We start from the raw sequence: 72,089 nt of genomic DNA, 5'->3' as shown, positions 1-72,089 counted from the left end.
GGGGTACAGTGTAGATGCCATTTATTTTCAGAATAGATTTACTCTGTACTCTTAAGTGTTCAATCCATCTGCCATAATGAGATGTCACAACAACAGAAACCAATAAAACAGAGAACTATAATGTGCAGGAAACAAACACAATAACTGCCAGCAATCTTCCTTAATCTGATGCAAATAAAACAAAGTTTCTTCAGTGAGTTCTTTCTGTGTACAGCTGAAGATTGTGTACCTGAGCGCAAATAGCATTTAATATCATTGTGATGTAAAATAATAATTTTAAAAAATCCACCGCTATTATGTAAAAATATGTTACAACCGCAAAGGTGGGCAAATGAAATTTGGTTCTGAATCGCATTTTGCCATGCAATGTAAATAGGTGTAGTGTTGCAATGGTTAGTGAGAATCTGTGTGCCCTTAGAGAAAACTTACTAATATATAAAAATACGTTTGTGATGAAACCAAACTTATACCAACAAATTACAACTGGATACAGGGCTTTTAAAATAAATATACAGTGTTTACTTGGTGGTTTTGGTGGTGTACTTTTACTCTTGCTGTGGCCAGGTCTAAATAATTACAATCAAAGTATTTTTTTTGTAACCCCATCATGCTGAATTCAATAAAACACTGTTTACAATGGGGCTCCTGAGTGGCGCATCCGGTAAAGGTGCTCCACGTGGAGTGCAGGATGCGCTCTATAGCTGGGACGTCGCCAGTTCGAGTCCAGACTATTCCACAGCCGACCGTGGACAGGAGCTCCCAGGGGCGGCACACAATTGGCCGAGCGTCGCCCGGGGGTGGGGGAGAGTTTAGGTCGACCACGGTGTCCTCGGCTCACCACGCACCAGCGACCCCTGTAGTCTGGCCGAGCGTCTGTCCGAGAGCTGTGTTGTCCTCCAACGCTGTAGCTCTTGGGTGGCTGCATGGTGAGTCCATAGTGTGAAAAAAAGCGGTCGACTGACGGCACACACTTCGGAGGACAGCGTGTTTTCGTCTTCACCCTCCCGAGTCAGTGCAGGGGTGGTAGCGGTGAGCTGAGCTTAAAAAAATAATTGGTCATTCCAAATTGGGAGAAAAATAATAAAAATAATACATACTGTTTACATACAATATATATATACATATACAAATTACAGTTTCTCATCTTTGAAAATTCTATAATTAAAAGCATTTATTTTCATTTTTTTGGTGTGATTTCTTCATATTTACAATTTGATAGTTCTAGGGTTAACTATCCCTTTTAAACAGATGTCCTTATCCAGTGCACAAGCTGTTGGTAGATTAAGATTAGAATGTGTATTGCTTTAATCCTTCTGATGGTTTGATTTTCTGTATGCATGCTCAGGCTGCTAAAGTTTGAAATGTGACTGGATTAACGCAGAGGCATGTTTATTCAGTCAGTTTGTTTTCATTATAATGAGCGATGCCCTGGCAAAAGTAGACAGTAGTTTTTTTATGTTCATTATGTGCATTACTTTTTCGATACTTTTCCGAATAGAATTACACACAATATAAACCTTTAAAAGATGTCTAAATGGCAGTGTTCTTGAAAATCACATGTATTTGATGGTGTTTTAAGGCAAAATGAAAAAAAAGAAACAAGCCTTTTGAGCCCTGAGTTAAACTTTGAGGAAGGTTGATTCTTCCTCAGTTGAACACTAAACTGATACAGGATGGATAACCCTTTTACCTGTAAACAAAACAGCCAATATAACCAAGCACTATAACTGACTCCTTACAAATGATAAACTATTAGGTGTGGTTCGGGTAGCTGAAACTAGACTCCCCTCTATCCTGTCATCTCCTTTCATCAATCAAATTTACTCTATTTAAACCATTAGTCACCCCTATGTAGTTGTCTTGTGTTTTTTCGTTCTAGTGTAAACCTAAGCAGATTGCAAGACTCACATCTGATTACGCTCATTCAGCAAAAGATCATTTAATATGGAGTGCTCACAGCACCTCTCTGGATTCAGAGGATTTTCAGGATTTCTTGTCCATAGCAGAGCATTCTCCTGCAGCTTCAGACCAGGATCTGATCAACCCACGATTCTTCTCTCCGTCCGGCGTCTCCGTAAGATCTGAACAGGTGCATCCTGACCAGGATACTTTATCTCTACCTGCTGGCCAAGGAGCTAATCTCCGTCGATCCAAGTGACTATGAGCGCAGGATGCATCTGCTGAACGACTGTACTAGAAGGACTGGACGCTCAACATGAAGACCCTTCTCAAAAATGGCAGCATGATCCCAGCAGGGAGTAATCGAGAATTACTTTTTCTTCTTTACTGTTATTCCATCTCGGCGGAACCAGTTTTTCCAACCAAGAAAGCTCCCCAACCGCACTTGGCTATTCAGCGGCCCCAACCAGACAGCAGGTAGTCCGCACCAGAGTCAGCAAGACATCCCCACAGCCAGCACATCAAACCAGCTGGCAGCCGCTCCAGCCAGCGAAATTCAGCAATAGCACTCCCTGATATTTCACAAAATAAAAGCATTTATGCAGCCATTCGCCGACACACTATCTTCAGTCAGTACCAAACTGAGCAATTTGGATAAACAGGTGTCTAATATCAAGCAAGAGAAGAAAAGTTCAGCTCTTTCAGTATTCTCCTCCATTCCTGCAGTAAACACATCAGCGGCAGCTACAGTCACTTCCGGTTCTGCTCTAACCTCGGTCCCTACAGTAGAGCCTCCGGTTTACAACCTCGCTACTGCAACAGCATATGGTTCCACCTCCATAACCACAGCCAGCCGTCACTCAATATCGCCACAAATTCAGCGCAACATAATAGAAGGTAAGGACATCAATCTAGTTTCATTATTGATGGTGACATCAGAGTTCTTGGATCATAGAGTGGGGGATTGTGGAGATCTCTCTGTAACACTGAAATCCAGAGACCCCAGATTACTCAAAAATAACTTTGGGGGAATTCGTCCTTGCCTTCGCCATATTCAGAGATGTGCTATGTTCAGTATACCCAAACCGCAGAGCTGAACTAGACTCCTGCGAATTTTACATTGTGGAGCTGTCTGTCAGATATGTGTTTTTTGACTATCGCAAAGCATTTTCAGCAAAAGCAGCCGCTATATTGGCAACAGATAACCACATCATTGACTGGGCACAACCAGATTCAGATTTTCGGCGGTCTCAGAGCTAATGCGTGTCTGCGGTTCCACTGGTCATTCAACATCTCTGCCTGATAGCAGCCATAACATCAACCTCCTCCAGACCTCACTATTCAAACAGAATCTCCAACCCCAACTCCATATATCCCCCCCCCCCCCCCCCTCCCGAGCAATCCACAAGGCAAGACAAATATGGGTGCAGAATCAAATTTGCAGGAGGAAGACAAATCTGCAATAATTTCAATACCGGTTTGTGTTCAAACAGGCAACGCAATTACAATCACATGTGCAGTACTTGCAGGGATGCTCACTCTAAAGCAATCAGCCCAGTAGCTCCCAAGTAACTTTCTTCAATGCTCACAGTCTCCCCTCCCACATTTCGGTACTATCACAAAAACTTCTGAATCATCCAGACAAGATTTTCACCATTTACTTAATCGACGGACTGGAAAACAGTTTTTCAACCGGACTCCAATTCAAATTCCTTCTTCCTCCGTTCAAAGCAAAAACCTCCATTCTGATCAAGAACCAGAGTCAGTTTAATCTCTCATTGAAAAATAAATCAAAAAAGGATTTATAATCAGCCCATTTTCAGCTCCCCCATTTCCAATCTATAGGATTAATCCTATTGGCATTGCCACTCTGAAAATGTCAGGAAAAAAGCACCGCGGGGGGTCAAGCACCAACAGCATCAACTCACTCATTCCTCACAATCAATTTTCTCTTCATTATATTACCATCTCAGACGCAATTCATGCAATTAAATTAGCAGGCTGCGGTTCTTGGTTAGCAAAAGCAGATATACCAGACGCATTTAAAGTAATGCCAATCCATCCTTCTCTTCGCCACCTGTTTGGGATATGTTATTTTGCTACTCAGTTAACTTTCCGAAGACATTCGATACTCTCTCAGAAGCGTTATGCTGGATAGTTTTCAATGCATACCATGTTCCATTTCTGCTCCACATACTTGATGATTTTCTATTGATCTCTCGTCCCTCAGATCCGCCAGCAGAAGCGATCACTAATATTAAGAGTTTATTTTCAGGAGTTGGCGTCCCGCTTTCAGAAGAAAAAACTATCGTCCCCCTTCATTCTCTGGAATTTCTAGGAATCATACGGGACACAGAAAAGTTCAAAGCCAGCCTCCCCCTGTCTAAACTCAATCACATTCGTTTTCTTATCCAGAACTTTCAGATCAGTAAAACGATCAGGAAAAGTGCACTGCTCTCTTTCCTGGGTCATTTCAGCTTTGCAATTCGCATTATCCCCCAGGGGCAGACGTTTATATCTTGATTACTTGCTCTTGCATCGACAGCAAAAAATTTGGACTCAGTCCGGGAAGAGCGCAGAATTCAGATCATGCAGTCGTACTGTACTAACATTCGATGCCGCCAGCGTATTTACCAGAAACAGACAGTTTGGTGCTTTTACTGATTTTTACCCCCTGACATTCTGGACCATCAGAAGAGAGATTTTTGCTCTTTTGATGGATTCAACTAAACATATCTGCATACCAAACAGTATAGCTTAAAATGTCTGTTTCGCTTCAACCGATTGTACAAGATTCAATGCAAGTCCACAGTAAGAAGACGAAATTTAGCAAATCAAAGTACGCACAGTGCGCAACGTGCATACGGCTGTGGGCGCCAATGGCAAGGGTTAATATTAATTTTGATTCCCAAACATCTACTATGGTTGCAGACTTGCAGTCTGTTTCTGACTGCTTTGGATTCTCATAATGTATGCTCTCTCCTACACATGTTCCTGGGCATACTTTAGATCAGGGGTTTGTTACAACTATGCCCAAAATGACTTAATTAGACCAACAATTGGTAATAATTGGTCCAATTAAATAATTTAGGCACAGTTGGAACAAAAGCCAGGGGGGACACCGGCCCTGCAGGACCAGGATTCCCTACCCCTGCTTTAAATCTTCTTATATATCTCACAGTGTAGAACTTTCAAACTTTGTTAAAAAGGATTTCACTATTTCTGATCAATTTGTTATTACTGTGACTGTTAATGTGCCTACTCCACCCCCAAATCAAATGTTACAGCAAATAACATACCACCTAAAGGTCTTTTAAATCCCTCTGCTTTTATTAATAGGCTGTATAGCACAGTTTTCCATATTGGCAATGTGTGTTAGTCATACTGGTGTTATATTATTGAGATAATATAGCAAGCAAATAGGTTTTGTTATACACAATTATTATTATTATTATTATTATTATTATTATTATTATTATTATTATTATTATTATTTATTGTACTCAATAAAAGAGCTCCATTGTGAAGATGCTATTTGCAGTCTCCTCCTTCACTCAGAAGCTTCTACGGTACAATATTATACTGAGGTTATGAGGATAATCTTTGCTATGATAATCTATGCTGCGCTGTTAAGATTGCAGGTATCAATATAAACACAAGGTGATTTTAACAAGATTCTAAATACTTACTGCTTCTAATGTACTATGTCTAGTTTTTAAATTAATTTCAAAATTGTGTTTTATTACTGTTCAACATCAAAAACTAAAATCCTCCTAGAATATTAGGCATATTATGTAGAAAAATATCTAAGCAATCAATGAAAACAAATATTTAAATAATGGCTTTTGTATATAAACCTGCAAAATAGATCCCATTAAAAATGCTGTACAGAAAAGTTAGATTTAAAAATAATGAATTAATTAGCCAGAAAAGCTCTTCAAGATGGTTGTTGCTTTTTCTTGCAATTTTTTTGTCTTAAGGCCCCTACACACCAGCCGCGATGCGACAACTGAAAACATGTAGCAATGTGACAAAATGACTAGAACCTATACTTTTGATAAGTAACTTTCACACCATAGGTGATGCGGGGGTGGCAGCAGGGCAACGCGAAATAAATAGGATTGAACCCTATTTTTTGCAAATTCTTTGTGCAACTAGGGAATTGACCAGGGACTGACCAATCAGAGAACAGCTCTAATGCACCCTGTCCACCAGGGTGAAGCAATATCCAAAAAGGCAGAGGAAAAAATAATACTTGCCATGGAAAAATACCCACAGCTATATGACAAACATTATTGCAATTATAAAAATCAGGCATGAGAGTGGGCAACTATCAAAAAAGTGGAAAACTGAGAGTGTGCTATTCCTTCCTTTCACATTAGATTTTTTGTGTGTTTTTTTAAGTTTAAACCGTGCCTTCTGAACCACTTCTGAGTGGTTAATATAAGAGATGGAGCACAATTGCAAAAATAAGTTAAATATCTACTGTAACTGTTTATTATACAAAAACTTACCTAACAGTTTATTTTGCATTTCTGTACTTCCATAAACGTATTAGTTGTTTCCTGCATAAGCAACTGTTGACTATCCTAAGGTGTCTCAATTAATTGCACAACTTCACAGAAGTGTCTGGGTTAATCAGTTTAACTATAAACATATTTACACAGGACAATGTTTTTTTTGGTTACTTGGGGTGAATGGTTTTTACTTTGGCTGCTGTCCCTTCTTCAGCAGCTGACTCTGATGGGCTTTAAGGCTCTCTTGGCTGCTTTGTAAAACAGCTCCTTTGCTTTTCATTGGGAAAACTGGCTGTCACAAGGATTGCGGGTGGTGTCTTAATTTGACCTGATGCTGAAGCTGTACTTGGATTGATCTTGATGTGCTCTTGTTCCAGCTTCAAGGATTGGTAAGCTGTTCTCATGTTCTCACAGAGTGTTGGTTTAACAGGATCATGTAGGGGATCAGCCTTCCGGAATATCTGGACAGCTGCTTTCTCTGCACGAAAGGATTTTTGACATTAGGCGGTCCCTATAGAATTAAAATAGTGATCATCTATAGATTGTTTTCCTCGACTACCATACTTAACTCTGTCTCACGAAGAAGGCAGTATGCCACCGTGCAGCTTCCGAATATGCTTCCCAACAAAAAAACATCTATTTATGTGTCTAGCCACTTCCAGTTCCACCGGTTCTTAATCTCTTGATATCTTAGTCGCGCTCTACAAACAGCCTCGGCATTGTCAAATCATGAAATAGCGGGAGCAAAGAGGAAGCATACACAAGCTAAATAATTTTTCAGCAGCCAATCAACCATCGCGTAACAAATGGGTACATGTGACAGAGATCGAATGAGTCTTAGTGTTAGATCTCCCTCTCGACCTGTGAGAGCACGGTGTACGAGGAACAGAGTACCCTTAATGAAATGGCACGACAATTTATTCCGTAGGGTAGATGGAAGTCGGTCAGTTCGGAAGGGGGCGGAGCTATGGCACCCGAGCTCAGTGACCCAGACGGTAAGCGGGGTGGCATCCGAGGACTGGAGGAGCGGATGCGCTCGTTAACCTCGGGGTCATGGGCGAGGGTATAAATAGGGGGCATGGCTTGAGTGATCTGTTCCTTTGCATATGGTTGAATTATATAACCAAGAAGGAGCCCGTATTTGTGAAATCGACCGTGAGTGTTTCGTGTCTGTGTCTTAACACTGTGTGTCTTGTGTGATGTTTTCTCACTAAAGATTACTGAGCACGATCCGGAGCTGCAGCCGCAGGCCAGCGAAAAACCCGGACTTCACCACTCACCTTTTCACTACGGGAGCTGTCTTTTGTTTGCACCTTTTAGCACTTGAATCACGCACTGTCTTTGTGTTTGTGTTTAGTGTGGGTGTCTGAACGGGACTTTGGGTTTACGGGTCAAACCCGTAGGATTACAAATAGAAGTGATACACGCCGCTGTATCACTTCCAGCACTATTATTATTTACAGGTTTTGCCTTGAGGCTCTGGACATTTATTAATTTAAATAAACACCCTTGCACCTGTACCAACGTTTGTCTGTGTGATTATTCTGCACTGCACTCACCTGCACGTCATTACCACTTTGCCACAGTACACCATACGCGTGTAAGTGGCAAAAAAATAACAAAAACAAAAATTTCTGGATTATTAAAAAAAAAAAAAAAAAAAAAACAATTCTAGAAAAATGACCTAGACGTCACAAAAATCTGAAATCCCTAGACTGTCAGAAAAAGTGAAAATCTGCTGAAACGCTGAGATTTCTCATGTATGGGTCAGAGAAGACACTCATAATTTCCACAATAGCAATTTTATTAGGTTTGTAGATCTGGCAGTTTTCAAATCTCTCGCATCACGTCTGTGTCACTTCAGGTGTGAATGGTCATGTCGCTGTGAAAGTATCTTGTCGCCCGATAAGAAATCGCAGTGGCCTTTAGTTACATTTTTGTAAAGTTGGCTATGTGAGGGTCTCTAGTGTTTGCAAATGGTAATTGCAATCATGTATCTTAAAAATATACAGTAATTAACAATTCAAATAGAACCGCCACCCACCACCCTACCAACATCTACCAAATAAAAATACAAAATGTCTTCACAATTAACTCCTCCTGTGAATCCTTAGCCAGTCACTGTTGGATCAGTGGTTTTGGTTCTTGGTGAATGGTACTGTGAGAGGCAAAAACAGGCTATTGTGACCTACTTGTGATTCATGGATTTACTTCAAATGCAATAAAAAACAAGTTTGTACCTAACTGTTTAACCCCTCATCAGTGTCAAACATGGAGCTCACAAGGAAGGCAGAATGGGAAGCAAATGCACCCCACACACGTAAACGTGCTTTACTTATAAATGAAAGAAAAACAAATCAACACAAAACAGTTTTTTAAAATACTTTTTGAACTTCTGGAATTAATTTTAAAACGAATGATTTTTTAAATAACATTTTGTTAATAAACACTTTCAATTCTGCATATTTTGAAGTGCCACTCGCTCACCATTATAAACAAACAAAAAAATAGAAAAATGTATATTTTTACGGCACACGGTAACTGAGCAAATAAATAAATAACTAGACAATGAACTTGCCAACAACTAATAATTGTCAGTAATGCATGCCTCATTATGATGAGGCATTACCCAGGCTCAGTATAAAACACGTACACTTTTCAATAAAAAACAGTTAACATTTTGTCAGTGGTGCACATTTACTCAGAATTGCAGCTGAGGCATGAGATGCCCCTAGCGCTGTGCTCCAGGCAGGCAAACCTTTGCAACACGGTGCACCTGCTCCTCGACTTTTGATCCCTGTCTCTTTCACAAAGATGACACCTTCCCTGGGGTGGACACTGTGCAGGTGCCCTCGTGGCCGACCAAGCAGTACACATTCCCTAAAGCTGCTCTGAAGGGAACTATAAGCAAAACACAGACGCACATTGCAAGTGTTTCAGTCATCAATTATGCAAAGCAAATGTTGTAGAAAGGCTCTAAATTGAAAATAAAAAACATTATTATATGTTTATACCATGCAAAAACAATACATGAAATGTATTGCAGCTATCAAATAGACAAAGGCAGATTGCGTACATACAAACAAATCATTCAATAATCAAATACACAATACAATATGAATGCAATTTAAACAATGTTGGTGTCCCTGGGTGTTCTTTATCATTAGCTGACACCATTGGATGAATTAGTTATTTTCCAGGGTGTTCAAAATGCTCTGCAATATAATCTATAGGCCTGTAAACTCCATGTCTTTTTGGAACCCCAGATGCTTAAATTATCTTCTCTTCTTCCCAAACCTTCTTGGTGATGCATCAATTCCAACGGTGGGTGCTGCGTCTGCATGAATATTCTGCAACCATCTGATAAAACGTGTCACATCCTCCTTGAGTGCTATAAGTAAAACACCACATCTGGGGGGTTTTGCACTCAGAGGTTGTATCCATTGCTTTGTCATAGTGCTGAGTCGACAAAAGATTCACTGCCTTTTTCCCTTTGGGCACATAGTACACCAGGGTCCTAAAGTTACAAAATAAAAAGTCAGTGCTATGTACTTCCCGTCTGGCACACGGTAAAACCGTTTCGGGAACCTCTTTTCTATTGTTTCTCATGGTACCAACTAGTGTCAGGAAACATAGGCTCTACCCCTCAAAAAATGTGGGCACATTTGGGGGCACATTTATTCCAAATTGCTTGTCGTTTCTCTCAGGCATCGATCCTACAAGTCAACAGGGACACTGCAATAGTGAGAGCCAAGTAAATCTGTTTTGCAACTTGAGTAATAAAATCATATTTTTTTCAGTAATGTACTGTGGGAAGTAATAAGCAGGGTACTATAAAGAATGCAGTAATTAAATACAGTGCTGGAAACTGATGTATTATAACCATATAGACACTCATTCTAAGATTGGAAATTGACTCCATTGGGCTAAAAAAAAATTAATCTGTAGGGCGAAATTAAGCGATACATACCCTTTTTCCAACTCCCTGAAGGCAGAAAAAATTTAAAATAATATTTTTTCAATACTGTACTGTATATAACAGGATATTGTAAAGAATGCAGCTATTAAATACATAATTGGAAACAAATGTATTATACACACAGAGATGCACAGTTCAGTGAAAAGGACTATTTCTCAAGTCAGATAAGGACACGCTAGGTATCAGAAATAAAGGTAATCGATTAACATTTACTCACATGGAAGGATATCACACGATCTTCAAAGAGTCATGTGATATGTTTATTTTAAACACGCTTGGGTGCATTTGCACCCCTTGTCACTGACAAAGAGTTCAAGCATTTTTCAGAACAAGTGAGCAGCCATGAACACACAGAAACTCAATTCACTAGGTCCCTTGGAGGGACTCAAACCAGATATTAAATGTAAATGTATTTTTAATGTTTTATTATGACATTTTTTGTTAGAATTTTGCATATCGTAGTCAAAGCCTATGCAGTTTAAAACTGTGTGGTTGGACATATTTTACTAATAGTTATATATTAATGTTATCACTAAGTTTGTCTTATTCATACTATAAAATATATCCAACCTTTACTATAATCAAACAAACATTATTTTTACTTCATTTAAATTGTTCCAAATGTCCAAATGTTGAACGCATTTTCAGAGATAAATAGTGTGGTGTATTACTGTATTTTATTTAATCACATTTTTTTACATAATAATTTTACATTTACAGGGTGTTACTTTTCACAGCACAGAATTTGCTTTATTGTATTGAAGCAGCCTTGAGTTCCACAAAGGAGTAGCAATATGGTGTCAAGAGCCACCATATAATTATTATTATTATTATTATTATTATTTTATTATTATTATTATTATTATCATTTATTTCTTAGCAGACGCCCTTATCCAGGGCGAATTACAGTCGTAAACAAAAATACATTTCAAAGATCACAGTACAAGTAATAATACAATTAAGAGCAAGATCAATACAATGACTTTGGTTCTAGCAAGTACAAGTATGACAAAATACGATTCAATAATGGAGCAGATAACAGTGTCAGTGATAGTTACATCAGGATATAATTAAATACAAAATACTACAGATTAAATAACACTTGACAGAGTACAGTACTCTAAAGTACAGGAGTAAATGCAGTAAAATAGGGGGCAGATAAGAGCAAGTAAAGCGCATTTAAGGAAGAGTGATAAGTATCCAGGGGGAAAAAAGAGGAGTTCTACAGGTGCTGTCTGAAGAGGTGAGTCTTGAGGAGGCGCCGGAAGGTGGTCAGGGACTGGGCAGTCCTGACAAATGTAGGAAGGTCATTCCACCACTGTGGGGCGAGGATGGAGAAGGAGCAGGCTCTGGAGGCAGGGGAGCGTAGAGGAGGTAGAGCCAGTCTTCTAGTGCAAGTGGAGCGGAGAGGTCAAGTAGGGGTGTAGGGAGAGATGAAGGTTTGGAGGTAGCTGGGTGCAGTCTGGTCAAGGCATCTGTAGGCTAGTACAAGAGTCTTGAACTGGATGCGAGCGGTGATCGGGAGCCAGTGGAGTGAGCGGAGTAGTGGAGTTGCGTGGGAGAAGTGAGGCAGAGAGAACACCAGGCGGGCAGCGGAGTTCTGGATGAGCTGGAGCGGACGGGTGGCGGACGCAGGGAGGCCAGCCAGGAGGGAGTTGCAGTAGTCTAGGCGGGAGAGTACCAGGGCCTGGACCAGGAGCTGGGTGGCGTAGTTGGTGAGGAAGGGTCGGATTCTTCGGATGTTGCTCAGGAAGAATCGGCAAGTGCGTGCCAGAGTGGAGATGTGCTGGGAATAAGAGAGACAGGGGTCCAGGGTGACTCCGAGGTTCTTAGCGGAGGAAGAGGGAGTGAGTGTGGTAGATTCCAGAGGAACAGAGATAGAGGGATCAGAGGAGGGGGAGGAGGAGGGAAAGAAAAGCAGGTCAGATTTAGAGAGGTTGAGTTTGAGGTGATGCGAGTGCATCCAGGAGGAAATAGCAGACAGACAGGTAGAGATACTGGAGGGGATGGTGGAGTCAGAGGTGGGGAAGGAGAGGAAAATCTGAGCATCATCAGCATAGAAATGGTATGAGAAACCATAGGATGCGATGAGGGTGCCCAGGGAGTGGGTGTAGAGAGAGAACAGGAGAGGACCCAAGACTGACCCTTGGGGAACTCCTGTTGAGAGAGGGTGAGGTGTGGAGGTTGCTCCACACCAAGTTACCTTGTAAGTGCGATTGGAGCGGTAGGAGGAGAACCAGGCCAGAGCAGTGCCAGAGATTCCCAGGTCAGCGAGAGATGATAGTAGAATAGAGTCATCAACAGTGTCAAAGGCAGCAGAGAGGTCGAGGAGAATTAGGACAGAGGAGAGAGAGGCAGCTCGGGCAGACTTTAGTGAGTTGGTGACAGACAGGAGGGCGGTTTCAGCGGAGTGAGCAGAGTGGAAGCCAGATTGGAGAGGGTCGAGCAGAGAGTGGAAGAGGCAGAGGGATGAGGTTAGAGGGGTTGGAGGAGCAGCGGCGGAGAGATGGCAGAGGACGAGGGCGAGAGGAAAGAACAGGGATGTGAGAGACAGTCATAGCAGGACAGGCGAGACAAATAGGTACAGTGGGAGCGGTGGGGTGGAGGGTACCGACCTGACTAGTAGATGGCATCTTCCAGAGCGCTGTTAGGTTCGGATCTATTCGAACAGCGTCTCGGCGCAGGCCTCCCCTCGCTGGACTCCCACAGCTAGACTACCGGCTCTTTTGTTGAGGCTCTTCTGTTTGCTGCCGCTTCGTGCTGGCACGGAAATAGCCTGCCTGATTAATATAGCAACTGGGTGGAAAAAAAACAACTAAACTGCGTGGAAAATCAAATCGAATAGCAAATCAACTTCTATTAAATTTAACCACACTCACCTGGTACTAATCACACACCACTTCACCTAATTCAAACACCACCTTACAATGTTACTGAATGTAGTTAATTTAATTACTTGAAGCAGAAACTTACCTATCTGCCTCAGACCCCGGTTACCTGTAGACTGACCACTAGTAGATTCACTTTGCTTAAATAGGTTCCAACCTCACTTTGCAAGAGAACTAGCAACAGCTACTAACTGCTAGGCTTTCTTCTTCAAGAAAGCCTATCAATACATTAATTTATCTGCTTTTTCATGTCTGCTAAGACATGGGAAAATGAGTAAGTGCTAAGTGCTTGAAACTTTTAAAATCTGTACCACAAATGGCAAAGTGCAGTTCAAAATCAAATTGTTAACTGACCTGTTAAGTGCATACAACTGTCAGCCATTTGTCTAACAGGCCTCCAGTATTCACATTCAACGCAAGTCTCTCTGTCAAAGTTGCAGCTGTTCTGTATTATTCAGCATATAAGATTTAGTTTCCCCAGAATCATTCCCTGTCCCTTTTAATTATGTATTGTAGACAGAGACCAAGACAGCTTGCTGTGCTATGCTTGTTTCATTCACAAGGTGCATCTATTTAAATTAAACAAGGGGCTCAGATGATAAGAAAATAATATTGTGTGTGCAAATGGGAGACTGCTACAGCAGATAATTTTCCATCAGAGACCAAATAAATAAGAATAGAGTTCATAGTAGCATGAAATAGATTACAGAAATGTACATGATAAATGTTGAAATCAATAACCATTTCAGATCACATTTTACCCTCACCAACTGTCAGGTTGTACCTCTTTTGTTAACACCTAATTGCTCTGATTCAGTCTGCTTTATAGTATACAGTGCCTATAGAAAGTCTACTCCCCCTTTCAAAATTTCCACCTTCGTTGCCTTATAGCCTGGAATTAAAATGCATTAAAATAGTTTTGTTTTTTTTCATTTATCTACACATCCTACCCCACAACTTCCAAGTGAAAAAAATATTCTAGACATTTGTAGAAAATTAATTAAAAATAAAAACTGAAATAGTTTAGTTGGATAAGTGTCCACCCCCCTTGTAATAGCAATCCTAAATTAGCTCAGGTGTAACCAATCACCTTCAAAATCACACACTGTTAAGTGGCCTCCACCTGTGTTAAATTGTAGTGATTCCCATGATTTCAGGGTAAATTCAGCAGTTCCTGTAGGTTCCCTCTGCTGGGTAGTGCATTTCAAAGCAAAGACTCAACCATGAGCACCAAGGTGCTTTCAAAAGAACTCCGGGACAAAGTTGTTGAAAGGCACAGATCAGGGGATGGGTATAAAAAAATATCAAAGGCGAATATCCCTTGGTGCACAGTCAAGACGATTATTAAGAAGTGGAAAGTGTATGGCACCACCAAGACCCTGCCTAGATCAGACCGTCCCTCCAAACTGGATGACCGAGCAAGAAGGAGACTGATCAGAGAGGCTACCAAGAGGCCAATGGCAGCTTTGCAAGAGCTACAGGTTTTTATGGCCAAGACTGGTCAAAGTGTGCATGTGACAACAATATCCCAAGCACTCCACAAATCTGGCCTGTATGGTAGGGTGGCAGGAAGGAAGCCATTACTCAAGAAAGCCCACCTTGAATCCCGTTTGAATTATGCACAAAAACACTCAGGAGATTTTGTAGCCATGTGGCAAAAAGTTTTATGGTCTGACGAAACTAAAATTTAACTTTTTGGCTTAAATGCAAAACGTTATGTTTGGCGCAAACTCAACACAGCGCATCACCCAAAGAACACCATCCCTACTGTGAAGCATGGTGGTGGCAGCATCATGTTATGGGGATGTTTCTCATCGGCAGGGACTGGGGCACTTGTCAGGATAGAAGGGAAAATGAATGGAGCAAAGTACAGAGAAGTCCTTGAGGAAAACCTGCTGCCCTCTGCAAGAAAGCTGAAACTGGGACGGAAGTTCACCTTTCAGCATGACAATGACCCAAAGCACACAACCAAAGCTACACTGGAGTGGCTAAGGAACAAAAAGGTAAATGTCCTTGAGTGGCCCAGTCAGAGGCCCGACCTAAATCCAATCGAAATTTTGTGGCATGACTTGAAGATTGCTGTCCATCAACGCTCCCCAAGGAACTTGACAGAGCTTGAACAGTTTTGTAAAGAAGAATGGTCAAATATTGCCAATTCTAGCTGTAATTGCTGCCAAAGGTGCTTCCACCAAGTATTAACTCAGGGGGGGGTGGAGACTTATCCAATTATGATCTTTCAGTTTTGTATTTTTAATATATCATTTTTTTCTAAATAAAACCTTTTTTCCCCTTAACAGTGTGGAGTACTATGAGGCACTGACACAACTAAATTTGAAAAAAGTTCAAGGGGGTGTAGACTTTCTATAGGCACTGTATAGGGGGTATCAAGAAATCTTATGCTTAAGAAATATACAAATTGTTTTATAACAGTGATTACTGTGAACATAAAAGATTAAAACGCACAGTATATTATTAATATTATTATTAATATTATTATTATTATTATTATTATTATTTATTTCTTAGCAGATGCCCTTACCCAGGGCGACTAAGAGTTGTATACAAAAAATACATATCAAGAATTACAGTACAATTAAGAGTAAGATACAAAATACAATGACTTCAGTCCTAATAACAGCAAATACAAAACACAGTATGATTTGATATCGGGGCAGTTCAAGAGAAGATAACAGTGTTGATAGTTACATCAGGGTTAGATACGAGTGCAAGTGAAATACAAAATACTACAGATTGGATTAAGTGCAGGATTAAATACGGTAAAATAGGGAGCAGATAAGTGCAAGTTAAAGTGCATTAAAGTGCTATATTGTCAAGAAGGGAAGAGTTGCGTTTTACAGGTGTTGTCTGAAGAGGTGTGTCTTGAGGAGGCGCCGGAAGGTGGTCAGGGACTGGGCAGTCCTGACATCCATAAGAAGGTCATTCCACCACTGTGGGGCGAGGGTGGAGAAGGAGTGGGCTCTGGAGGCAGGGAAGCGTAGAGGAGGTACAGACAGTCTTCCAGTGCAGGCGGAGCGGAGAGGTTGGGTGGGCGCGTAGGGAGAGATGAGGGTCTGGACGTAGCTGGGTGCAATCTGGTCAAGGCACCAGAAGGCAAGTACAAGAGTCTTGAAGTGGATGTGAGCGATGACCAGGAGCCAGTGGAGCAGTGGAGTAGCATGGGAGAAGCGAGGCAGAGAGGACACCAGGTGAGCAGAGGAGTTCTGGATGAGCTGGAGGGGATGGGTGGCGGACGCAGGGAGGCTGACCAGGAGGGAGTTGCAGTAGTCTAGGCGGGAGAGTACCAGGGCCTGGACGAGGAGTTGTGTGGAGTAGTTGGTGACGAAGGGTCGGATTCTTCGTATGTTGCTCAGGAAGAAACGGCAGGTGTGTGCTAGAGTGGAGATGTGCTGGAAGTAGGAGAGGTAAGGGTCCAGGGTTACTCCGAGGTTCTTGGCTGAGGAGGAGGGAGAGAGCGTGGTAGATTCCAGAGGAATGGAGATAGAGAGATCTGAGGGGGGGAAGATGAGGAGGGGAAGAAAAGGAGGTCAGATTTAGAGAGGTTGAGTTTGAGGTGATACGAGTGCATCCAGGAGGAGATAGCAGACAGACAGGTAGAGATACGGGAGGGGATTGTGGGGTCAGAGGGGGGGAGGAAACCAGATTGGAGAGGGTCGAGCAGAGAGTGGTTAGACAGGAAAGCAGAGAGCTGGTGGTGTAATGCCCGCTCGAGGGTTTTGGAGAGGAAGGGTAGGAGGGAGACGGTAGCTCAGGAGGGAGGTGGGGTCGATGGTAGGTTTTTTCTTTTAATTTAGTTGTTGCCAATTATTTTTTTTATTATTTTCTACCAATTTGGAATGGCCAATAATTTTTTAGGCTCAGCTCACCGCTACCACCCCTGTGCTGAATCAGGAGGGCAAAGATGAACACATGCTGTCCTCCGAAGCATGTACCGTCAGCTGACCACTTTTTTTCACACTGTGGACTCACCATGCAGCCACCCAAGAGCTACAGCATCGGAGGACAACGCAACTCTCGGGCAGGCGCCCAGCAGGCGTCCGACCAGACTACAGGGGTCGCTGGTGCGCGGTGAGCCGAGGACACCCAGGCCAACCTAACCCTCCCTCCCCCCAGACGACGCTCGGCCAATTGTGCGCCGCCCCCTGGGAGCTCCCGTCCACGGTCGGCTGTGGAATAGCCTGGACTTGAACCGGCGACGTCCAGGCTATAGAGCCCATCCTGCACTCCACACGGAGCACATTTACCGGATGCGCCACTCTGGTTTTTTGAGGAGGGGGGTGATAGAGGTTTGTTTGAAGGCAGAGGGAAAGAGAGGAAAGAAAGATGAGTGGGGAGGGGGTCCAGGGTGCACATGGTGGGTTTGTGGCCCTGGAGGAGGGAGGAGAGGTCAGAGTTTGAGAGGGGAGAGAAGGAGGGTGAGTTAGTAGGGGAGACAGAGGGTTTGGGGGTTGGAGCGGGAGGGGGTGGGATAGAGGGAGGGGGGTAGGGTTGAGGAGGGAGGAGAAGGTAGAGAATAGTTTCCAGGGGTTGTTAGTGGAGGATTGAATAATAGATTGGAAATAGGAGTGTTTAGCAGAGGAGAGAGTAGAGATGAAGGAGGAGAGAAGGGAGCGGTAGAGGTCTAGGGAAACAGGGAGTTTGGTTCTCTTCCATTTCTTTTCAGCAGAGCAGAGTTTGGTTCTTGCTGAGCGGAGCACAGAGGAGAGCCAGGGTTGGGTAGGGGAGGGGCGGGCAGGTCGGGAGGTGAGGGGACTGAGGGAGGCGAGGGAGTCGAAGAGGGTGGAGGTAGCAGAGTCTACAGAGAGTTGGGAGGAGTCGATAGGAGGGAGGTGAGAGAGAGTGGTCGAGGCAAGGACAGAGGGGGAGAGAGAGCGAAAGTAACAATGGGAGGTGACAGTGGGGATAGGTGGAGTGGGGAGAGAGAGAAAAATAGATGAAATAGTGATCAGAGAGGTCCAGAGGGGTGACAGAGAGGGTGAAGGGGCAGCAGCCCCTGGAGAAGGTGAGGTCCAGTTGACGGTCAGCTTTGTGGGTAGGAGGGGATGGAGAGAGACAGAAGTTAAAGGAATGAAGGAGAAGAAGAAATCCGGCAGAGTGGGTGGGGTTGGAGAGATGGATCTTGAAATCACCTAACAGGACAGTTGGGGTAGACAGAGAGGGGAGGGAGGAAAGGAGATAGTCGAGTTCATCGAGAAAGTGAGTGAGAGGTCCAGGGGGGTGGTACAGTACAATTAGCAGGAGTTGACAGGGAAATTAGTTGGACAGTGTGAAATTCAAAGGTGTTAACAGAGAGTGAGCAGAGGTCAGAGGGGACAGAAAAGAGTAAGGAGGGAGAGAGGAGAAGACCAGTCCCACCCCCCCATCAAGTGAGACGTGGAGTATGGGACAGGATGTAGAGAGAGGACAGGGCAGCAGGAGTTACAGTGTTATCAGGAGAAAGCCAGGTTTCTGTGAGAGCAAGGAAATCGAGAGAGATGTGGGAGGCAAAGGCAGAGATGAAATCAGCTTTGTTAGCAGAAGAGAATGGAAGGGGGGAAAGGCAGAGAGGAGGTTAGAGGGGTTAGAGGAATCAGCGGCAGAGAGAGGACAGAGGATGGGAGTGAGAGGACAGAATAACAGGGATGTGAGAAACAGTCATAGAAGGACAGGTGAGACAGATAGGCACAGTAGCTGTGGGAGCAGGAGCGGTGGGGGGAGGGTATAGACCTGTCTAGTAGTTGGCATCTTCCAGAGTGCTGCTAGGTTTGGATTTTCTCCAACAACCTCTCCTCGCAGGACTCTCACAGCTAGACTCCCGGCTCTTTGGTAGAGAGTCTGTTCAGCTGGCTGCCACTTCATGCTGGTGCACAAATAGGCTACCAATTTATTATATTAACCCTTAGCGGTCCATTTATTCATTGCTTAACTGAGCAAAACAGAACATATATTTCATTTTAAATACAAAATGATAGCAAGCCCATACTCTTGACTTACTAACCACCAGAGTTTTTTTTTGTTTAATCAGACATGGTTAACCCTGATTTGGCCGTCATTTACCATGGTTAACTATTGCCAGATCGTGTTTAGCATATGACACCACAGTCAAACCATGTTTTACTGAATGTTTGGCAAAGATATATAAGGTAAATTTTAGGACCAGACATAAGTCTCTATTCCCAATTCTTTAACTCATATGTTAATTAAGGAACCCTTAACTAACGACTTTTGATTTTGACAGAAATAAGGAAGGTTTACAGTAGTATGCACAAAACTCTCTTCAAATGTTTTTTTTTTTTTTTTTTATGGAGATTTTTTATGGAACTTTTTATTCCTGTTTCAAATCACTCAGCAACTTTAAATAACATTTACAAACAAATCAATACATTTTCAAACATAAAAGTTTTTTTCCTTGTTCCTTATCTTTTTCATAACCCTTTCATACAGTATATTATCAGAGCACCTATTTGGTAACTTGTTACACTGAGAACTAGGGCAAGGTACGTGTTTCAGAGTGTTTTTCACAAGTTACTGAAAGGGGGATTTGTTCACTTTTTTTTAAAAAAGTAAGGTTTTTGTGAATAGAGCCCAGAGATTCTAGAACTATCAAGTTTAAAGAAAGGTTATATTTAATTGGTGGACACAGGCTGGTGAGCTATTTGTTAAATAGTATACGGAAAACATCTAATCTTTAAAGGGTACATCAGCACTACATGAAAAATAGAACACAAACTATCCCACCTTGCTGTTCCGAATGTATTATGGCAAGAACTGAAAAGGCTAGGTTACAATGAGAAATCTAAAAATCAATCTAATGTAGTTTTGGAAATTGATGGTGAACTTTGTTATGATTCTAACAAGGTGGCTAATGTTATGAATAATTTCTATACAAATATGGCTTCTGAGCTGGTTAACAAATTACCAAGTACACCTGAGTGGTTTAACACTGAGTCTGAGATACTTAAATACTTTTATAGAACTTTCACTAAATAGTTTTAAATTACAACCTGTATGTGATAGTTTTATATATAAACAACTTTGTGGTCTGAACTCTTGTAAAAGCACTGGGCTAGATAACATTCCTTTTAGATTTTTGAAAGATGGTGCCAGTGAACTAAAGTTTCCTATTACATTCATTGTAAACTTATCTATTACCACAGATATTGTACCTGATGATTTTAGACTAGCAAGAGTTAGACCTCTATTTAAGAAGAACAAGAGAGGAAGTTTGGAAATTAGACCTGTTAGTATTCTCTCATCAGTGTCCAAAATATTAGAAAGATCAGGGTATACGCAATTAGAAAGTTATTTAATAGTTAACAAAATATTGTACAAGTTTCAATCAGGATTCAGAGGTGGATTTTCTACCGATACACGTCTTATTCACCTTACAGATTATATTAGATCTGAAATTGACAAAGGTAACTATACAGGCATGGCACTTACATAAATACAAAAGGCTTTTGACAGTATTGCTCATACAATGTTATCTGAGAAACTAGAGGAAATAGGTGTAGGGTCGATTATGTGGTTCAAACCATATCTTTGCAACAGAAAACAATTAATTAAGGTCAATGGCGTTGAATCAGAGTTTATGAGTATTTACCGTGGAGTACCACAGGGAAGTCTTTTAGGCCCTTTGTTGTTAGTAGTAAAGGCAGCATGATGGTATGCTGCAAATGTGCTGGGCCCATACATTTCTGTTGGTTTTCTAGGTCGTGGTAGGTATCGGTGTCGTTCCATAATACACATGGTTCTATATAATGGTTGATTTTAATATTACAACGTCCTCTAAAAAACGATTTAAAGTTATTTTAGAAGCAAAAAATGTTAGCATAGATTGAATTGTAAAGGTTTTAGGGTTTTAGGAGCCTACCCATAATGCATCTGCATAATGACATCTATTAATATTACAGTGTCCTCAAACTGAATATAGTCTAAAACCCATTTAATGTTATTTTAGAATCTAAAAAAAATACCACTACATTATTTGGTTTAATATGATTATTTTAAGACCAAATAAGCCGTGGTTAGGAGTAAGGATCCTCTTTTTCTGTTAAAACTGACTGTATTTTGTGGTTAAATGCTAGGGTGTTTCTCAGGACTAGTAAGAAATTATGGAGAAAGAAAGGAAGAGAATCTGTTTTTTTGACCAAGCAGCAGGGTTATGGGGAACATGGTGAAAAGACCCTAGCTTTTGACCAAGGGGAGAGAAACAGCCATGGCGAAGAAAAAGTTAAAAAAAAAAAAACTGTTTTTTGATTTAATAAGAGATTGTTCTTAAATAATAGCTTTAACTATCCTCCTTCAGAAGAATATGTCTTACATAAAGGCTTTTTAATCAATATATAATATTTTACACTATTACACTGAAAAAGAACCATATCTACTTGTGAAAAAGTCTATTGAGCCTGTTCTTTTTTCGGGGAGGTAGACTTGAGGTGGGCTGTTCACTGCGTAATTATTATTATTTTTTTTTTATTATTTATTTCTTAGCAGACGCCCTTATCCAGGGCGACTTCCAATTGTTACAAGATATCAAATTTATTTTTACATACAATTACCCATTTATACATTTGGGTTTTTACTGGAGCAATCTAAGTAAGGTACCATGCTCATGGGTAATGCATGTACTGTTCCCACAATGCTGTTGGTTGATATTCAAATACAGGATCTTTCTATCTACTGTATACAGGTTCTCTAATTATTTTCAAATTAAAGTCTAAAACAAAAAATAAATAAATAAAAATCTTTCAATGTCTGCTGTTTGTTTGTGTGTAAATTCAATTCTTTAATAATATAATTACAATTATTTTAGTTAAGATGAAACATTTACAAAGCGATGAAATTAATAAATACACTAATTAATAAATACATGTTTGCTGTTCAATTATAATCTATAATCGTAGTCAGTGTTCAAGAGTTTGTTACAAAAATTTCAGTTCAGATGTAAGCAGCGACAAACTGTGGACACTTATCCTTGAATTGATTGAATTGAGGTCAAAAATTGTTTTACAATAACAAATAGTCAGACATTATGTAAAAAAACATGTTTTTAGTACAGTATTTCTGATTTTACTGGGGTATAGGCATCTACAAATGTGATATGGTTGTCTTTTTATGATACACTTTTTATGATCTAACTTAACATGATATTGCCTGTATGTTATAATGTTCAAGATTTTATTGCATTATTTTAACATATTAATTTTAGATCTTGAAACAAAATGACATACTTAAAATACCTGAAAATCTTATCAAACACCTTTGTGGTATATTTCATACATGTGGATAGAAAAATAATTCTCTACAGAAGTTATTTTGGCCTCATTTATTTTGGAATTGTTTATTTTCTGTCAGATTAAGATTTTTTGCTGTCAAATTATAATAGATATGTTATAAAAGAAGAAAGATTAAACCAAACATACATTACCTTGTAGAATGACTGGGAATTTACAAACAGTATGAATGAGAACAACAAAGCATATTGCATAAAGAAGATACAAAGTACCCTTTACAAAGGGAATCATTTCAACCGTATAAAGAAAATCAGCATATCTCTAAACTAGCTGTTTTAAAACAGAAAGCTTCCTGTTAAACATAACACCACAATCAGCATATCTCTAAACTAGCTGTTTCACATTCTTACAGAATACAACCCCCAAAGAACAATATATTTAGAAGCCATGCGAAAAGCATACAAAGAAGCAGTACCCATGTACACGTGCACTTTATTTAGGGTTAATAGATTCCTTGTATTGGCTCTTCTGTTTAGGTTTGACACGTCTGTGGTGTCGGGTCAGGCATCATCAAAACAAGTCCAGAACAGTTGAATAGGGGTGCCAACACTGCTTTGAACTATTGAGGACGTTTCCTGTCTTTGTAAAGCAGGTTCATAAAACACATTTGCTTAATTTACATATTAAGATCTCAAACAAACCCTCCCGGCTGTTTTTGACCCATGACCACAATGTTACTTTTTTTTTTTTTTGAACCCTCCACGCGCGCCCTAGGTATCTCCACTTGTTCGTTCAGTAACAGGGGTGTACACTTTCAATCGGAGGACTCTTTGAAACGCCATAGGTAATTTAATGTTTTTGTGTTTTCTTTATTTTGTGTTTGTTTTCAGTTGATGTTCATTTGTTTTTAAAAGGCGATCTTTCAGTATAGTTTAGTGTAGGTTACTTGTATATTCATTCTTGTATTCATTCTTTCTTTATTTTAATTAAGTCTATCCTATCTATATATTTTCTGTTTTTTCAGTGATGCCAGAGACTAATTCCTCGGACATAAAATAATATGAATGCAATGTTCTATTACTACCCTGCCGTATTTTAATTTTTAAAATAAAATTGTAAGTTTGTTTAAATTATTGATTGTTGGCACTGGGTAGCTTGTAACTTTTTAATTAGACTGGCGATCTGTGTACTATGTTTAATACGTTCATATAAAATCCTTAAGAGGGCTGGTATAGCTATACTTTAAGACAGACCTATTTTATACTAAAAAAAAATATCAAATTGTTGGTCATTTCTAACTCCCGGGACAGATTTTCCCACTTATTTTGCTCAAAAACTCTTACATACTTTTGTCAACAAACCTTACATTTCTGCAAATGGCATGTAGGTCTGTGGTCACTGTAATCCACGTCTGCACGGCTGCATGTTCGAGAAGCCCACCCCTAGCTCTAAAAAACACCTTTTGTACACAGAATATTTTACGAATAAATTAAGAAATACAATAAAGATGTTTTTTTTATTTAGAAAATAAAACTAACTTAATTTTTTTTTTTTTCATTTCACAGGGCATGAGCTGGGGTGAAGGAAAAGGCAGAAGAAGCAGCAAGGAGCAGTTAGTAGGATAGAAAGATGGTCGCTGACTGAGGGCGGCGATGCCGACACATCCCAGGGGCAAAGGACCCAGCATACCGAAGACAGGATAGAAAAGAGGTCACTGACTGAGGGCGGCGATGCCGACACATCCCAGGGGCAGAGGACCCAGCAACCGAAGACAGGATAGAAAAGGTGGTCGCTGACTGAGGGCGGCGATGCCGACACATCCCAGGGGCAGAAAATAAGGACAAAGCATAGAGGTTATTATGGGAGTCGAGCACGAGGGCCACGTCCCGAAAGAAAGGCAGAATTGAACAGAGCCTTGAGTGAGGCAAGATAAGTGCAGGAGCTGCGACAGGACAGAGTATGGCCGGGGGTCCGCTCTGACTCACATGGTGAGAACCCCCCTGAAGGTAAGGGAGGCGGATGCCTATCCCTGAGGTCGGGGAAGTGAGACTCACTTGCCCCCCAAAGGATGGACCCCCGGCACCTCACGAAATCTCCCACACCGTGAGACAAACAAAGACAGCACATGCCAACGCATAACATAGACACAAGACCAGAAGGACAAATGAGACAAACAGAGGGAGGTTAGTGGATATATTAGTAGGATGTGATTATGTGTATACTTGCCGCCCAGTGGAGAGGAAAAAACCCCTTGAGGCCAATTAGGGGAAAACCTTTGGTGGCCCCGGCGGTCAGGTAGCCCCCACTCCGGGCATACTAGCGATTTTAAAATGGGCTACAACTATATCGGAGGGAGATGAATGAACATAAAAGTCTACTGCAGAAGAGGACCAGCGCCCCATGGTCTTGATCAGGCTGTTGATGCTGGCCTTTGCGGTGGAGGTAGCTGCGCCTATACAAAATGAGTGGGGAGTATAAAGCTGAGGAGGGAGGCCTGTTCTGGAGAGGAGGGTGGAGAGGTGGGCTGAGAACCAGTGATGAGTGATAATGGAGTGAGAAGAATCGATGAATAGAGGGTCCGGGGGGGGGGGTTCTGATGGAGAGATATCTTGACATTGCTGAGAAAAGGCAGATAGAAGATTCAATCCTTGAGAGCTGAATGAACTGACCGTGCCAGAGTTGATCTGTCTTTGAGGTACGCAGCCGAATTATGAAGTAGGAGTTGGAAATACAAGAGAGGTCACATAAACGAATACCCGCTGCGGGGAAACTAGAAGCTGAAGGAACTGTGAATTCTGAAACTCTGAGGAAACCGAAGAAGGCTGTTAGGCAGATGGTCTCCATGAGGAGATCTTCGCAGGGGGAGAAGCAACCTTTCCGAAGAGTAGAGATGAGTGAATGGAGAATGTCTGTTGATATAGGCAGGCGGGAAGGTGCAGCGGGGGGGGGGGGAGCTTTTGAAGATTCCGCAGAGAGTCAGACGAACTACTGGTATGGAGAGAATGGTGGGAGAAGGCACGGACATGATGCGGTAGTGATATTGGATTCCTGAAATGTAAGATTTAATGGATGCTGGGGAGAGATGGAGAGATTCCTTAGCATGGACAATGAAGGCCAGGATCCAGGCTTGATCGCATAATGAGAGGGGATGAAGAACGTCCTTTGTTGATGATGTGCACTGTGGGTTTGTTATCACTGAAGAAAAGGATTGATTTCCTTGACCATTGGTGACCCCAAAGGACAGCGGCTACTACGATTGGATATATTTCTAGGACAGCAGTGGATTTCTCTTGAGGGGGAAGAAGCTGAATTTCAGGGGGCCAAGTGCTGGAGAACCATTCAGATGAGAGGAACCCGCCAAATCCGATGGATGAGGCGTCAGTGAAGAGGGCAAGATCGTGAGGGGCTGAAATGAAGTTAAAATAGAGAGAGACCGTTCCAGTTAGTAAGGAGAGTGATCCACATCTTTACATCTTTTCTGGCTTCGGCTGAGATTTTGACGTGTGAATTCATATTCTTGGCAGTTGATGAGAGGGCTAGAAGACGTGAGATAAATGTTCTGCCCTGAGGAATGATGCGGATGGTAAAATTAAAATGACCGAGGAGAGACAGGAGGTCCCGCTTCTTAATGAAAGAGGAGATCTGAAAACTGTTAATGAGTGAGAGAATACGTTGGAGTTTGGCAGGGGGCAGGCTGGCTTCGAATTTCACGGTATCTAGAGTAATGCAGAGGAATTCCAGAGAGTTGACAGGGCCGATGGTTTTCTCTTGAGAAAGGGGGACACCAACTAAGGAGAAGAGGGCTTTAAGATGATTAATTGCTTGGGCTGGAGGATCTGAAGGGGGGAAATAAGTAGGAAGTCATCCATTAGATGGAGGAGAAAGGGAACATGGTAGGTGTTGAGCAAAATCCAGCAGAGGGCTTCTGATAAGGAATCGAATATTTCTGGTCTACTGCGGCAACCGAAGGTGAGCTGGGTGGAGAAATAGAACTTGTCTGCCCAGCAGACTCCGAAAAGGTGACGGAGGGAAGGATGAATAGGCGTGACCATAAATGCATCAGAGATATCAGCTTTGGCAAGCCAGGCTCCGTGACCTGCAACTTTGATGGAATGAATGGCGTCTGAGAGCTTTATGTAGTGATGAGCGAACTCCTCGCTTGAAATGAGGGAATTAATGCTGCGTGTGTAACCGCCCCGAGGAGCAGATAGGTCAATGATAAGGTGTTTCTTGCCAGAATACTTGCGGGTAGTGATGCCTATGGGATTAATGCGACAGGTAGTGAAGGGAGGTGCTGCATAGGGACCGACCATGAAGCCTTTGTCAACTTCGGCTTGGATGAGGGAACTGACGACTTGTGGCTCTGCTATGGCAGAACGGAGGTTTTGACAGATGTGAGACTCTCAAGGGATGTGAGAAATGCCAGTGAAGAAGCCATTTGTAAGTCTGTTAATTAGATAGGAGTCGAACGGCTTGTCAGGATGATTTTGAAGCGCCTTAAGGAGAGCCGAAACGTTGATAGGAGTAAAAACCTGAAGCAGCTTTGATTGTCACTTATTTGTAAGAGGACATATGGACTGGGAGTGGGCGTCGTTACAGAAGCTGCAGACATGGAGGTTCTTGCAGAGACGGTTGAAGCAGGCAGAAGAATTAAAATTATTACATATTTGCCTGCCGCCTGAAAACTTGATGGGTCAGCCATAGATATCTTGGGCTTGAGATCTGGTGGGCAGAGCTGAAGCATGGATGGAAGCAGGGGCAAGCGGTCTTGAACTGGGAAGAGAAGGCAAGGGATGAGGAATGGGTTGAAGTGAACTAGCTGCTACTTTAGGGCATAAGTGTGAGGAGTGCGCTGTGGAGGCACATGCACTGCAGGCATTGGCACGAATTCCACTGAAGATGTGGGTGATAAGATCTGGGTCGGAACAGGCCCAGTCAGCTGAGAGGGTGGCAGCAGCTTTGGCTGCTGGTATTGATAGAACAAGGTGCCCCCATAGCGCACAGACAATTCAACAACCAGGAAGAGATACTGATTTAGCTCCTGTAATCTGTGTGGATAAACAGAACAGAGAATGACACGGTAGATGGAGAAAGCGAGGACGAATTCTCCCACAGAAAGGCTGTTTTGACGACGTGGGTCGCGAGACTTTAGAGTGACTGAAACGTCTCCACAGTCAACCGCTCTGTTATCCAAAAACTCAGAAGAGGCGATGAGAATGGAAACGATATTAACGTCCTTGCCTTCAATAATTTGCTTCCTAATTTTTGGAGAAATAGAATGGCTGGTAATAGCACGGGGAGAAGAGGAACCTGCTGCAGTGGCTGAGGAGAGGTTGAACTCTGGAAGAGCAACAGGGGGTACTAAAGAGGACGTACCAGAGGTATAAGCAGGAGTGGAACTGAAGGCAGGTTGAGCCAGAGAAGGATTCTCCAGTTTGTCAAGACGGGCGCTGAGGGCTAGCTGAGAGTCTATAATGGGCTGGAGCAGAGTTTGCAGCTGATTAAATGTGACTGCGCCGGCAGGGGGAGCTGGGCTGCATGAGCAGGGTCTTGCGTATGCGCAGCAGGAACAGAAGCTGTGAGAGTAGCAGAAGAGGAGGGCCTGATGGCCGAAGCTTGCAGGTGGGGAGGAAGAATCGGCTCGGCTGACAAAGCTTCACAATAAGTAAGAAATAAAGACATGCAATCTCCGCCAACGGGGATGGGAATAGACTTCTCAGAAAGAACTTGTCGTCCAATCTTTATAGTGTCGTCCAATCTTTATAGTGGAGCTGTGGCAGGGGCTGGCTGGCGGAACCGTGCTTTGAGCCGCGCTCTTGCCTAGCTGAAAGCCGGGTGGAAGCAAGGTTGACTGGCGGGGCTGGTACAGTCGAGAACCGGGAGGAGGAACGGGAGGTCTGACAGAGACGGACCAGTGGAGGAGTCGGAGGCAGGAACTCGTCTGAGTCAGAAGGAAAGGCGTAGGCTGAAGGCTTTTCCATTAGTAAGCAGGTAAGCTTGCAGGTATTTAATTGTTTGAAACAATAATCTTCGTAGAAATTATATATATATATATATATATATTTTTTTTTTTTGCAGAGTAATGTGTAACACTACCGGTCAGGATTCAAAACGAAACACTAGACAGAAAGGGTGCAGGTGATCAGGGCTTAAATAGAAAACAGATACCAATTGACAGGGAATTAGAAAATTAGAAGATTAGAAGATTATGAGCCCCCGCTAGACTAGGTTCACACCTTTATCTTATAGGCCTTCTTCAATTTAGGCCGGTAAGATTTCAGTTTACTAAAGACCCTTTATTTTTTTTATTTTTTAATTTTTTTAAGACGTGAGTAGATAGTAGATAGTATATTTACTAAAAGCAATCGCTATACTATATTTTTATAAATTAGTAAACAATTACTATAAGCAAGTGTAACCAAGATAGAAAATGACTAAATGAAGTTTCACAAAATTTGACATCAGAGAACCTAGAAGCCTTAGTTACCTTGTTCGGGAAGTCTGTGGGGAGAGTGGTTGCGTGGTGCGATCTGAGAGCGCGGTCCATTTTGCTATGTGGCGTAGGGGTGGATAATAATAATTGTGGAGCCTTTGCTGTGCAGTTGCATTTAGGTAAATGGTACAAATGCATACAGTTATTTCTGATATTATTTGATTTACCCCACTGTGAAGTAATTTGCTGTAATTTTAGCGTTTCAGAGTTCTGGCATAAATGGTATGATCCGATCTTACTGATTAGTGTAGTACAATCGCCATTTTAGCCAGTCCGCGCTCTTACACTCAGAGAAAGGTAGGCGCTGCTCTTTGATTTTAAAATAAATGTGTAAACATAACTAAAAAATAAGTTAGTCTTGTATTTTATGGTGAACATTTATTTTGGAATTGTATTATGTAATTTTGTGTTGTATGAATGTGTGATACTTTGCATTATTTAAAAGAAAGGAACGATACGTTTTTTATTTTTTTATTTTAAGGTTTAATGCACTGTTGTACTGTTTCATTTTATTAGCATAAACTGAAAGCAAAGAGTACGGCTTCACTGATTACCTGCAGACTAGACTATCTTGTTCAATAGGGTTATTTTGTTCATAGAGTATTGGTATTTTGTAAAAACAGAGAATGATTCTTCTTGTATTGCTGTTTCTAGCTGAGAGTTGCGCTAATGAAGAGGGACAGCAACCCTGATTATCATTTTCTGTTTGCAGGTACTGTATTTTTGTTATTTCTCTTTTAATGTTTAAAAGAAAGCTGAAAAGAAAACCACTATCCGATCATTAATGGTATTACGTTTAATTGTGTTATTAATTATTGTAATTGTATGCATGTTTGCAGTCCACGCTCTTACACTCAGAGAAAGCTGAGAGTTGCGCTAATGAAGAGGGACAGCAACCCTGATTATCATTTTCTGTTTGCAGCACAATAAAACAATCGCCTCATGAAGCCAGTAGTGTGAAGTCTTGATTCCAGTGTGAAGTAGCATGGGGAAGAAAGAGTGACCCAGGTTACACAAGTTTTTTCATTTTGAAATTCTGCTCGTCAAAAGTTTTTACAAGTACTATCATGGACCGTCTTCTGTGTTGAAACTCAACAAGCAAAATAAAATGTCGGATAGTAAACAATTCGTGCACGTAACAAAGTGACCTATTTCCCTCTTGCAAATGGTATGAAATCATCCATCTGGTGATATTTTGGAAGAGGTCATTACAGAGCATGCAGGATTTAGGTAACACCGCTAGGGTGGGAATACATTCGGCCACCCACAAGTATCACCGTTCCTCTTAATCACTTTTTCATGATTAAAATACATGTTGTTTTATGTACATGTAATATATGATGCTTGCAAACTCTATGCAGTAAGCTTGTATTGCAGGAGCACATTGGGGCCAAGTACAGAACTGCATCTAACTTACTTGGTCAAAACAGATTTAACAGGGGCAGTTCCAGGAACGTTATATTTCACGTTCATTTTTCTTTTACCATTTCATTTAATGCTGATGAGTTTATCAAATGTATTAATAACGAATCACCAGTACAGAACAGAAGTAGTTCACTATGATTATGAATAGTAAATTCAGAGAAGCTCTGAAAACTTTCATAGCCAGTACATAATATAACTCTTTATTTAACATTTATAGCATTATCATGTTTCTCAACGGCTATTCTGCACACCATACAGTTCAAATTCAAACTAATGGAAAATATTTTGATTTTTGTAGGAAAAATGTAACTAAAGTAAGAGCATTTAAATAAACAGTAACATAGCTGTTATAAAACAGAAAGCTTACTGTTAAAGTAACACCACGTATTATTATTTTTTTAATTCATCCAAATATTAGTTGACTACTGTGTATTTCTTTAAATAGTAATTTTAAGAATTAATATTTTTTGAAGATGCATGACAGCTTTTTTTGTTTAAAAATAAGTTACAAGAAATTACATTTCAGTAATTATTTTTATTTCTGTTGTAATCTGTGCTTTATCTGTTTTAACCATTTTTTATTGGACACTTATTTACAGTGTAATTCCGTTCTTATAGGTTACAAAGCACCCCTGTTAACACCATCACTATCCCCTCCTTCATGAACTTTATATTAACAAGCCAAACACACACATACACAAACAGTAATCACTGCCCCCAAACTTCATCGTTAGAAACAGCCTCATAAAAATAAAACTACCCAATTTGTAATTACATTTATGTATTTAATTAAAGTGCTGGGGCTTTCAAAGTAGTTTAAACTTGTTTAGACTTGTTTATTTTGTCTCTGTACCATAGACGTAACAACACAATGAGAATATTAGCATACAAACACTTGGTGGTGAGGGGGTGCAAGGACAGTATAGCCTGGTTGATGCAAACAGTAAATACAGTGGCTCTCAAAAGTATTCACCCCCCTTGGACTTTTCCACATTTTATTGTGTTACAACATGGAATCAAAATGAATTTAATTATGAGTTTTTGCCACTGATCAACACAAAAAAAGTCCATAATGTCAAAGTGAAAAATAAAATCTACAAATTGTTCTAAATTAATTACAAATACAAAACAGAAAATAATTTATTGCATAAGTATTCACCCCCTTGAGTCACTATTTGGTAGAGGCACTTTTGGCAGCAATTACAGCCATGAGTCTATTTGTTTAAGTCTCTACCAGCTTTGTACATCTGGACACTGCAATTTTTGCCCATTCTTCTTTGCAAAATTGCTCAAGCTCCGTCAAGTTGGATGGGGACCTTTGGTGAACAGCAATTTTCAACTTTTTCCACATATTCTCAATTGGATTGAGGTCTGGGCTTTGACTGGGCCACTCCAGGACATTGACCTTTTTGTTTTTAAGCCACTCCAGTGTGGCTTTGGCTGTATGTTTGGGGTCATTGTCCTGCTGGAAGATGAATCTTCTCCCAAGTCCCATGTCTCTTGTAGACTTCAGCAGGTTTTCCTCCAGGATTTCTCTGTACTTTGCTGCATCCATTCTGCACTCTATCTTCACAAGCTTTTCAGGCCCTGACGCAGAGAAACATCCCCATAGCATGATTCTGCCACCACCATGCTTCATGGTAGGGATGGTGTTCTCAGGATGATAAACGGTGTTAGGCTTGCGCCAAACATAGCGCTTAGCGTTGAGGCCAAAAAGCTCTATTTTGGTCTCATCAGACCATAGAATCTTCTTCCACTTGGTCTCAGAGTCTCCCACATGCCTTCTGGCAAACTCAAGCTGAGATTTGATGTGAGTTTTTTTCTTTTTGCCACTCTCCCATAAAGGCCAGTTTTGTGAAGCACCCGGGCTATTGTTGCCGTATGCACAGTGTCTCCCAGCTCAGCCGTGGAAGACTGTAACTCCTTTAGAGTTGCCATAGGCCTCTTGGTTTGCCTCCCTGACTAGTGCCCTTCTCGCCCGGATACTCAGTTTTTGAGGACAGCCTGTTCTAGACAGATTCACTGTTGTGCCATATTCTCTTCATTTCTTAATAATGGACTTTACTGTGCTCCGGGGATATTCAATGCCTTGGAAATGTTTTTATGTCCTACCCGTCATTGGTGCTTTTGAAGAACCTTATTCCGGATTTGCTTTGAATGTTCCTTCGTGTTCATGATGTAGTTTTTGTTAGGAAATGTACTAACCAACTGTGGGACCTCCCAGAGACAGGTGTATTTAACCTGAAATCATGTGAAACACCTTAATTGCACACAGGTGGACTCCATTCAACTAATTATATGACTTCTAGCAAAGGGGGTGAATACTTATGTAATCAATTATTTTCTGTTTTATATCTGTAATCTAGAACAATTTGTAGATTTTATTTTTCACTTTGACATTATGGACTTTTTTTGTGATCAGTGGCAAAAACTCCTAATTAAATCCATTTTGATTCCATGTTGTAACACAATAAAATGTGGAAAAGTCCAAGGGGGATGAATACTTTTGAGAGCCACTGTACGTTAAATCCATTTCTAAGCACAAGCTCCCTGGAAAAGTTGTCCCATTGGTTTTCTGTAATTAAATAAAACATAAAATTATCTCCCTGGAAAAAGCAGCCGCGCTCTGTTCAGCAAATAAACGTAAAAAAATATATTATTATTTATTTCTTAGCAGACGCCATTACCCAGGGTGACTTACAGTTGTATACAAAAATACATATCAAGAATTACAGTATATACCCCTTATGTAGGTTACATTCATGAAACATACAAAAAAGCCTCTTGTATATATTTATAAAAGAAAGAAAAAAGAATGAATTATTTTCAATGTCTAACGTTCGAAATACACACGTCAATTTCACATGTATTATATACATCCTAACTAGTAATATATTTAAAAAAAACAGCTTTAAAAAAAACAAAAAAAACTACATTCCTAATGATAACATCTTTACCGCGTCTCTCGAAATGTCTGAAAGCATGGCCCCCATACTAGCGCCCCTCTGCAAAAGCCGATTCAAAATGATCTCTTTCACTGAAACCTGTAGGAAAACGGATTCAAAACCTGCAGCAAGGTCAGGGTGTTCCTTCCTGATATGAATCATTTTGCTCCGGAAAATGGTTTTAATGTATCTATTGTTTGCATCAACCAGGCTATACTGTCCTTACACCCCCTCACCACCAAGTGTTTGTATGCTAATATTCTCATTGTGTTGTTATGTCTGTGGTACAGAGACAAAATAAACAAGTCTAAACAAGTTTAAACTACTTTGAAAGCCCCAGCATTTTAATTAAATACATAAATGTAATTACAAATTTGGTAGTTTTATTTTTATGATGCTGTTTCTAATGATGAAGTTTGGGGGTAGTGATTGCTGTGTGTGTATGTGTGTGTTTGGCCTGTTAATATAAAGTTCATGAAGGAGGGGATAGTGATGGTGTTAACAGGGGTGCTTTGTAACCTATAAGAATGGAATTACAGTGTAAATAAGTGTACAATAAAAAATGGTTAAAACAGATAAAGCACAGATTACAACAGAAATAAAAATAATTACTGAAATGTAATTTCTTGTAACTTATTTTTAAGCAAAAAAGCTGTCATGCATCTTCAAAAAATATTAATACTTAAAATTACTATTTAAAGAAATACACAGTAGTCAACTAATATTTGAATGAATTAAAAAAAATACCTACCACGCTAGTATATTAAAATCAAGCTACAGAAAGGCGTTTGCGGAATGGCTAATCCTTTATACAATTTTAACATAAAAAGAGGCCCCTTACTCCTAACCACGGCTTATTTGGTCTTAAAATAATCGCATTAAGCCAAAGAATGTAGTGGTAAATTGTTTTAGATTCTAAAATAACATTAAACAGGTTTTTAGACTAGTCAGTTCGTTGACGCTGCAATATTAAAAATCAACCACCAGATGACAGTATGCGGAACGGCTAATCAAGACAATATGAAGCCTACAGCATACCGTCAGTTTTAACAGAAAAAGATTATCCTTATTCCTAATTACGTCTTATTTGGTGTTAAAATATTCGTATTAAGCCAAAGAATGTAGTGGTAAATTGTTTTAGATTCTAAAATAACATTAAATGGGCTTTTAGTCTATATTCAGTTCGAGGACGCTGTAATATTAATAGATGCCATTATGCAAATCCATGTGTATTATGGGTAGGCTCCTAAAAACCCTAAAACCTTTACAATTCAACCTGTGCTAACATTTTTAGCTTCTAAAATAAATGTAAAGCGTTTTTTAGAGGACGTTGTAATATTATTAGCAACCGTTATATAGAAACATGTGTATATGGAAATACACCGATACCTACCACGACCTGGAAAACCAAAAGAAATGTAGGGCCCAGCACATTTGCCACATACTGTCATGGGTTAATTTTCAGTGTAATATGTGTATAATATATTGATTATGAAATGCTATCATATGTTTAGGGATTCACTATTTGTTAATAACCCTGGTTATTGTTATGGAGGATCTCAAACAAAAACAAAAAATGCACTATAATTCTTTTTTAGCTCTATGAGGAAAAGAAAACACACTGCGAGCTTTGTCATGTCATACAATAATGTATATATAGAAAGAAAAAGCTCTGTTAAATATTTTGGCGTTATCCTGGATGAAACAATGTTAGGCGATTCTATGGCACATGAAATTATAAAGAAAAGTAACTCTCGTCTAAATTTCTTGTATCGGCAAACTGTTTTTTTTAATGGAAAATTTAATGACAATGACATTTTTACTACCCTTGTTCATGTTGGTATTCAAGCCTAAAACTGAAGAATATGTTGCAAGTGGCACACAATAAAGTAATTTACTTTATAAAAGGCAGGGACTTTAGGTCACATATTGGACAGAAAGAATTAATTAGTATTGGACTTCTCAATGTCAACGACAGAGTCAATCAGTTAAAACTAAATCATGTTTTCAAAATTCATAATAATTTATCAAGTAATTATTTACATAACAATTTCAAGAGAGTAGTAGAACAACATACTCAACCCATAGTAGTAGAGTAGTAGAACAACATTATAACTTTATTGTGCCAATGGTAAATAGCTCAGCTATGGTTACTTTTTATTTCACTGGCATACAGATATGGAATTCACTTCCAAACCATATTAAGAGTTTGAACAGCATGAATGTTTTTAAGAAGGAGGTAAAGAAATTTGTACCTAATAAAATGGAAGATGGAAGAAACAATGTCTTCCCGAATGCCCATGTGACCCCTATTATAACATTTTCATTTCAATATGCAATTTCTTTTATATGTCGTTTCCGCCCTTTTCATTTCAACATAATCCCAATGGAAATAAGTCAACTTAATTTACTTTTTGGGTCATCTTCAGAATTAGGTCCACATATTATCTATTAATTTTTATGTACATTTTTGGACTTTGTAATATTTGTCTCACTGCTGATCTGTTTTATTGAGGTTTGAACTTTTTACATTTTATTCAGTATTCTGCTTTCTTTTTATGAACAATGTCTGTGGGCTTTTACCAAATAAAAACAAAACAAAACAAGACATAATGGAAAAGAGCTGAGAATACAAGTTACATAGTAATACATAATCATAGATTCCCTTTCAATTCGAAGACGACCAACAACAATTCCTTTGGGATATGCCTGTGTGACAGGGCAGAAGCCCTGCACATGGGAAATATGTAGTTTATTGTATGTTTTTGGGTTAATGTTGTAAATAGATTTACACAATTTCTCACAATCAGGTAGGTATACTAACCTCTCCAGTTGCTGTGAAAGACACTCCGTGCATCCGTGGTTCTGCGCCCTCGGTGCCCCAGAGCCTTGATGCCTCGGTGCTTGGATACTCCGTGCATTGGTGCCCTCGATGCCTCAGAGCCTTGGTGGTTCTGCGCCCTTGGTGACCCAGAACCTCGGTGCTTGGATGCTCCGTACATTGGTACCCTCGGTGCCTCAGAACCTCGGTGGTTCTGTGCCCTCGGTTCCCCAGAGCCTTGGTGCCTCGGTGCTTGGACGCTCCGTGCTTCAGTGCCCTCAGTACCTCAGGGCCTCAGTGCATTGGTGCTTAGGCACCCTTAGTGCTCAGATGCTGCGTACATCAGTGTCTAGCCCTGGTACGTCGAGATTTCGAAATTCCACCCTTGCACGTCCTGCAGAGGGATGCTTCCCCCACAGTACAAACACCTCCTGCATATGCAGCACGCCTCCTCCTTCAACCCCCCAGCCCTTCCCAGTGTTTCCGGATTTTCAGGAGGAGGTACAGTCTTCTTGGCATGGCCGAACAGCCAATGCAGGATAACAGAGGCCCACCAAAAAAAAGGCTTATACAGCTGAAACGCAAGTTAAGCGCCTGGCCAACACGGCAGGTCTCCTCATGGCCTACCTGGATGGCATTTTACAGTCTGCACCTCCCTGAACCAGTAGCTTCGGAGCTGCACTTGGTTTCAGGCACGCTGCTGCAGGTGTCGGGCTTCCAAGGGCAAGCCCTGGGCCGAAGCCTGGCAGGTCTTATAGTGGCGCACAGACAGCTTTGGTTGTCCCAGGCAAGGGTCCCGGATACAGACAAGTCTGCCTTGCTGGACGCGCCTATATCCCCAGGCCATACATTCAGGCCAGCAGTGGAGGAGAACGGGAGGCAGGTGGCCTCTGCTCCCTTCCTGTGCTCCGGTGTGGGAGAGGATGAGATGCTGGTATCCGCCCATGACACAAATTGTGACTAGGACGGTTCCAATCCCCACTGCGCCACGTGGCAACTTGAGGCATCACATTCAGGCTTGCGTGGCAGCTAATAACCGGGGCCGCCTGCAAGCATGGGGAAATGCCGGACATGGTGCTCCAGTGCAACAGCACTCCAGAAGGCAGTTCCAACGCCGCCCTAGGCAGCCTCCAAAGCACGCTCCACCCCAACCTCAGCAGCCCCAACAGGGCCCCTGAAGGCCTGCGGCTTCAGACCCACCCCTTCTCATAACACCAGCAACAATACTGGTGCAATTGCACCTCAGACTCTTGGGTGCTCGCCACCGTACACACCGGTTACGTGTGGGCCCTCCTCCCTTTTGAGGGACCCTCTCCAGGTCTTGGCCCTCAGGCAAGAAGTAAATACATTACTTCTCAAACAAGTCATTCGCCTCGTAGAACCCACCTCTCAAGAGGAGGGGTAGTATTCGAGGTATTTTCTGGTGCCAAAAAAGGACAGTAGCCTTCACCCCATCCTAGACCTGAGATACCTAAATGGTTTCTTGAGGGAGAGGAAGTTCCAAATGGTCACACACCATCGCATCCTCCGGTCTGTCTGGCCGGGCAACTGGTTTAACACTGTGGACTTAAAGGACGTGTATTTTCACATCCCTATTTGTCCCGCGCACAAATATCTCACCTTCGCCTTTCAGGGAAGCATCTTTGAGGTTTCCGTGCTGCCATTCGGCCTCTCCTTAGCCCCCTGCACGTTCTCAAAGTGCATGGATGCCATCACAGTCCCCTTGCAGCTGCAAGGGATCAGGGTGTTGAATTACCTGGAAGACTGGTTGATCTGTTCCAGTCGCAGGAAGGAGAAGTGGCCCACACGGAGATTGTGACGGAGCATTTGGCGAGACTGGGTCTCACCCTGTGACCGAGAGAGAAAGAATTCAAACTGTAAATCTCCCTCCCGACCAAAAAAGGCGCTGGGTAAGGTTGATCGTATGCTTCCTCCTAGATGGACTGCCTTGACGGTAGGTGGAAACCGGAAGGTGACCATATTAGGGGGAGCGCGTAGTTGCACGTACCTGGAAGGATTTCATTGCAATCAGCTGCGGGGCGGGCCCCTATTGGAGAAACCATGGTAACGGGTTGCTTGCAAGAAGGAGGTTCTGGGTACAAAGGGGAAGCAACTACGTCAGTAAGGCCCCTTGAGCTGATGATGATATCCAGCCGGAGCCTGTGTGTTTGTTATTTTGTGTTTTGTCTTTAGCAGAGGAGGAGTGAGAGTCGGGAGCTGCAGACGCGGAGCCAGCACTAGACCCGGAGCATGTCCCTCACAACACAGCACAGCAAAGCACCAGCACTCACCACGACCCCGGAGGAAAAGAGCACAGTTTTGTGCATGGAGGATTGTGGTTTAGGAGTGTTATTTATTTGTTGTTCAGGACTGTAAAACCTGCCGTGTTCCCCCCGATACCATCGCTGGTAAAGGGGTGGTTTATTGTTATTATTTTTGGCTTTTGTTAGAATAAAAGCACTGACCTTTTGGGAGAACTCTTGTCTGGACATTGCCTTATATTTGCACCACTCACATCCTGTTCACAAGTGGTGTCAGAAAAGGGATTTCACAATGGACCCAGCAGCACTAAACACTATGATGGAGGCTCAGGCACGGAGGCATGAAGAGACAGCGGTGATGGAGAGGATGAATACCATGTTCCTCGCAGCCAACCAGAGGAGGGAACCGGTGGCCGAACCAGCAGTGGCGCCTCCGAAACCTAAAGTGGTGAAGATGTCGCTGGAGGATGATCCCGAGGCCTATTTAACATCCTTTGAAAGGCAGGTGACAGCAGCCCAATGGCCTTGGGAGTGGTGGACTACCCAGCTGGGACCCAATTTGATCGGGGAAGCCCAGGCAGCCTACCACGCTTTAACCCATGAACAAGCCATGGATTATGATCTGGTAAAAAAAAGCCATCCTTTAGCGACTGGACATCATGGAGGAGACGCACCGCCGCCGGTTCCGGGAGTACCAACGCCCCGAAGGAGTCCGACCCTGAGTAATGGCCCAGCAGTTGGTGGACCAGGTGACCCGGTGGCTCTGCCCTGGTGAACGCACAGCAGAGGAGGTGACTGAGATTGTCACCATTGAACAATTTGTGCAATTGCTGGGGCCAGAGGCCAGTAATTGGGTCAGCCGGCACCGGCCCACCACGCTGGACGCAGCGGTCAGGTTGGCCGAGGGGTACAAGGACTCTATGCCCACACCGTTGCCCACCCCGATACATCCAACGCCGACGCCTTCCTTCATCAGACCCAGGATGGCGGACCCAAGGCCGGGGGCCCTTCACCCATGCACACCCTTCATGTCTGAACCAGCACCCTCTCGTTCCCCAATGGGTGGCCTCGCTCCACAACACTGGAGGCCGAGGTCAACCCCCAGCTGGGGTAGAACAGGGGCCGGCAGCGGGACAATCAGGCTCTGTGGGCGCCTTTTCCTCTGGAATGTTACCGGTGTCATGGGATCGGCCACCTTGCCCGGAATTGCCCCTCAGCAGTGGAGTGTGCGGCTTCGCATTATTTGGTACTGGCGACAGGTAAGTCCAGGGGTACTGATTGGGAGGGACAGGGTTGGTAATGTGAGCACCCACGTATTAGTGGACTCAGGGTGTGGGCAGACCTCGATTTTGGAAACTCTCTTAGAAGGGCTACCTTGGTCACGTGGGTTAGTGGTCCTCTCCTGTATCCATGGAGATAACAAGGACTACCCCCTCTCTAAATCAGATGTGACAATTGGTAGTCACACCCACTGTGTAATTGTGGCATTGGCAAAAAGGTTGCCATACCTGGTTATTTTAGGTCGAGACTGGCCGGAGAAACTATTGGGGATATTTTTCCGCTGCATGCTAATCTGTTCCCCTCTCTGGTTCCGCCTAAAAAAAACTAAACGAGAGAGAAGGGTGGAAAAATGGGAGGGCGCATCAATGAAACGAGGTTGGGGTTTGGTGTGAGACTCCTCCACGTCTGATAAACGCCAGGGAAAGGGGATTGGGATCCAGTGTGACCAACCGGTCCGGGTTACTGAGACCCCTGGTGCTGAGTCTACCATATCCCCGCTCGATATACCGAAGGTCTGGGACCGAGATATTGATCTAGTGTACGAACAAAAAAATGATCCTACGCTGGCTAACCTCTGGGGGCAGGTTCGGTCTATCGAGGGGAAGGAAGTAGATGGCAATCGGCTGCTCACATACCCTCACCACATTGTGCTTGGGCATTTGCTATATAGAGTATCCCGAACCCTGAGCACAGGGCAGACTGTAACACAGTTACTCGTTCCTCAGTCTTTTCGACATGAGATCATGCATTTGGCTCATGATGTCCCTTGTTCGGTCCACTTAGGTAGCGAAAAGACTCAGGAACGAATATTGGCTTGATTTTACTGGGCGGGAGTGTACAGTGAGGTGAAGCAGTATGTGGCGACCTGTAGAGAGTGCCAACAGGTAGCGCCGGGGAGGGTTCCACTGCCCCTGATCAATATCCCCTTTGAACGCATTGCAATGGACATAGTGGGACCATTGAGCCAGTCTGACTGTGGATATTTTAGTAGTGGTGGACTACGCGACCAGATATCCAGAGGCAGTACCATTGAGGTCCACTAGTGCATTGGCGATTGCAAAAGAGTTAGTGCAGATCATAGCGAGAGTAGGAATCCCCAAAGAAATTCTGACTGAACACGGAACTAATTTTATGTCACGGTGTTTAAAGGAACTGCATAAATTATTACAAATTCGATCCATTCAGACCTCCGTTTATCACCTGCAATCGGATGGTTTGGTGGAACGTTTTAATCAGTCATTGAAGCAGATGCTGAGGCAGTTTGTCAACCAGGAGCAAAAACATTGGGCTAAACTCCTTCCCTACCTAATGTTTGCAGTGAGAGAGGTGCCTCAGAGCTTGACCGGGTTTTCTCCCTTTGAGCTGCTGTATGGGAGACAACCACAAGGTGTCCTTGATCTTGTAAAGGAAGGATGGGAAGAGCAAAATAAAGATGCTAAAAACATAGTGAAATATGTAATTATGTTGAGAGATTGCCTGCATTTGGTTGGTCATCTGGCACACGAGAACTTAAAACAGGCTCAGCATCGGCAAGAGCAGCAGTACAATAAACAAGCACGGATTCAGACTTTTCGGCCAGGAGATAAGGTACTGCTGCTACTTCCCACTTTGGAGTCTAAACTGTACGCTAAGTGACAGGGACCATATGAGGTGATGCGGGCAATTGGTAATGTAAACTACGAAATCAGACAACCCGATCACCGTACAAAACTGAAATTTATCATATTATTATTATTATTTATTTATTAGCAGACGCCCTTATCCAGGGCGACTTACAATTGTTACAAGATATCACATTATACATTATTTCACATTATAGAGATATCACATTATTTTTCACATACAATTACCCATTTATACAGTTGGGTTTTTACTGGAGCAATCTAGGTAAAGTACCTTGCTCAAGGGTACAGCAGCAGTGTCCCCCACCTGGGATTGAACCCACGACCCTCTGGTCAGAGCCCTAACCACTACTCCACACTGCTGCCCTACAATTTTTTATTAAAACCCTACAATGAAAGGGAGGCCCTGTTTATAGCCACTGACAGTATAGAAGAGGATTTTGGTCCCTCTGTCAGTACACCAGCTACAGTTAACATTCCGATGGGGGAACAATTACTTCCTGATCAGAAGTGTGAACTCAGTGGGTTAGTGAAACAATTTTGTGATGTTTTTTCTGACTTGCCGGCAGAACTAATATGATTGAACATGCTATTACTACTCCAGCAGGTGTCAAGGTACGAGAGAGACCGTATCGAATCCCGGAGAGTGGGGGATATGCTCGAGCTTGGAGTCATTGAGCCTTCCCGGAGCGAGTGGAGTAGCCTCCTGACTGGGAGGAGCGCGGTTAATTTCGACTTTGGATCTGACTTAGGGATACTGGCAAATTCCACTGACCCAGAGTTCACAAGAGAAAACTGCTTTCTCTACCCTAGATGGCTTGTTCCATTTCCAGACCATGCCCTTCGGGTTGCATGGAGCCCCGGCCACCTTTCAGAGACTGATGGACCAGGTCCTAGCGCCCCATCAGCAGTATGCCGCTGCATACATTGATGACGTGGTGATTTTCAGCTCTATCTGGAGAGAGCATATTATTAGACTTTCGGCTGTCCTACAGTCTCTGAGGGAGGCGGGGCTGACGGCTAATCTGGGCAAGTGTGCATTCGGCAAACAAGAAACCCAGTATCTTGGCTTCCTTATGGGTAATGGGCGGGTAAAGCCGATCACTTCTAAAGTCTAGACTCTAGTGGAGACGGCGATCCCGAGAACCAAACCGCAGGTGAGATCACAATTGGGGTTAGCAGGGTTCTTTCACTCTTGTCACTGATCATGCTCCTTTAAGGTGGTTGCATACGATGAAGGACAATAACGCTTGCATAACTCGGTGGTATCTGGTGCTGCAACCCTTCCACTATACAGTGAAACATCGTGTGGGTAAGGAGCATCAAAATGCAGATTTTCTTTCAAGGGAGGGGGGCCCATTGGGGAACTTAGAATTGGCAGAGTGTGCCTTCGGCATCAGTCTGAGGGGTGAGATGTGTGACAGAGAGAGAAAGAATTCAAACTGTAAATCTCCCTCCCGACCAAAAAAGGCGCTGGGTAAGGTTGATCGTATGCTTCCTCCTAGATGGACTGCCTTGATGGTAGGTGGAAACCGGAAGGTGACCATATTAGGGGGAGCGCGTAGTTGCACGTACCTGGAAGGATTTCATTGCAATCAGCTGCGGGGCGGGCCCCTATTGGAGAAACCATGGTAACGGGTTGCTTGCAAGAAGGAGGTTCTGGGTACAAAGGGGAAGCAACTACGTCAGTACAGCCCCTTGCGCTGATGACAATATCCAGCCAGAGCCTGTGTGTTTGTTATTTTGTGTTTTGTCTTTAGCAGAGGAGAAGTGAGAGTCGGGAGCTGCAGCCACGGAGCCAGCACTAGACCCGGAGCATGTCCCTCACAACACAGCGCAGCACAGCACCAGCACTCACCACAACCACGGAGGATTGTGGTTTAGGAGTGTTATTTATTTGTTGTTCAGGACTGTAAAACCTGCCATGTTCCCCCCTGATACCATCACTGGTAAAGGGGTGGTTTATTGTTATTATATTTGGCTTTTGTTGGAATAAAAGCACAGACCTTTTGGGAGAACTCTTGTATGGACATTGCCTTATATTTGCACCACTCACATCCTGTTCACACACCCTCAATGATGCCAAAAGCCAATTAATACCGGTGCAAAGTACGGTTTTCCTGGGTCTCCGGCTGGACTCCCTTGCAATGCAAGCCTACCTGTCAGACGACAGAGTAGCCACCATTCACAACTGTCTAGCCCTGTTTCAACAGGAATCGACAGTACAATTGGTGTTATGTCAGAGATTACTCGGTCTGATAGCCACAGCTTCATCAGCCATCCAGCTGGGGTTACTCCATTTGCGCCCGATTGAAGCGTGGCTCAGTGCCTTCCGGCTACATCCCAAACACGACAGATACCGTTGGCTGACCATGTCTCGTGTATGTTGGGAAGCACTACACTGGTGGAGGCAAGCCTCTCACCTGCGAGAAGGAGTAAGGATGGGAGTGATCCACAGCTGTCAGGTGGTGACAACAGACGCATCCAACTCGGGTTGGGGTTGCAGTCTGGGCAGGCAGAGGAGTCCGCGGGTCCTGGTCAGGTCGCTGGACAGCCCTGCACATAAATACATAAAACCTGAGAGTGGTTCACCTTGCTCTCCAACCTTTCCTTCCGGTGCTCCAGAGGAAACATGTCCTTGTCTGCATGGACAACATGTCTGTAGAAGTGTATGTCAACATCCAGGGAGGACTTCGGTCCCCGGGACTGTTCATCTCCCTGGAGTGGTGAATTGGGCGGTGGACCTCCCTTCGAGGGTGGGTCCTCACCCATCAGATTGGCGTCTCCACCCTCAGGTGGTAGAGTGCATTTGGCAACATTTTAGGAAGGCCAGAGTCGATCTCTTTGCCAGCTGCTACAAGGCCAGCCCTTGGAGATCCCACTATGCATGGCTCTCCTCAGTAGAGAGTGTGAGGCACTCTCTGGCACTCAGAACCGGGCAGACTCCAACTGTGGGTCTGGCCCCTGAATGGGACCTCTGTCTGCCTTAGGGCTGTCAGACGCAGTTGTCAGTACACTGCAGAATGCTAGGGCCCCCTCCGCAAGGTCATTGTACACCTACAAGTGGAGGTATTTTCAAAATTGGTGTATGGCCAGAGATCATGGCCACATCTATTGACCAATAGCAATCATTTTACAGTTTCTGCAAGACCTGCTGGTGGAGGGTAGATCCCCCTCTTCACTGAAAGTGTATCTTGCAGCCATATCTGCATGCAATGTCCCCATTGATTCGGTGTCACCAGGTGCTCATTTCCTAGCGACACGTTTTTTGAGGGCGCTCGGCAGTTACGTCCTCCTAGAAAGGACATCCTCCTAGAAAGGACGTACTCCCCGAGTAGAGTCTAAACATGTTATTGGAAGCTCTCGCTAAGGCCCCGTTTGAGCCTATACATTCCATAGAGTTGAAATATCTCTCTATGAAGACAGTCTTTTTGTTAGCCATCACCTCCTCTAAGCGGGTTAGTGAGCTACAGGCTCTGATATTAATATTAATATTATTTATTTCTTAGCAGACGCCCTTATCCAGGGCTACTTACAATCGTAAGTAAATACATTTCAAGTGTTACAGTACAAGTAATACAACAGTACAAGTAATACAATATTAGCCACATTAGTACAATCTGGTGTAACTAGAGCTGCGGTTGGTCAGGGAGGCATTAATAACATACTAATAGCACTGTCTACTGGCACAATTCTCTACCATTCTGTAAAGAAAATTGTATCAGTCAATAATGTAAAGGATTATGCAGTACATGAATATCTGCAAACCTATTCAGAACTGAAATCTGTTAATGACATTTCACATGGGACTAAGTTTGGCATTTATTGAATGGGAATCAGTTAAAAGGCAATTTAAATATTTGTGTACTGTAAATATCTACGTGTCTTCAAATAAAACGCACATCTTTTCCTTGTGAAACAGTATATTTAACTTGTTTACAGTATTGTTAAGTAGTTTAAGTTTCCAGTGTGGCTAAAAAATGTTAAGTTACTTTAGCCACAGTGGCTGACTAAATGAAAGCCAAGAGGGAACGGAATTTACCGAAGCTTATTGGTAAATGCAGGTATATCAAATCGAAGAATGTATTTATTCCTGCATATAAATGGTTAAACAATAAATGTCAAAAGGATACATTTATGGCCGCTGCACAAATGTGTGAAGGCAATGAGACAGACATTCGCCTTCACGCAAATGTCTGTCTCATCACCTTCAACAACAAAACATTTGTTTTGTCGTTGAAGCTGACACCCTGGGATCCTTCAAGAAGCTGCTTGATGAGATTCTGGGATCAATAAGCTACTAGCAACCAAACGAGCAAGATGGGCTGAATGGCCTCCTCTCGCTTGTAAACTTTATGTTCTTAAAAGGCACTTGGTTATTCTTGAGATTTACTGCTAATATCCAAAAGCAAAGTGGTAGGTTTATTTCTGACATTCACCGCTTTACTTGGCAAATGGTTGACATTTACCTGTAAATCTTGATTTGCCAATATTCAAGCTTTTACCAGAACAAGTATTCATCACCCCAAATTAGTCAACCCCCCCCCCCCCCCACAGGTGACGCATCGCCAACCACCGTGCACTGAAACGCTTGCATTTCAGGATTAACCATTCAACATGTTGATGTTACAACATGAAATACTTGTGCACGGTGGTCTTGTTTAACTTTTAAAATACATTTTGATGAACGTTTAAATGCTATGCAGGTGTCAGCGTTTAAACTATATCTACATATGCACACACTTTATATTACATTACATTCTGATCTATACTGACAGCCCTGGTTAGTATTTAACCAAGTATTTAACCCCTAAATATGCAAATAACATTTCAACACTACAAAGACTTAACTACAAAGTTTAATTTAAAAAAAAAAGAAAACACACCACACACATTAGCTGATTATTCAGTAGATTCATCCGTGCACATTTAATAAAAGGCAACAATCTTATAGCGGCTGTCCTGCATGTAACACTTCTCTGTTCTCTGAATTAATATTGAAAAAAAAAAAAAAAAAAGTCCTTTTAAAATCATGTTATATGTATTCACAGTCGCATTACAGCGTTCTGTTTATTATGGGTGTTTGCTTTTTACTGCATTCAGTAACACTATCCACAGTAGTTCTGAATGTTTTCATTTCAAATGATTAAGCATTCAACTTGGATTCTTGTGGTACGGCAATTCTTTGGCATAATTTACATACCATGGTTCTCTTGTCCGGTTCCTCAAAATAATTCCAAAGTAAATTTTGCCTTGTTCCTTTGTTTAGGGATGCAATTTAAACATTCAATATAAAAGATATAATGTCAGAAAAAATGTTTCTTACCCCTGTGAGGACAGAACCATACCACGCCCACTACAGCATGAACACAGAGTGCACCAATGTAGCGCCAGATCGACCGAGAATAAAACCCGCCCCATTGTCAATCTTTCTGTTGCACCAATTAGGAAAACTATTTGAGGCAATTGCCAAACCCCTTCCTTTTTATAATATCCAACGTGTTTGGTGAAATGTGTCACGTGACTGGTTACAGGTCTGGCATATTCTATGTTTAACCACTTCTTTAGAGAGTACGTTTAAAATCCCCATCCCTACTCATGTACTCCCTTAGCCAATAGCAGAGTTAGGTAATGAAGGGCACCCGCCTCCTTGTCAATTACCAGGGAGGTGACAACAGTGGCTGATCACTTAACTTCCTCCTCTCAGATACCAGGCCAAGTTTCTTCAGGTGTAGTTAGCACACTCCTCCCTTTGAGGGAAGTATTCAAGTAATTTTATTTAAAAAACATTTCTCAAATATTAAGACTCACTGCTAGTATCCATATGAACTATAAAACTTATTCTTCATTCAACATCCACTTGGTAAACTAAAATAAGATGTGCTTCTGTTCTATCAAGATTTAAAATTAATTAAACCTCCATTACATAAACAAGAATCACAATTCATCGATACACAGGATTACATTGCGTTACCTTTACACCATGGAATCTTACAAGGCGGCATTGTCCTGGCTCCCGTTTAACCCACGACGCCATTACAGTAACTCTCAACACTAAAAGCACAGATGTCTATAGGATCATGGCTCCCGACTAGTGTTATAAGGGGAGCACTAGTCCCCCCCGCCCCCCCCCAGCTGACCCAGTCTCTGGGCTCACCTTCTGAGGGATGCTCGAACCCGCAGTCCACGATGGCTCGGAGCAGCTCTGGCTTGAGCAGGAAGTCCCTGAACCCGGAGCTGTGGATAGAGACGTAGGAGCCCTTGACCTCCTTCTTCCCAGGAGCCTGAGTGGCCTCGGGGGCTACCTGCGGTTCCTCGTCTTCCTCGTAATCGAGCAGCTCATTCTCCACGTCATGCTCAGCCATGATCAGTGCACAGTGCCTGTATGCATATTTGGGATGATGGAAATATTATTATTATTATTATTATTATTTATTTCTTAGCAGACGCCCTTATCCAGGGCGACTTACAATCGTAAGCAAATACATTTCAAGTGTTACAATACAAGTAATACAATAAGAGCAAGAAATACAATAACTTTTGTTCAAGTGTGACAAACCACAATTCAATAATACAGAAGATAATAGTGATAGTTACATCAGGATATGATTAAATAGTGATAGTTACATCAGGATGTGATTAAATACAAAGTACTACAGGTTAAACACTTGGCAGATTACAGTATTCTGAAGTACAGGATTAACCCTTTGCGGTCCATTTATTAATCGCACGTCAGGCACGCCAGGTCTAATTTATTTTCACACGCGCAGTTAATTTTATACGCGCTGTTTAAAAGTATTTTTTTTCACAGTCAAACGGGTTTAAATGGCCCTGCATATCAACAAAGCACACACTAGGCATCTCCAGCCCCACCCCAGCCTTTTGTTTGCTATAGCTTTCAGCTATGTAAGAAATAAATAATAATAATAATAATAGTCGTACATACCGATCGATCATCTCCAGATCACTCGTTTTATCACCAAACTCCTCAATAATGCGATCCAAGTCATTATTTTATTACTATAACATCTGAAAAAAGCTCTGCAAATGTCCATGATAGTCTCAGTGCGCTGACGCACTTAGCCAGCTTGTTTACTATGGACGCCCATTATCTGATACCTGATACCATGTATGCCTATTCATGAAATACGCCTTTTTTTTTCCGACTTGTCTCGGCTCCTGTCGCTACCACTCGGCAATTGAATGGTTTTCTCGGCTTTTTCCGGAGAAAAAACGACTAAACACCCGTTTATTGCGTTGCTATAATGATGTCGGACCCAGTCCGACAAAGGACCTGTGAGGAATAATTGCAATGTCGGACCCAGTCCGACAATGGACCGCAAAGGGTTAAATGCAGTAAAATAGGGGGCAGATAAGAACAGAATAAAGCACATTTACATGAAGGGTGATAGTGACCCAGGATACAAACAGAGGAGTTCTACAGGTGCTGTTTGAAGAGGTGAGTCTTAAGGAGGCGCCGGAATGTGGTCAGGGACTGGGCAGTCCTGACATCTGTAGGAAGGTCATTCCACCACTGCGGAGCAAGGGTGGAGAAGGAGCGGGCTCTGGAGACAGGGGAGCGTAGCGGAGGTAGAGCTAGTCTTCTAGTGCAGGCGGAGCGGAGAGGTCGAGTGGGGGTGTAGGGAGAGATGAGGGTTTGGAGGTAGCTGGGTGCAGTCTGGTCAAGGCATCTGTAGGCTAGTACAAGAGTCTTGAACTGGATGCGAGCGGTGATCGGGAGCCAGTGGAGCGAGCGGAGTAGTGGAGTAGCGTGGGCGAAGCGAGGCAGAGAGAACACCAGGTGGGCAGCAGAGTTCTGGATGAGCTGGAGCAGACGGGTGGCGGACGCAGGGAGGCCAGCCAGGAGGGAGTTGCAGTAGTCTAGGCGGGAGAGTACCAGGGCCTGGACCAGGAGCTGGGTAGCATAGTTGGTGAGGAAGGGTCGGATTCTTCAGATGTTGCTCAGGAAGAATCGGCAAGTGCGTGCCAGAGTGGAGATGTGCTGGGAATAAGAGAGGCAGGGGTCCAGGGTGACTCCAAGGTTTTTAGCTGAGGAAGAGGGAGAGAGTGTGGTAGATTCCAGAGGAACAGAGATAGAGAGATCAGAGGAGGGGGAGGAGGAGGGAAAGAAAAGGAGGTCAGATTTAGAGAGGTTGAGTTTGAGGTGATGAGAGTGCATCCAGGAGGAAATAGCAGACAGACAGGTAGAGATACGGGAGGAGATGGTGGAGTCAGAGGTGGGGAAGGAGAGGAAAATCTGAGCATCATCAGCATAGAAATGGTATGAGAAACCATAGGATGCGATGAGGGGGCCCAGGGAGCGGGTGTAGAGAGAGAACAGGAGAGGACCCAAGACTGACCCTTGGGGGACTCCAGTTAAGAGAGTGTGAGGTGTTAAGAGAGGGTGAGGAAATAGGGTATTGTTACGCACGAACCCTGCTTTGGTGGTTACGGCTTTCCACTCAAACCAGTCAGTGGAATTAGAGGCTTTCCATCCCCCTCCTTTTTCTTCAGAGGAGGATCTGAGATTGAATTCCCTCTGCCCGGTTCAGGCATTGAGAGGTTATGTGGATAGGACAAGAGCACTGTGTCAGTCTGACCAGCTCTTCATCTGGTCAGATGAAAGGACCCTGGGTCAAGCCCTCTCAAAGCAGTGACTGTTCCACTGGATTGTGGACACAGTCTTGACTCCATATACCAATGCTGGTCTACCTCCACCTGGGAGGGTGGCCGCGCACTCTACCAGAGGAGTGGCTATGTCATGGGCCCTTTTTAGAGCAGCTGGGCTACTCTGCATATATTCATCAGGTTCTACCGACTTAATGTGTTAGATTCCTCTATGCCTTCATTAGGCACAGGGGTCCTTGAGGTTGCACACTCACACCACAAACATTAGTTTGGCGGTAGCGAGATGTCCCTTGTCTGCTGTCTCCGCTCACGCTCCCTCGCGACGGCTTTGATATACTTTCCCAAAAGTATTGTTGTTGGTCGTCTTTGAATTGAAAGGGAACGTTAGGTTACTGATGCAACACTGGTTCCCTGAAAAAGAAGATGACCAACAAACCTTGCGAGGTCGCATCACTCGCATTCGTGGGTTTGATGCAAAAGAGAAAGTGATCTTCACGGAGTGACTACTTATTCCCTCGGTAAGCGAGGCCTATCGGCAGCTGTGACATAAAATGCTCAGTAAACACCTGACCTGTGGCAGGGATATCCCAAAAGTATTATTGTTGGTTGTCTTTTCTTTCACATAGACATCAACATTCACATTTGATCCAATTGTATGACCAATTTTTATATTATCAGAGTTCCAGTCATTTAAACAAGAATAGGAGAACAAATGGTATGTGCTTATACACCTAGACAACTGGGCTCCATATGCACACAAACATATAGGGCAGCACATATCTAGAGCTAGTTAGCATTTCCAGCATTACCTGAACATTAAGAGGACTCTGACCTTGCTGCAGCCAGAGCAGTCACCCGCTCAGTCTTCATCCACAATGCAGCCCTCAGCCACTCCAGGGACTGCACAACCTGCTCCTCTGTGCACCTGCCTTAGCTGGCTTGGGTGTGAGGTTAATGGAGTATCACAGAGTCTTACTCATTCATCTTTCTAATGGCCACTGCAGGGGTTCTACAACTGCCAGTGTATTTAGGAGAGTGTAATTGTTTCATGGTGTTCCTGGTGTGCTTGAAACTATCAGCTGTTTTGTTGTTTGGGTAGTATTTGTGGGTTAATTATTTGTGGGTTTGTTATGTTAGGGAAGTGAACACAAACCATGTACTTCATGCAAGTATTACACAAAATGAATGCTTATTAGGGTTATGTCACATGGCTGGCTGAGTGGTGATGTCAGAACCAGGAAAGAAAACACACACAGGATGGTGAAATGAAATGATGAAGACGTTTGCTTGCGCCGGTTTATTATAAATAATAAGGTTTGAACAAAACACAGGACATAGCACGTGAGGCCAAAATAAATAGACAAACAAAACAGATTAACACTAAAACAGTGGACAAACAGACAAACAAACACGGTGAGTAAAAATACTTATTTTTCCTTTGTTTTACTTTTTATTTTCTCCTTCTCCACACCCGTTCTCCACTCACCGAACACACAACCCTGAGTGAGTAAAACGTGCATCTACTGTATATATACTGTTGTGCCGGGATTCAATTACTAATTAATTATTCACTTGAATCCCAGCACGTGAACTAATTCTGTGCAACCCTGTGCTCACATATTACATACTTTAAATGCATATGAAGTGAAGTGCAATCCACGTGCCTAAATACAATTATACATTTTAAATAACTCTTGCTACATTACCCACATTATATCCCCGTGTACCAACTACAATACACCAACATTAACACACGCAACATACAACATAAAACACAAAAATACACACAAGGACGGGGCACATTGCCACAGGTTACCTAAAAGAGAATGTCTTATATGTAATATTATAAGAATTTCTTTGTCGCATACTTAGATACGTAATCAAATATTTTAGGAATGGCTTTTAAGAACCACAACTCAATGTTTGTTTCTTGTTTGTTTTGTTTATGCGAAACTAGGAAATAGTTCTCATTGTAATTGCTTGTAACTTACAGTTTTAATTGATTTTGAGAGAATCTCTTACAGTACATTCTATAAAAGCTGCTTTGACTAATTACTTGAATGTTATTGTTGTTTTCGTGTGTTGTATGAATAAATCATTATTGATTAAACAAACTGAATAGTCTCAAATGCAAGCTTGCTGATATATTAACCTCAGGCCAGAACTTGAATCAAGGGGGAGTCAATAGCCTACTATTTGTTACAGTATGTACATCTGGTTTTATTTTCAAAGGATAACACCACAAAGGTATTTATGTACTGTAATGAATACTAAAGTTAAATTCCTTCATAATTAGAATATATTTAAAATATATAAATGTAGCTATATACCTACAGTCCTTACCAAAAACAAAACAAATTTAAAAAAACAGATTGATATTATAGCTAACCCTTTTCTTATATAAGATTCCTACTGTACCAAAACATGTTAAACAGGCATATTGTCACATAGCTCTGCAGACCCTAACTTTTCAATTCCCCTACTTTTCATTCCCCTTTGGAAGATGATCAATTCAGTTATAAAATGTTTACTGACCCGCTTCACTTTTTTCTCTTTGAAAGCTGATAGTGACTGCATTTCTCATGTCTCTGGACATCACTCATCTCAAAATCCAGCAAAAAGTTCCCCGGGGAGTCTGTCCTCCTGTTGCTTCTCCTCAACCCGACAACGCTGCTGGCCCTTCTCCCCCATACGACAATGCTGCTGGCCCTTCTCCCCCATCCGACAACGCTGCTGGCCCTTCTCCCCCTTCCGACAACGCTGCTGGCCCTTCTCCCCCATCTGACAATGCTGCTGGCCCTTCTCTCCCATCTGACAACGCTGCTGGCCCTTCTCCCCCATCCGACAACGTTGCTGGTCCTTCTCTCCCATCCGACAATGCTGCTGGCCCTTCTCCCCCATCCGACAATGCTGCTGGCCCTTCTCTCCCATCTGACAACGCTGCTGGCCCTTCTCCCCCATCCGACAACGTTGCTGGCCCTTCTCTCCCATCCGACAACGCTGCTGGCCCTTCTCCCCCATCTGATAATGCTGCTGGCCCTTCTCTCCCATCTGACAACACTGCTGGCCCTTCTCCCCCATCTGACAACGCTGCTGGCCCTTCTCCCCCATCCGATAACGCTGCTGGCCCTTCTCCCCCATCCGATAATGCTGCTGGCCCTTCTCTCCCATCTGACAACACTGCTGGCCCTTCTCCCCCATCCGATAACGCTGCTGGCCCTTCTCCCCCATCCGATAACGCTGCTGGCCCTTCTCCCCCATCCGATAACGCTGCTGGCCCTTCTCCCCCATCCGATAATGCTGCTGGCCCTTCTCTCCCATCTGACAACACTGCTGGCCCTTCTCCCCCATCTGACAACGCTGCTGGCCCTTCTCCCCCATCCGATAACGCTGCTGGCCCTTCTCCCCCATCCGATAATGCTGCTGGCCCTTCTCTCCCATCTGACAACACTGCTGGCCCTTCTCCCCCATCCGATAACGCTGCTGGCCCTTCTCCCCCATCCGATAACGCTGCTGGCCCTTCTCCCCCATCCGATAATGCTGCTGGCCCTTCTCTCCCATCTGACAACACTGCTGGCCCTTCTCCCCCATCTGACAACACTGCTGGCCCTTCTCCCCCATCCGATAATGCTGCTGGCCCTTCTCTCCCATCTGACAACACTGCTGGCCCTTCTCCCCCATCCGATAATGCTGCTGGCCCTTCTCCCCTTGCTTCCGCTCATTCAGGCTCCTGTTGCTACTAATTGTGCTAGGTACCACACACTCCCAATTCTGCTGCCTGTCCTTCTCCTCAAACATCTCATTGTCTGCTGTCTGTATCTAACCCTTTCACAGCAAGGCCAGGCTAGATGGCATGCTACAGGCAGTTTAAAACAAAGGACAATACAATTGCGGTTTTCATAATTATTAAATGAAATAGGACTTTTGCAGCCACTAAAACCACTCACCATGTTATTTATTGCAGCCTGGATTACATAGCCGCTGCCCTCGCGCCATCTACTTGGTCTGCCATTTCCGTATTTCACCACGACCCCCCTGCTGCGGAGCTGCCAACTTCACGCTCATGCCTGCTTCTCATTCTGGCTTACAATAATTCCTTATGGTTTACACTTTTCTATGCTTTTACTGTGGGAAACTTTTATAAGAGCTAGTTTGCCATGGTTTGTTTTTAATATGCTTTACCATACCTCTGTGCTTTACAATGCTTAACTGTGCTTCACCATGCTCTATGCTTTATTATACTTGTTGTGCTTCTTTTGCTATGAACCCCCCAGCTTCAGTAGTTCACGACACTCTCCCTGTCCTCAGATTAGATGCAATATTATCAAAGCAGCCAAAGTTAATGTCAACCAGTACTTATTCAGCAAACAAACAGTGCCGTTTTTCTTCATATGTGCAGCTATTGCCGTGATGCCCATTCCCATTCCATATGCCTGCTTTTCTCTAAATGACAGTCACCCCTCCTTATTGATATCCGCTCACTCACTCAATCCTTCCAGATCAACCGAAACATTTAAAAACAGGAACCTGCATTATTCCTCAAGGCAAGACCTTCATATCTTGTCTCCTTGCTCCGTTCACTACATTAATCTCTCCACCAGGACCACCAGAGGTTTCCTCCCACAAGGGGTTTTCCTCTGTGTTGCGTGGTGAGATTAGTCCCTGAAATAATAATTTAAAAAAAAATTGTACTATTGATTATTGTATTATTGATTCTTATGAATTCATCTATATTTTCTTTACTAACCCTTCACTTCCCAAGCTTAGAGGTCCAGCCATGCTGGCCTCGTCCTCTGTGAGCCAGAGGGGATTCCCGGCCAAATCTATTGTAACACTCTTTTGTTTTCACTCTAGGTTCCATTTGGGGGAAGTAATGGTTGCTTCCCAGCCTTGGAGGCTGATCGGTTCAGTCTCACCTCCACGAGGGCGGCTCTCCACGAGCCAAGTGGAAACCCTGTTCTTTTTACTACCTATCTGCTTTCATCTGTGCTAGTCTCCCTCTCTGAAGACCCTTTCGTTGCACGTTTATTTCTTTCTATTTTTCAGCATTCCTGTCTTCCCATGAGGCTTAGCCTCGGAAGTCTGGCTGTGCCAACCTTTGATTCATCCACTATCCTTCTCTTCATTTCCCATTGGGGGAAGTAACACTTACTTCTGAGTCTTGGAGGCCGAGCCAAGGGATAATCCTGTCCTCTTTCTAAAGTCACAAGCACATCATTCCTGTTTCAATTCCCATTTCTTACTCCACGCAGCCCTTGCTCCTGTTCCTTGAACTCATTTCTGTGTATATCTTATTGTACAAAATTTCTTATAAACATAAATTCACTTGTATATACACAAGTCCTTTTAATTTGTTGCATGTTATACACCAAATAGCTAACTCTATCTTCTTTAAATATATGCAAATGATTTTAGTGATCAAGCCATCTCACAAGGGCAGTGGCACCCTAAAATGTTACCCATTTTTAAGAATGTAGAACACCTAGTTCTTCCCACTCAGGCCCCATGCTCACTAAATATCTTGGTGTCCCTGATTTGATAAATAAAATGATTTTAATTACAAATCTGTCCCATAGGTGCAGTGGTACCAATGTCTGTGTGGATCAATTGTTCTTCAATTTACCCCAAAACATGTTTCTGCCATGGTGACTACCAAGACTGGAACACAATTCAGTGAGCTGAATTTGCTACTTTGCTACTTACTGCATTTGGTAATTTTTACAGACATGTGAATCTTTATATATTACACACAAACTAAGAATCTCAGCATGCAATATAAACATATGCACGCATGGGGCCAATGACGGCTATACACCTGTATAACAATATAAGTTTAAAAGCATCCTTCACATACCATCCAGTACCGTACACCACATGGTCACATATTATATTTGCTACTTTTCATACTTTTGGTTTTGTGTGAATCTGATGAGTGATGAAACACAATTGCAATACTGACAGCTTCAACGAGTGCAATTTGTCATAATGTTCCTTTTTTATTATTGATATAAATTATTATTTGTCTATTAGTTTACATGATATCTCAGTACTTCCTTACCAGATACAAGATACACAGCATTAGCAGAGTTTAATGATAAACTGCATAAATGGATACAGTTCATAGCATTTGTTGATAAAGAATAATCTGGAAATGTGGAATATGTGCTTTAATATTTAATGAGCTGAATATAAAAGCTGCAGACACAAAACGCAGATAAAAGTCGAAATATTATCCCAAATTAATAATTTAATGCCCGTCTATATTTGTTTTTTGTTAACATAGTCATTCATCATAAATAATGCTACAGAACGGCAAATGTTTATTTTGGTAATATGTTCTCAAAGAATGATTTTTTTACTGTTATACAACCAGTATATTTCTGTCAGTAAACAACAATAGATTTATGTTTTTTTTTTAAAGCTGCTTACAATGGAACAGAATGTAATTGCGACAAATGATTAGACCAATGTTCTTGTCTCTTAGAGTCTACAACCAAGGATGAACCAGCGGCCCTGCACATTGCAAGCAAGTGTCTTAACCACTATACAAAACAACCAGGTTTGTCTGCATTTGTGGTTACAGAGCTTGTAGCAATGCGGTAGAGAGCCCTGTACATAGATTTATTTGTTTATTTTAGAACAGGGTTTCCCCCTCCACCCCTGTGTTATTTTGTATTTGTTTTATTATTATTGTCGTTATGATTGTGTGTAAATGACGGCGAGCGCTGTGTGTGTGTTATTGTTTTTGTATTTATTATTATTATGTATAGATGACGGCGTAGCCGATTTGTTATTATTTAGTAGCATGGATGGGAAGCCCCATCCACACAGTAATTTAGAAAACTTGTGCAGATTGTGGCTGAGGGGTAATAGAATAATTGCCAGCTAATTAAACCCCTCGGCCACGATATATAAACCGGCAGCTCTCTGCACTCAAGGGTGGGTGTACGAGAGGAGCGTAGAGAGTGGAGAGAGAGATAGCGAAACTAAAACGAAACTAATATACAGGAACAGTGACAGCGACTGCCCAGCCTGACCTGTATAGTTTATTTATTACTTTTGTGTTCGTGATTATTTTTGTTTACCCTTTTTATTTTGCTCTGTGAGCACAGTGTTTTTGTTTGAATATTTTATTTATTTTTGTTAAATAAAACGGCGCCGCCTTTAACTGCAGTACTTGCCTGGTGTCAGTATTTTTCCCGTCCCTGCTTCTGTCTGACGTCACCGTCCAGCCATTCTTGTCACAGAGCTTTTAACCTCATCTCATCTCACTGACAGGGGACAGAATCCACAATGACAGTGCATCACACAACACTGCCTGTACAAAAAACAAATTTACAAGTTGTTTGAAAATACATTGGTTTAAGTTACATTTTGCAGCAATAAAAACACAGCACCTGAAATGGTTAAGCTTAAGATTGAGTGTAATAACAGAACTTGCTCCAGTCAGTTATACAGTTCAGCCGATTTCATTGCATGCCATTGTTTTGGGATGATAGCTTTCTGTTTAAAAATTGCACCATTGTAAATGTAACCATACCGTAACCAGGCCTGGGTTAAGAAGGGATTGTCATGTAATTGAGGATTTTTGGTGAGACTTAATCTTTCAAGTACCCAGGACATCCCTGTTGAACTGGGTTACCATATGTCTTTAGAATGCATCAGTAATCAAGCTGTATGGGGGCAGATATTATATATGTGAAGATGAGATAGAAGTGCTGGGATGTGGTGCCAAGGCAGTGAATTGGCTGAGCTACTGTCTACATGAAATGGTAATAAATGGGGGTGTTCCTCAGCCTTTGCCACTGTTTATATGTTAACCACACTATTCAATGGTGGGTCCTCTGTTGTTTTCTATATTTAATGTTTTCTATCTTTATAAACCTGAACTTTGTGTTGTTTGCTAATCATTTGACAGATGTGTCATTGCTGTTTTATTGTTGTATAGTCTGCCTAGGCTAATACATTTATCAATGTAAAACATGTTACTCATAAGATGTGAATTTACAAGACGAATAATGGTTTAAATTCAGATCAGCAGTAACACAACTTTATACAGGTAATAAGGAATTGCTAGCTCAGATTATATTGATTTGGATATTACAGGATGATTCAAAATTCTTAATATTCAAAGTTCCCCACATCCTGACTGAAGAAAAATACATGTGTCCATTTATTTGAGAACTTAAAATAAAGTATTAATGGGAGATCACGTGACCTGCAGACTGAGATGGTTGATCGCAGTTAGAGATCTAGTCGCTCGCCTCCTAGTTTTAGTATTTTTTGACTTCCACACTTTTTTCTTTTTTGTGATACCGAAAGCCAGCACAATCTGGAATGTCTGGAACCCCAACGACAACAGGTTCGGCATCTGTTGTGTCTCCACTCAAGAAAAAATTTAAGAATTCAGCTCCTGTGGATTCGGACAAGATGGCGGACCCCATTTCACTACTGCTACAACAACACCAGAAGGAGACTGCTGCCCTTATTACAACAACCGTGAGTAACGCTGTACTAGAGATTAAAAGTAGTCTGCAGGAGCATCTGAACATGATTACTACTTTGAAAACCGATCTGACTGCTCATGTGGCAACTGTTTAGCAACTAGTTTCAAAGGTTGATTCGGTACGAGGGGAGCTGAGAGAACAAAAGAAAACAGTTAATAACTGTACTGCACGTCTCAAAAGCATGGAGCGTAAAGTGGCAGATCTGGAGGACAGGTCTCGCAGGAATAATATTAGGCTAGTGGGTTTGCCGGAGGGAATAGAAGGTGAGGACGCTGTCGACTTTTTGCAAGATATGCTGCCCAAATGGTTTCCTGCTCTCTCCCAACGGAAATTTGAAATTGAAAGAGGGCACAGGATCTATGGACGCTTTGCCAGTGACAACCGCAAACCCAGAGTTGTTATATTCAAGCTACTTCGCTACACTGATCGACAGCTCATTCTGCAGGAAAGCAGGAATGGTAACCCAATTCGTGAAGCTGGTGGTAATATCCTGCGCTTCTATGCAGATTACAGTCCTGCCACATCCCAACTCCGTAGAGCATTTACTGATGCAAGGAAAGCTATGCGAGATGCTGGTGTGCGTTCCTTCCTGATTTATCCGGATACTTTAAAAGTGACGCACAATAACACCCAGCACTCCTTCACGTCTGTGCAAGAGGCAGAAGATTTTTTGAAGTCTAATATGGGCCTGCCGTTTAAATCACTGACTATCAGCAGTTATCAGGACTATGCAGTACATATATGAAGAACCTTTTTATTTTGTTACGGGTACCTTTTTTTTTTCATCAGCTATTGCAGCATGTACCCACTTATTTTTGGGACCTTAGCATAAGGGGATCATTATATATAGTTGTTAATTTTTGTATGTTTATTTTGTTTGTATACTGAATGATTTTGGAGGTGGGCTGTGGCGTTGTAGCTGCTGACCGTTACAGTATGAGTGCCACAGATCCTGCTAAGGGAGGGCTATGAGAAGGAGGAGGAGAGTTTTATTCAGAATCCCTCTCTTTTCCATGGGGTTTGGAGTGGGAACGGGGAGTACTTTTGTGTGTTGTCTTTTTGCGGTTTGGGTGGGGATGAGCAGCCTGCAGGGATTTTGGACCTCTGTCTATAATGAGGGAATTTTCAGCATGACCAGTATTGTTATTTATTTTGATATATATATTTTGTTTGTTTTTTCTACTTTTTCTTCTTAAGTTTATGGTATGGCTGACATCTCAATTATTTCCTGGAACCTGAGGGGCCTAAACTCACCTCATAAACATGTAAAGCGCTTAGATTTTCTATATCGGAAACGGGTTGATGTTGCACTCCTTCAGGAAACTCATTTACGTAAAATAGATATACATCGTTTTCGAAACAAGTACTACTCTCCTGTAGCTGCATCTTGTGCTAGCACTAAATCCAAAGAGGTTCTAATACTGTTCAGGCGTCGTGTTAAACTTTCCATAGAGGACCTGGGGTCGATCATACAGGCAGAATGACATATGTTTTAACTACAATCAATGCTAAGAAAATAGCCTTTGTCTCTGTTTATGCTCCTAATGTTTTTGAACCCTCCTTTTTCCTCTCTCTCCAGTTTGCTGCTTTCTCTATCTGGTTATTCCTTTGTGATTGGAGGGGATTTCAATGCGGTTCTGGATGCCTCCCTGGACAGGTCCAATTTAACATCCACTAACTTACAACGTAATAGTACATTGGCTCTTAATCAGTTTACACTAGATTAAACTCTGAATGTAATCGATTTATGGCGCATATTTAATCCTGGTGCTAAAGATTTCACTTTTTTTTCAGCCAGACACAAATCTTATTCAAGAATAGATTATATTTTTGTTTCTGCAGAACTTATTAAAGGGGCTCTTAATATAGATATTCTGCCTGCTACTATATCTGACCATAATCCACTATGCACTGACTTTATTTTTTGGTTCCATTCTAAACTTGTGGAATTCTTAAATATTAATCGGAATTCAGTGGATGACCCGAACATTCTTTGGGAAACCACTAAGTGCTTTATAAGGGGTCAGTGTATTGCCTTTGCATCACATCTTACAAAATCAGGTATTAAAGTATTAATGTTCTTGAATCCCTTATTTCAGATTTAGAACATAAACAAAAGTTAGCTTTTTCAGATGCAATAGCTGTAGCTTTAGAATAGAAGAAAAGAGAACTAAATGCTTTGTTAAAACATAGGACTGAATTGATCATACATAGGGTTCATCAAAGATATTATTTTCATGGTAGCAGGCCAAGTCATTTACTAGCTCTTAAGCTAAAACAGAGTGAATCTTTCTCATCTATTGTAGCTATACAATCTCCCACAGGTGATGTTGTTTCAGAATCTGACCAAATTAACTCAACTTTTCATTAATTTTATTCCAGGTTATATCAGTCTGATTGTGTCTTAGATATGAATGCCTGTGTTCAATTCCTGCAGAAACTAGATCTTCCAAAACTGTCTCTTGAGGACTCTGCTTTACTTGGTGAACCTATATCTCTCCATGAGCTTAAACATGCTATTCAGATTATGAGTAAGGGAAAATCTCCAGGCACTGATGGTATTCCTCCAGAGCTGCTGGTGACATTTTGGGATCTGCTAGGCCCAGTATTACTGAATGCACTACAATCAGTGATCGACAAAGGCTCATTTTTTCCAAACCAAAATTTGGCTCTTATCATAGTTATGCTAAGAAAAGGGAAAAACCCCCTTGAATGTTCCAGTTATCGACCAATTTCCTTATTGAACTCTGACATTAAGCTCTTTGCTAGAGTTTTAGCTCTGCGACTTGAGAATTTCACTCATAAATTGATACATCCGGACCAGACAGGCTTCATAAAGACTCGCCTGGCCTCAGATAATGTACGCCGTCTGTTGCATATTATTCAAGAATCTAAAGACCAGGCTTCCCCTAGCACAGTGTTATCTTTAGAATCTAAAGACCAGGCTTCCCCTAGCGCAGTGTTATCTTTGGATGCCGAAAAGGCATTTGATCGGCTAGAGTGGGATTATTTGTGGCTGGTTTTAAAACATTTGGTCTTGGGGGATTCATTTATTAATATGATTCGTGTTCTATATGCCAATCCGTCAGCTGCTGTATTAGCTAGCTCTGCCCAATCTTCACCATTCACTCTCCATAGAGGCACTCGACAGGGCTGTCCACTTTCCCCCTTATTGTTTGCTCTTTCACTTGAGCCTTTGGCCCAAGCTTTTGGACAAGGGAACTTGTCCTCCCCTATTGAAATTGGATCATTCAAAAATGCCATATTGCTATATGCAGATGATGTGTTACTATATACTGTATATCTGACATTGAATAGTCCTTGCTTTTTTGATACTTTTAGTGCTTGGTCAGGTTACAGGATTAACTGGTCCAAGTCTATTTTGTTTCCTCTTAATTCTGCTGCGGGTAAAGTTACTATACCTCCCATTATCCCTGTTAAGAAATCATTTACTTACTTAGGAATTACTATTTGTTTACCTTTGCATTCAATTATTAAAGAACATTATTTTACAATGCTACAGAAAATTGAAACCGATTTAGGTAGATGGTCCTTGCTCCCATCTTCCTTGCAATCAAGGATCTCTGTTGTTAAAATGAATATCCTTCCCCGTGTTAATTTCCTTAGTTATATGATTCCTCTATCCCCTCCTAATACATACTGGGATAAATTACACTCTCTAATAAAAAAAATTATTTGGAAAGGGAGGCAATCCAGAATACAGTTTGCTACGCTTCAGCGTGCCAGATCAGCAGGTGGGTTAGCGGTACCGAATCTTAAATTGTACCATTTTGTTTTCCAGCTACATCCCCTTAGATCCTGGTTCGCTACCGTCTCCTCTACCCCCTGGCACTCAATTGAAAAGGTGTTAGTCCTTCCACATCGTTTAGAAGATGTCTTATTTAATAGTTTTTCTATGAAGAAATGTATTACACAGTTTGGCCCTATCATAGCTAACTCATTTGCAATCTGGCGGGCTGTTGAGCGATATATGGATTTTAAAGAGAAATGGCATTACCATACTCCTGTTTGGCATAATTGTTCATTTCTTACTGGTAATCAACCCTTTATATGTTCAGCTTGGTCAGGCAAAGGGATTAATTTATTTGGGGACTTATTTGGGGTCAATGGCCTTCTCAGCTTCCAGGAATTAAGATCTACTTTTAATTTCTAGTCTCTGTAAGTCGCCTTGGATAAAGGCGTCTGCTAAACAAACAAATAATAATAATAATAATAATTTATCAGGCTCCTCTTTTTTTCTGTATCTTAGACTAAGATCGGCTCTACGTGCACATGGAGTGCCCTGGGACACAATCCCCACTATTCATCCTATTAGGAACCAATAGCACTATGACAAGAGATTTGATATCAGTTATTTATAATCATTTGCTACAAAAATCTTACAAACCTCTAGGTCTACTTACAACTTGGGACCACGATATCCATCCATCTAACAAAGAGATCTCATGGGATGTTGTGTGGGCTAATATTTTTAGCTTCAAGGAACCCAGACCACCAGTTAATTCACTACAAATTATCTCATAGAGCTTACTTAACTTCACATAGGAGATTCAGAATGGGGCTTACCTCCTATCCAATGTGTGGATTTTGTGAACAGGGTACTCCAGGCACTTTTATGCATATGTTTTTGGTCTTGTTCAGAGGTTTTTTTCTTTTTGGAACCGTGTTGCTTCCACTTTATCAAGGATACTTGATTATAAACTTCCTCTGGAGCCTTCTTTACTTCTTCTCAATGACGACTCTACAGTTCAACTCTCTGTTGCTTAAAAAAAAACTTTGTTAGCTGGTCTTACTGCTGCTAAAAAACTCCTAGTTCAGCGTTGGCTTCCTCCACACTCATTATCTTGGCAACACTGGATGCTCACCTTCTCTGATGTCATTCTGCTAGAACTTTCTACTGCCAGAGTCAACTGCGCTTCTGCCTTTGCAATTGGAATATGGAAGGAGGCCTATGCTAATGTATCAACGCTGATCATGGAATAGTTTTTTTGTTTTTTTACCTGATTTGGGTCCTTGGGGGGGCTGGGGGGAAATAGGTTGGGGCAGGCTGCTCAGATCTGGGTTACTGTATATTCTGTTATTGTGATGTTCAGTTTTCTTCTAAATAAAAGAAAAAATATTAATCACAAAAAAAATAAAGTATTAATAACGCAATTATGCAGTTGGCACATTTACGATTTTCTCGCTTCATTATATATTCACATTTCTGTATGCTTAAGATGTATAAGTATAATAAAATAAAGTAAAAAGAAAAAAAAAACATTGGCTGACATCTTTATTTTAATCCCCAGTGTGCATCAGATTATTTTAAGAAATGTCAAACATTACTTGACCTGCCACTCTTATGCTTAAGCCTTGTATGCTGGATGAGTATACATATCCCCAAAGAATCAATATCATAGAATGATCATAGAATCTGTCTGTTAGAATATATATGCTTGTGACAAACCAGGGTGTGCTTGCCATATGTCTTCAGTTGTCTTTTTGTGTAAAAAGGAACAGCACTCCAAAAGCACAGGTATGTTTTTAAACAGGGCAGACCTACATGGTTATTTTAAACAAAAAACAAAGTATAACAAAACCAAAACCTAACTCCTTCCAGGAGTGCTAACTAAATGTTTCAGCTCTAAACTATACCGGACAGCCAAGCTGTTTACCGGTCACTCTTGCTCTGCCACAATGCTCTGCCACAATGCTCCAGTGGTAACTCAGGCTGCCATTTCCAGTTTATCGCTAGAATTTGGCTTTTAGTTTTGCTTGAATAGTTTTTTTTTTTGTTTTGTTTTTTTAAACCTGACTTAGACCACGGTGTTGGTACTGTACCTCTTTTGGTCTCTTTTTAGAGACCTATAACAACATTTGCTATAGATCATTTGTTATTATTAATTTTCTGGTCCTGAAGAAATTGAACCTAAGCTCAAATCCTAAGCATGCACGCTAATCAGGATTCTGCATCATCATCTCACTGAGGGAGGCCATGAGATTGCGTTGAGCATGTGCAACTTCAGTGCATTGAGAGTATGTGAGTGGCTCAGTCGAGAATAAATTCACAGCGATCAGGTTTGTGAAAAGTTTTCGATATTTCTTGCAGGAAAATTATCTAAAGTCATGAAAATGTATATAATATATTGAGGCAACTTACAGGGGGACGTCTCTCAAAAGAACATCAGTTGACCTAATGAGTATATTGGGAAGTGCACAAGTAACAAATACTGCGCATGAAAATGACCAACATACTTCATGTGAAATTACTAACAAACAGGAAAACTGTAAGAAAAATTAGAAAGCTCAAGTAGCCAAAGCATTCGGTGAAAAGAAAAAGCAAAAGATTATTCTGAGAGAAAAAGTAAAAACAGCATGACACGTCTCAAGAAAGATGCAGTACAAGTAATTCAGGTGAATTAACACAGTTTGGAAAAATGATAACTGAATCAATTTTGGCTTTGCAAAGGTCAATGAAGATAATTTTGGACAATTACAGCAGTCCGTTGAAGATTTTGACGAAGACGCTGAATTACCTTCTGCTGGAGAAAAGGTAGCAGCACAGAACTGCAGCCTAGTATTGACACTAGACTGAACTAATTACTGATGCTGTAGACTGCATACGCAGTACGATAACTACACAAGAGTATACTCAGGACAGTCTGCTTCCAGATATAGCTGAACAAACTGAAATTAAATAGAAACTCTCAGAACCTGTAAACATAAAGTTAGCAGATATAGCCAATAAATTGGTTTTCAAAATAGAAAAGCCAGATGAGGACAAAATGAAAGAAAAAATGGATGGAGTATGCAGACCAAAAAATTGTGAGGCACTGTAACAACACAAGTTGACGATTTAATTTGGCACAGGTTACGGGCACAAACACGGTCAATAGATATCCAGGATAACCTTATCAGGCTAACCTTGTTACTGTGGCAATGAGTGGCTATGCTAATTACGAGCTGAACTGTCACAGGAGAGACTGCATAAAACCTGACCTTCAGCAGGAATGCGTGTCTTTGTTTTCTGCGTCTGTGCCGCGGCTCCGGTAGAGGATACCAAGTATGGAAATTACGTGGCAGAGCGAGAGGCTGCAGTTATCCAACCTCCAATAGAACTGGCACAGGTCATTTTTTTGGCTGGAGGAGTCATAATAACACAACACAGCACAGCTACTATCCCAAGAAAAGGGAAGAAATGAAAAGTCACAAGCAGTAGTGCAGGAACAACAGGACGCGCAGGCATCAGATAACATAAGGGTTTTACACACTGGTACTGATTTCATTGAACTTGTGTCGCCTAATGAATTTGAAGGTGACAGACTGTGTACATTTATAAGTCAATGGAAAAAACTTACTTCAGACCAGCATATACTAGATATTGTTTCTTATTGTCATATAGAGTTTATAGCAGAGTAAAAAACTGACATTCACTTTACCCAGAAAGATAACTGCATTTCACATAAATGAAATTAACAGAAATTAACAGTATGTTGTCCATGGCTGTTATTCAAGTAGCAGAGCATAGGGATGATGAGGTGATATCTAATATCTTTATAAGACCCAAAAAGGACTTACAGACTAATACTGCATTTCAAATAATGTAATAAATTAGTACAATATGACCATTTTAAAATGGAAACTGTAATATATGCTAACAAATTAATGAGAACTGCTTGTTTTATGGCTTCAGTGGACCTTAAAGAAGCCTATTATTATGTGTCAATAGCAGCAGAACATAGAAAATACCTTCAACTTGAATGGGAAGGTAAACTGTACCAGTTTACTTGTATGTCCAATGGACTGGCATGCACACCCAGACTGTTTAATAAAATGCTTAAACCAGTTTTAGCTCCGAGAAATCAGGGGATTAATATAGTGTCTTACATCGATGACACACTCATTCCAGATGACACAAGCATTATTTAGTGAAAATGTAAAGGCTACAGTGCAAACATTTCGCAATGTTGGAATTATTGTACACCCTACTAAGTCAGTACTTCATCCAGAAAAACAGATTTCATTTTTGGGATTTATATTGAATTCTGATTCCACGACTGTAAAATTAACAACAGGAAAAGCCCTTAGTCTCCAGAAAACATGTATAAAGTTTAATGGTAAGAAAAAAGTGACAATTCACGAGACAGCACAGATTGTAGGTTATTTGGAGTACAGTTTTCCAGGTGTAGAATTTGGTCAGCTTTACTATAAAACTCTTGAACGAGGAAAGATTAAAGCACTCAAACTGAGTAAGGGAAACTTTGATGCATACGTGTGTAAACTTGACCTAAGTTGGTGGATTGACAATATTCTTACAGCATAAAAATGTATTTATCATACTAATCCAGTGTATGTTGTAAAATCAGATGCTTCCAAAGCTGGCTGGAGAGCAGAGCTTAAGGGAAAAACAACTAGGGGCAGATGGACTGAGGAAGAACATAAGAGACGTATTAATGAATTAGAATTATTAGCTGCCATATTTGCCTTGAAAGCTTTATGTAATGATATGCCAAACACTTACATCCAACTGGACAATGTAACAGCAGTAGCTTATATTAATAAAATGGGGGGAATTAAATCTATTCAGTGTGATTCTATTGCACAAGACATTTGGATGTGGGATATACAAAAGGATGTATGGTTATCTGCCACACACTTACCTGGTGTATTAAACACTATAGCTGATAGAAAATCCAGAGAATTCAATGATAGGACAGAATGGATGCTAGATAGACATGTATTTCAGAACATTTCTCAAACTTGGAAAACCCCACATATTGACATTTTTGCCTAAAGATTAAATTCACAATTTGACAGGTTTGTGTCATGGAGACCAGATCCAGAAGCAGTATTTATTTGTATGCATTCCCTCTTTTCACTATGATCAGCAAGTGTATTCAAAAGATTCAAGTGGCCTTCTGACCATGATAATAGGCTTGCCAGAATTCTACCCAGATCAAGGAGATTGTTGACATTGCCATACTCGAACATTCTGCATCCCCTGAGACACAAAATAGTTTTAATGGCCTGTCACTTGTCAGGAGAGCCCTACAAGTGCAAAAGGTTCCAGAAGCATCTTGGATCCATGGACAGAACTACTAAGAAACAGTACAGAGTAGATTTTAAGAACTGGGCAGTGTTCTGCAGTCAGTGGAGTATTGATCCCATTCAGGCCACTGTAGAGCATGTTTTACAATTTTTGACTGATTTGTTTGAATCTGGACTAGGATACAGTACTATAAGTATTAACACTGCTAGATCTGCACTTTCGTCTATAATTTTAGTACAAGGAAATTAAACAATAGGTGCACATCTTTTAATATTTAGATTTATGAAAGGGGTTTTTCAGAGTAGACCAACAATGTCTAGCTATACTTACATTTGGGATATTATATTGACATACTTAAAAAATCTAGATGTTTGCAGATTATCATTTAAAGAGTTAGCTCTTAAGATGGTTATGTTACTGGCACTAGTTAGTGCTCAAAGAGTTCACTCTCTACAAATGTTAGACTTGAACATGATAACTATGTTTGAGGGGAAGGTTGTTTTTCAGTTAGGAAGGTTAAAACAGTGTATACCCTCAGTTAAGAGTTTTTTTTTTTTTTTTTATTGAACTTGCAAAGAAGACAGTAACATTTGTGTTATTAAAATTTTACATGATTACATTGCTAGAACAATAGTCTAAGTTACTGGTTAGTTATTTAAAACCATATAATTCTGTAACTAGCAGTACAGTAAGCAGATGGATTAGAGAGGTAATGAAAAATGCTGGGATAGATATTTCTGTGTTCAAAGCACACAGTACTGGAGCAGCATCTGTGTCAGCTGCTAATAGGCTTTTATGCCAGTTCAGCAGATACTGAAAACAGCAGGTTGGTCCTCTGCTCGTACTTTTGCAAAGCATTACATGTCAAATTAATGTAAAATTGGAGGACGAAAGTTCTACTGCCAGGAAAACAATATGTTCTGCGTTTACAAATATAATGTGCTAATTTCTTCTGGGCGCATATATTAATTAAAGTTATTTGTTTGAATATCCATTGTTTACATCAAATTGTTTTAAAATCTCATGGGCTCCCTCAGTGAGATTACGATGCAGAATTGTAGATTAAACAAGACTTAGTTGATGTTTGATCGGGATTCTGCAGCGTCATCTATTCACTGAGAGATCACATGTCCACTCGCAGGACACCCATACATAATCTGTGTTATGTATAATGTACTATATTATTAGTGTTCCGCATTTTCAGTTTTTATCTTTAAAAAAAATTAAAATAGGGATGAAATCGGTAAAAAATCTGTTTTTAATTGAAACATCGGTACAAATCGGGGGGAAAAATCTCAACATACACACTTCACATGTGGAATATGATGCAGTTCTGGTTTCTGATTAATAATGTCCCTGGCATGTATGATAAAGCTGAATCTGTGCAAGTCAGAGCCACATTTTCCCAAGTTAGCTGGTACTTTGCAAACGTTTGGGCAATCGCTGTGCTGACAGAAATAGTATCTGTAGATGGTATGAACATGAGATCAGCACAAAACACTTAAAATGTATGTAAAAAATGTAACACTTGAAATGTATTTGCTTACGATTGTAAGTCGCCCTGGATAAGGGCATCTGCTAAGAAATAGATAATAATAATAATAATAATAATAACAAAACAAGCCAGGTTTATTCGCCTTGAAATCATAAAAAGAAAAGAAAATGGACAGAACTGGGTGGTGCAAGCCATCGGGAGACGGGTCAAAAATCTTGGCATAGTAGTTACTATGCCCAGCAATTGCCACAATAATCAGACATTGATTGACATAATCAGGTGATAATGTGTTTGTGAAGTAAAAGAGAACCACATTTGAACTTTATTTGTTCTCTGACATCTAAACGTCTGCTGCATACTAGGATACAGTGTAGGGCTGCTAATTACAATAAAACAGCATTTTGACAAAAATCAGGTATAAATCAGTAAAAACTGACATCCAGTATTTTTTCAGTAAAAAAGGATCTCATCTAATCCAGTTTTGAGCCCAGCAGGCATTACCCTACATTCAGGGTCAGAAGCTAGCAGATTTAGCATCTCTTTTGATCTCTTTTCTATAGCTATATTTGTCACCAAACAGTACTTTATAAGCAAGTCAACATCCCAGACTATCCCGACCCAATCACTGCCCTTCACATCCACACTAACTGCACATGCTTAGTCTTCATGAAAAAGTGGACAAACTGGCAAAAAAAAAAAAAAAAATGCTAAAACAGCAAAAAGATCCACCGCCAACTACAGGGCTATACGGTAACTATCTGAACTGGCCCCCTGTCAAGCAGGGCATTCCTGAATAATTATATTATATTATATTATATTATATTATATTATATTATATTATACGTCTATATAATTCTAGCTTGATTTTTGTTTTTGCATTGTTGCAGTTTTATATGTGTTTCAAATAGGGCTGTCACTCGATAAAAAAATTTAATCGGTTCATTTATGCCCATTTTTAATAAAGGTAATGATCTTATAGTGTCTGTCCTGCATAATAAAACAATCAATAGAATAAAAAAAAAGAAGCCCAATGGGAATTTGGTCTTTTTAAAAGCATTTATATTTTAGTAAATGTAACACATTTTCACAGAACAACCATTCTTTCGGGACACTGTCAGTCACATACCTGAAAACACAAGACAGCTGAGCTGTGTTTCCATCTTCTTAATCAGCCGTTACAGCTGCGTACTTGGCTTCCTGTACTTCTGCTTTTATTTGTTCTGAATCTTGTTAGAGGTACCTGAGAATACTGTGGCTATTGACAAGCGATTGTCAGAAATCAGAGAAAGTAATTCCACATAATGACCTCTGTTTGGTGCCTTCATTGTGCCCTCTGAATGCCAGTTCTTGCTTGCCAAGGTTAACAACAGAATCAGTCAAGCATTTAGACCCTCACGATTTTTCTTACTTGCTCATTGTGATGTATTGTACCCCTACGCTTCTGCTCATCCAGTTGAACATCAATCCGGGTTTGTTCAAAAGTTTTGAGTGTAACAGTGGCTCGCACTGTTACACTCAAAACTCATGTTTTTGTGCTGACTGCGATAGACATCAGATTGCTGTAGCCAGTGCTGTTCCACATCGCCTTTTCTGTACTGAACAAAAGCAGTATAATCTTTTTAATTGACAGCTACCGGTAAGCCACGGATATCTTTCATAATTAGAATGTTGGAAGTGGCAAGTATATCCCTTCCCTGTGTCAGTTTGGGTATTTGTGGTGTATACCTCCCTTTTTTAACAGTCTACAATTTTTCTGAGAAAGTTCTTCTTGAAAATTGATTCGTAACCAAATCGACTACAATGTCTCTTGTCTGATGGTAATAATAATAATAATAATAATAATAATAATAATAATAATAATAATAATACTATACTGCTAATATTTAATTATGACAAACTTTAAGTGCTACCACTTGACATGTTAAACACATCTTGCGGTTTGAAAAGTATATGAGAAGTTTTTTACATGCAGAACCAAATTATTCCCCCAATTAAGCAATAGTGCCTAGCGATGAAGGCTGTCTGGTAAATGACTGTCTGGTAAATCATGACAGGAATTCTGCCGAAGCACCCCTTTGTTCTGTGTATTCACTGTAGATGGAAAGATGCCAAGGAGAAAATGCCTTCTATTGGTTGATTTTATTTTATATATAAAAAAGAAAACTTCTGCACGATTAAATTGTAATTTTTTTTAAAAAAATCTGCAGTCAACTCTTTACTGTTAATCAGAGCAGCCCTAGTTTCAAATGAATCTATTATAAATGCAGCTTTTAATAAATATTTTTTTATTCAATAACTTCAGGATGTCCAGCTGCAGGATATACAGTAGGCTCCTGTTAATCCGTATTTCAATAATCCGTGCGGTTTAATACAGTATTTATCAAAATGTATTAGCGCAGAAATCATCTGATCTATGCGGAAGCAGGTATTGGCTCGCTTTGTAGCAATATAGGCGGAACCTACTGTTATTGATAGTGTTTCCTGTTTAAAGGTTCCTAGACTTTGAGAGCAATATAATGTGACACACACATATGAGCGTAGAGAAAGCGGGTGTTGGAAGAACTGGCTGTAGAAAATATAGTGTTATTTGTTATTGCTTGCAGTCGGGAGTTTGTCTAATTACTACCTGCTTTATCCCCATAAACTTGAAACACGCTTTATTAGTGCAGAAATCAGCATATCTGTGGGAAGCTGACGGTCATCATTTCATTTAATTCAAATAAATTGAGTACAGTATAGTGCAAGCCATGGACAGTGCTGTATTGTAATTACTGAAACCAGTGACAAGCGAGCAGAAAGCAGATTTAAGACTTAGCCTGGCAGTCTGAATATGAAGAACAGTTACGACAATTAAAGACTCGGAGCAAGATCAGTAACTTTTTTAAACTCTCTCTGCTTCTGAACAACGCTGATTATGTATAGTATATATTTTGACCGTAGTTGGGACATTATATTTTATTTGTATTATTGCATTTTTCGAGCCGGGATTTCCCAAACAGTAAACTCTGGCTAAATTTTAGCTAATCCGTATTTTTCAGTAATT

The 72,089-nt window shown here is 41.5% G+C and overlaps 1 protein-coding gene and 1 long non-coding RNA gene across 2 annotated transcripts; both read left to right on the top strand.

Moving 5' to 3' along the window:
* Positions 1-29,504: 29,504 nt before the first annotated feature.
* Positions 29,505-43,382, top strand: LOC117402547 (uncharacterized). The gene is made up of 2 exons (XM_059032018.1): positions 29,505-29,721; positions 38,397-43,382. Exon 2 carries the CDS (start codon positions 39,187-39,189, stop codon positions 40,132-40,134), a length of 948 nt encoding a protein of 315 aa, XP_058888001.1. The 5' UTR covers positions 29,505-29,721; positions 38,397-39,186; the 3' UTR covers positions 40,135-43,382.
* Positions 43,383-55,537: 12,155 nt separating this feature from the next.
* LOC131738162 (uncharacterized) lies at positions 55,538-59,348 on the top strand. The gene is made up of 3 exons (XR_009329699.1): positions 55,538-55,665; positions 56,477-56,551; positions 58,315-59,348. It is a non-coding gene; the product is annotated as an uncharacterized LOC131738162 (long non-coding RNA).
* Positions 59,349-72,089: the final 12,741 nt, after the last annotated feature.

The sequence above is a fragment of the Acipenser ruthenus genome, chromosome 10 (genome assembly GCF_902713425.1).
Source record: "Acipenser ruthenus chromosome 10, fAciRut3.2 maternal haplotype, whole genome shotgun sequence".
Lineage (NCBI taxonomy): Eukaryota > Metazoa > Chordata > Actinopteri > Acipenseriformes > Acipenseridae > Acipenser > Acipenser ruthenus.
The sequence above is the reverse complement of the archived record's forward strand: the minus strand, read 5'-3'. Positions and strand labels throughout refer to the sequence as shown.

Coding starts and splice junctions, on each gene's coding strand:
- LOC117402547 (XM_059032018.1), top strand. CDS start 39,187: ATGGCCCAGCAGTTGGTGGACCAGGTGACCCGGTGGCTCTGCCCTGGT.